The sequence below is a fragment of the Amborella trichopoda genome, chromosome 1 (genome assembly GCF_054954075.1).
Source record: "Amborella trichopoda isolate Santa Cruz 75 chromosome 1, AtrichopodaSantaCruz75HAP2 v2.0, whole genome shotgun sequence".
In the NCBI taxonomy this organism is placed as follows: domain Eukaryota; kingdom Viridiplantae; phylum Streptophyta; class Magnoliopsida; order Amborellales; family Amborellaceae; genus Amborella; species Amborella trichopoda.
The window spans coordinates 59,404,573-59,468,528 of NC_142336.1; the positions used below are offsets into that span (position 1 = coordinate 59,404,573).

General features: G+C 34.5%; 4 protein-coding genes and 2 pseudogenes across 8 annotated transcripts in view; 3 read left to right on the forward strand and 3 right to left on the reverse strand.

Annotated features, from left to right (window-relative positions):
- LOC18440606 (mitogen-activated protein kinase 15) overlaps window positions 1-1,900 on the reverse strand; it is an 8,106-nt gene extending 6,206 nt beyond the window's left edge. The window contains exons 1-2 of the mRNA XM_006850744.4: window positions 1,336-1,900; window positions 1-169 (exon numbers count right to left, since the gene is read on the reverse strand). The exon at window positions 1-169 is cut by the window's left edge and continues 240 nt beyond it. Coding sequence (XP_006850807.1) covers window positions 1-169; window positions 1,336-1,359 — 193 coding nt within the window. The 5' untranslated portion in view covers window positions 1,360-1,900. The remainder of the gene's footprint in view (window positions 170-1,335) is intronic.
- A 12,911-nt stretch (window positions 1,901-14,811) lies between these two features.
- LSM2 (Small nuclear ribonucleoprotein family protein) lies at window positions 14,812-24,254 on the forward strand. The gene is made up of 3 exons (XM_006850743.4): window positions 14,812-14,925; window positions 15,155-15,313; window positions 24,021-24,254. Exons 1-3 carry the CDS (start codon window positions 14,923-14,925, stop codon window positions 24,138-24,140), a joined length of 282 nt encoding a protein of 93 aa, XP_006850806.1. The 5' UTR covers window positions 14,812-14,922; the 3' UTR covers window positions 24,141-24,254.
- A 1,385-nt stretch (window positions 24,255-25,639) lies between these two features.
- Window positions 25,640-30,428, reverse strand: LOC18440604 (alpha/beta-Hydrolases superfamily protein). Of its 2 annotated transcripts, none has more exons than XM_020671473.2 (7): window positions 30,214-30,428; window positions 29,036-29,057; window positions 27,737-27,863; window positions 26,925-27,015; window positions 26,478-26,552; window positions 26,240-26,340; window positions 25,640-25,954 (listed from the first exon to the last, which is right to left on the reverse strand). In XM_020671473.2, the coding sequence occupies exons 1-7, from the start codon at window positions 30,359-30,361 to the stop codon at window positions 25,814-25,816; spliced, it is 705 nt and encodes a 234-aa protein (XP_020527132.1). In that variant the 5' UTR covers window positions 30,362-30,428; the 3' UTR covers window positions 25,640-25,813. The 2 variants fall into 2 exon arrangements, with proteins under 2 accessions (XP_020527132.1, XP_006850805.1); XM_006850742.4 differs by having other exon boundaries at window positions 26,478-26,567.
- Window positions 30,429-35,257: 4,829 nt separating this feature from the next.
- LOC18440603 (endo-1,3;1,4-beta-D-glucanase-like) lies at window positions 35,258-40,996 on the reverse strand (annotated as a pseudogene). The gene is made up of 8 exons (XR_016043398.1): window positions 39,938-40,996; window positions 38,779-38,956; window positions 38,338-38,359; window positions 37,540-37,657; window positions 36,789-36,879; window positions 36,231-36,321; window positions 35,998-36,098; window positions 35,258-35,531 (listed from the first exon to the last, which is right to left on the reverse strand). The product of XR_016043398.1 is annotated as an endo-1,3;1,4-beta-D-glucanase-like (transcript).
- A 7,652-nt stretch (window positions 40,997-48,648) lies between these two features.
- Window positions 48,649-50,388, forward strand: LOC105421158 (pentatricopeptide repeat-containing protein At5g66520 pseudogene; annotated as a pseudogene).
- Window positions 50,389-52,287: 1,899 nt separating this feature from the next.
- On the forward strand, window positions 52,288-59,717 carry RNR2A (ribonucleotide reductase 2A). Of its 3 annotated transcripts, XM_020671408.2 has the most exons (10): window positions 52,288-52,575; window positions 53,651-53,811; window positions 53,971-54,019; window positions 54,130-54,256; window positions 55,767-55,832; window positions 55,918-56,034; window positions 56,116-56,278; window positions 56,543-56,613; window positions 57,989-58,133; window positions 59,317-59,717. In XM_020671408.2, the coding sequence occupies exons 1-9, from the start codon at window positions 52,413-52,415 to the stop codon at window positions 58,101-58,103; spliced, it is 1,032 nt and encodes a 343-aa protein (XP_020527067.1). In that variant the 5' UTR covers window positions 52,288-52,412; the 3' UTR covers window positions 58,104-58,133; window positions 59,317-59,717. The 3 variants fall into 3 exon arrangements, 2 of the variants coding, with proteins under 2 accessions (XP_020527067.1, XP_006850800.2); XR_016043423.1 differs by lacking the exon at window positions 59,317-59,717 and having other exon boundaries at window positions 56,116-56,292; window positions 57,989-58,246; XM_006850737.4 differs by lacking the exon at window positions 59,317-59,717 and having other exon boundaries at window positions 57,989-58,246.
- The last annotated feature ends 4,239 nt before the right edge of the window (window positions 59,718-63,956 follow it).

A 63,956-nucleotide genomic window follows, 5' to 3' on the forward strand; every position in this document is an offset into this window, starting at 1 on the left:
CAGAGACATGCTCAAAAATGTCATTTATCTTCTTAATTGCGACTTTCTCCCCAGTGTGAGTATCTAATGCAGAGCACACTACACCATAGCTTCCTTTACCTATAACTTCCTCAATCTTATAGCGACTGCCTTCTCCATACTCAGTAAAGAAATCCATTTCTACAGGGCCCTGTATTAGGGGAAAAGTATTGATCAATTAGTGTTCTATTAAACCTCAATCGAAGACATGAATTTTACATCTTTAAACAATGTGTGCGGAACACGAAAGCAGTGCAAATTACAAATTTAACAATAACACAACTTAGAGATTTTCTCAGGTATTTCCTTTCTGTATCTTGTTTCATGGAATTTGATACATGTTTCCCTTTTCTTTCCAGTTAGGGATCAGTATAGATTTCTCATCAATTCTAAACATTGAAAACAGTAATAAGAGATGCACCCAATTATTAACAAATGTTTATAGTGGGTCAGATTTTATAACCAACTGTTTCAGTTTCTTTTGTTCTTTTTCTTTTTGAAATTCAGCATCAACTCCTGATTTTCCAACCAATTCCATATGAATGCAGACGAAACTAGGTGGGAAAAATATATAACAGATTGAGAAAGAAAACAAATGAAACCAAGTAAAAGTTTTGAATGGCTTTCCCCAAATTAACTCAGATTAAATTTTGCCAAAACCTTTATTGGGCTTTAAGGAAATTTTCTGGGGTGAATTTCGATCCGCTTATGCTAGGCATATTTACAATTACACTCTGAATACACATCTGATAAAATTGAAATAATATAAAAGGTAAAATAAATTGATTGGGAAATAGAAAAGAGCACACATCCCTCAAATGTTTCTCGGATGTCTCCATGGAATCCTCAAATTACCACATCATTTTTACAGATTGATTGAAAAAAAATCTACCATGCCTAAATATATTTATATCAATTAAATAAGTGGAAAAATTGTAGTTTTCAAAACAAAAAAAAAAAAGCACCCCACTTTTAAATTTAAATAATTTAAATTCAAACAAAACGAACAACCAGAAGTTCGAATTTAAACAGATCAAAACCATGAGTTTCCAAATTAGAAAAAAAAAAAAAAAAAAGTCCATTTACACAACTACCAAGTTTCACTTGTGAGATTCACATTAAAAACGTAAAATTCTCTAATGCAGGCTTCATTGATTAAAAAAAAACAAGAAGAAGTAACTTTCAGTAAATAAACTATCACATAAGCAATAATTATAAAATAAGACTGTTTCAAAGTCCTTGAAAACCATTTAATATATCAAGCCTTGGATGCTCAACGAACATAAATAATTAAATTTGAGGGAAAAAAAATCTTACTTTTCTTCTTTGATCAGGCTGCATCTTTGCGTGTGAATATTCAAATTGTCCCGAATTCTACCCAATTGTGAATTAGGTCTTCTCGACCCCAAATCACAAGCTCTAGAGAGAGAATTGTGTAGAGATAGAGAGAGAAACTGAGGCAGATAATGATCGAGAAATAGAGAGTAATGTGAAAAAATAAACACTTAAACGACTCGATAGAGCGAGATTTCGACTTAAATAAAGGAAAACAGTGAAGCGAGAGATCAGCTTTTAGTGAGAGAAACTGGAAGAAGCATCTGATCGGAAAATTAAGTTAAAATAAACAAAAAAATAGGAATAGTGTAGAGAAATAATGTTGCAGGGATTAGGAATAGTTTAGTGAGAGAAATAATATCGTCGAGAGAGCATACGAACAATGTAGTTAGAAATGTTAGAGAGAGAGAGAGAGAGAGAGAGAGAGAAAGGGGAAAGGAGAGCGAAGTTTAACGAGGAGCGCGTGTAAATGCGGAGTCCTTTCATCTGTGGCCAGCATTATGGGTTGAGAGGGACGATGATTGAAATATTGCCCACAATCATTAATGAAATTTCCAATAATTGCCCCTATTCATAATAAATAGGGAAATATACATTAAAGGGAGGACCCGGTTTCCATGCGGCCAAGCCTGCATATGTAGAAATGCGGGCCTCTTAATAACATCTATTTTTTAGATGGATTTTAAGATTTAATTTTCAAGGACACGTAAACTCTAACATGGAGATCATGAATATGAATAAATAAATAAATTTTAAGTACTAAAAGTAGTAATTCTGGTAAGAAAATATTTGAATCGTTAGTTTTCATTGTTTTTAAATGGAACACCTACTTGAATCCATCGATGTTTTTCACTTTCTGGACTGTATATGTAGAAATGCGATCCGGCTTGCATGAAACAATTTTCCGTAAGGAAAAATTTTTGTAAGTTTAAAATATAATTAGGAAAATTGTTTCGTGTGGACCGGACAGCATTTCTACATATGCAGTCCAAAAAGTGTAAAGCATCTAAAAACAATAGAAACTTACAGTCCAAATGTTTTTTTAGTAAAATTATTATTTCTAGTTTTTAAAATTTATTTACTTTTTCATATTCATAATCTTCATGTTAGAGATTCCATGTCTTTAAAAATTACGTCTTAAAATCCATCTAAAAAATAAATCTATTAAGGGGCCCGCATATCTACATGTGCGGGCTTGGCTGCATAGAAATCGGATCCATAGAATTACAGTGCAGCACAAAAATCCATCATAAAAAAGTTGCTTTGATGTTGGAAAATCTTCTAATTGATCATCAACATGTATAAATATAAAAGTAAACAAAGATTCCGAGTCCTGCACATAGTTTATATTGAAACACATTATCCGGACAATCCATTTTCAAGATTTTCAAAGTGTTTATAGATTTATTTGGTTTGAACTATTTTTAGAAATTAACGTTTTATAATTAAATACGAAAATAGATTATCAAGCTAGCCTAAAAAAAAATTGACACTTTAATTATATTGATGATAAAATTTAAAGGCAAGACTTAATTTAATTGTTTAAGGTTGCAAGGATGGAACCCCTTTCAAAATAAGTTGTTAAAAGATCATTAATTACATCGGAGGGTTTAGCTTTAAATATGAATATCAATCAGGTACCCATGTAAAAATATTAATAATTTTCTAGATTGCCCTTATTGAGTGTTTATCTAGCCTAAATAATTAGTGCTCTTCATTAATTCCTATCTCCAAATTAGTCTTAACATAATGAGATAAGCAACCTATCCTTGTTGAGAACTGGAAATAACGAACACCGTGTTAGAAATAAAAACTTGTACAACATTTTGGGTAAGGAATAAAAAGAGGTAATTTCTGGCATTTAACATAGATACTTGTATTAGATCGTATATCTAAAAGGATTGTATACAATGAGACTATTTATTTTTGGGTGCGATTTCTATAAGGTTGCAACCTTAAACGATCTAATTAAAGCGTGCCTTAAAATTTTATCATAACATATAATTTTGTTGTAAAAAAAATCTTAGTATTATCTTAAAATCTATTTTCATACCTAATTAGAAATTTTTAAATTCCAAAAATAGTTAAACTCAAGTAGATCTATAAATATATGAAAATCTTGAAAATGGGCAATCTAGATAATGTGTTGCAAGATGCACTAGTTTTGGAACTCAAAAAATATTTTTTTTTCATATTCATACATCTCGATGTCGAGATGATCGATTAGAGGGTTTTTTCAACATTAAAATAACATTTTCGATAGATTTTTGAGGTGCATTTGTGATTCTACATTTTAAGATTGCAACATTATATAAACTTTTTCTTTTATTTTTTATACAAGGAGGTTTTAATTATTTACAACCATCTGATATGAAATCTGACATCTAAATGTATCACAAAGTTGGAAAAAAGTTATTTGGAAGTTTGAGCTTGGTTAATGGAATAATATAACCATTTGATTTCGCCTCCAATGATCAAGATTAATTGTGACCACCATGTACCAAAAATAAATGGTGTCATTGTATACTTTTCCACATGTAAAATAACTTAAATATCACTTATTGTTCCTCATTTCAAATACCAAACAAGTTGTTTGTTATTTTCAACTCCAAACAAGCAAAGGCACTTTGACATTATGTTAAGAGCTATTTGGTGGTAAAATTATCAAAGTACACCAAATTGTTTAGGCTTTCTAACCCCAAATAAGAACAACATGGGAACTTTTAAAAAAAATTTGAAGACTGATTGAAATGGAAATTTAAGTGCAAACTTTTAAATGTAATTTGTTATATTTTGACTCCTCTAGTAGGGTCAACCCTTTAATTAACATTTTATCAAATAAATAATTATTTTGCTCTTTTTTATCCTATGAATGTGCTCTTATACCTCTGGATTTGGTTCAATCAAAACAAGAGTGGTAGTTGATCAAATTAGTTGGACTATACTTTTAAAAATAAAAATAGTAGAAAAAATAGCTAAAAAATCAAATATATCAGAAAAAAATGTTTCAACTTTGTTTAATCAGTTAAAATGTCAAAACCAAACAATCCAATTGTTCAAACACTAATTTTGACTGGTTTTCGACTAAACCAAGATTTTGTGGTGGACCAAACACCACCCATTAACGCTTTTAAAAAAGCTATCTCCCTAATCTATTTGAAAAAATGGATAGAAGCCTGTCTTCTCTACTTAATTGCCCCCAAAAAAAACATTTGAAGACGCAATTATTTAGGCATGAGTTCATACTATTTTTATTTTTATATTTTATTCTTATTTGGTGTTGAAAACATTACATCCCAAAATTTGAGGGTCTAAATAAAATAGGGTTTTAAGGGATTGTAAGATATGCTCCCACCGGTGCATGAAATACTTGGCCTTGCCAAATCTTTGATATTCTTTTGTTTCCTTCTTATCAGAAACACCCCCTCTCTCTCTAACCTCGGAATAAACAATGGGCCCATGTCCTTTAAGAATTTTTTGGCCTTAAGGATTTGTTGTGTAATATCTCATGAAATACAAGGGCATTTTGGAGAATTTCACTATACTGTTTTTTATGTTGTCCACCATGTAGTGGTCACTTGGTTGGCATTGAAGATGGAGAGAAAAAGGACTTCCTTGTGGTCAAAGCAATTGGCATGTCCAAATAAAAGATGCCATAAAAAAAAGAGACAGAATGATAAAAAATTTAAAGGCAAATTTTTTCTTTTTTGGTAAGTAAAAGCAAAGTTAGATATCCCATGTTATACTTGTGTGCACCATTTATATCATGGACACGATAAAAATTATTTGGCATGGAAATGATATTATGAGTCAACAAGCCTGCACCTAATGGCTCAGAAAATTTCAACACATTTGGACGAATCAGTGGTTAATATTGCATGTTAATTTTTCCTTCTAAGAATATAAGTGGTCAATATTGCATGTTAATTTTTCCTTTTAAAAAATATAAGGGTTTAAATAGACATTTGATTTTGCCCATATGTTGGAAGGATTTTACAGGATTCAGCCAAGCGTCTCAATTGTGGGATATCATTGAGAAATAGATTATGTATTTTCAAAAGATTTCCTATAATTATCATTTACTTTTGGTATGAGAGGTTACGGCCATAATTGACTGTTAGATGTAAAACTAAGTTGTTGGGAACATATCATTGATTGTATATAGGTCTAAAATAAGATTTCTCGTGAATTTGATGCACTTCGACCAATTAAATTTCACATCCAATAACTTTGAGCAATTGTGACCGTGTATAAAAAAATGAATGCCTTATAGCAACAATCTATAAAATGTCTGGGTCCAAATTAATCCAACTTTTTCAGTTGCATATATAATGCTGTTTTCCTTTCAACCCTGCCATACAGATTGTAATATTCTATGGACCGGCGGGCTCGTTGAATCTTCATCCATGCTGACAGAGAAATCTAGGGGACTTGAGTGGACACTGAACAATATTTTATTATGTACATTGTGAAATTGGGTTGTGTTTGTAGGCTTGTTTAGAAGGAAACAATGAGGGGGCAGGCGTGTGATGATTGGAATTATGGATCATGCCACAAACTAGGTTGAGGAGATCAACACATTGCCACCATGAAGCCAGCTCTCTCTTTGTCGATTGAGGAGAGATCAAGACATTGCCATCATAAAGCCAGCTCTCTCTTGAATTGTTTGCAAACTCGACCGGTTCAACTCGGAACTGGACATTGAACCATTCAGTTTTAAGCAGTTTTGGTGGTCTGGTTGAGTATTTTAAAAAATATATAAAATCCTAAAAAATATGAGATTTGTTTGTAATATTTTTTTTTAATCATTTTGGCAAAAATTGAAAAGTGTTTTGGAATACTTTTTTTTTATATTTTGTTTTTTTTTGGTAATGTTTAAAAATACCTCTAAGCACAAATCAAAATTTTAATTTTTAAATTTTTTTTTTCCCTACTTTTCAACTTCATTTGGATGTATTTTGTTTAATTATGTTTTAAATATATTTTTCATATTTTAAGTACTATGAAGCCAGCTCTTTCTCTCTCGCTAGATTGATCTCTCTCTCCAGATTGAGGAGAGATCAAGACATTGCCATCATGAAGTGTTTGCACACTCGACCGGTTCAACTCGGAACTGGGCTATTTAGTTTTAGGCAGTTTTGGAGGTCCAATCGAGTATTTTAAAAAAATTAAAAATAAATAAACTTCTAAAAAATATGGGGTTTGTTTGTAATATGTTTTTTTAATCATTTTGGCAAAAATTGAAAATGTTTTGGAATACTTATTTTTATATTTTTATTTTTTGGTAATTTTAAAAAATACCTCTAGATACAAATCAAAATTTTAAAATCTAGTTTTTTTTTTCACTACTTTTCATCTATATTTGGATGTATTTTGTTTAATTATGTTTTAAATATATTTTTCATATTTTTTTATTTTTATTTTTTAGTTTTTAAGTACCATGAAGCCAACTCTCTCTCTCTAGATTGAGGAGAGATCAAGACATTGCCATCATGAAGCCAGCTATCTCTCTCAAAGTGTTTGCAAACTCGACCAGTTCAACTTGAAACTGGGCACTGGGCGATTCAGTTTTAAGCTGTTTTGGTGGTCCGGTCGAGTATTTTAAAAAATTTTAAAATATAGAAAATCCCAAAAAATATGGGATTTTGTAATATGTTTTTTTATCATTTTGGAAAAAAATAGAAAGTGTTTTGGAATATTTATTTTTACATTTTTTTTTTTTGATAATTTTCAAAAATACCCCTAGACACAAATCAAAAATTTTAAAATGTATTTTTTTCACTACTTTTCAACTTATTTGGATATATTTTGTTTATTTATATTTTTCATACTTTTTGAAATTTTTTTTTTAGTTTTTAAGTACTTTTTAGAGGAGTTTGGAACATGCCGGTTTGACTAGTTGAAGTAGAACATGTTGATTTACCAGTTACTCAAATGCTCCCCTTGACAGGTTTCAGAGGCTAGGTTGATTTTTCAAACATTATTGTCTCTCTAGATTGAGGATAGATCAAGGCATTGCCATTAAGAATCCATTGTTGGATATGGTGATATTCAAAACTGTGTAGGATATGGTGATATTCAAAACAATGTAGGAAAAATATGACAGTGCAAATTCTAACCGTCCGGTTAAACAGAACCAACCATTGGCCGGTTTCGGTTTTGGTGAACTAATCAAGTATTTTTTAAAAATAAAAAAATTATATAAAGTCTTAAAAAACAAGGGATTTTATTTGGAATGTATGTTTAAATGAATTTTATCAATTTGGCAAAGATTTGAAAATGTTTTGGCATTTTTCTATCTTTTTTGAAAAAAATTTAAAATACCCCTCAACACAAATCGATTATTTAAAATCAAAATTTTCATCAATTTTCAACTTCATTTGGATGTGCTTTATTTAATCATTTTTTTAAATATAGTTTTCATAATTTATTAAATTTCATTTTATATTTTTTAACACTTTTTTTTATTGCCCAGGATTTGCCCAGTTAGGCCGGTTGAACCGACTGGTTTATTGGTTAAGCTCATTGAACCACTTTCAACCCCATGTATGGTTAACTGTTCCGGTTAGATTTTTCCTACACTGGTTCAAAATCACCCATATAAGGAAATTTCATATTAAGTGGGATTGAGATTTATATTGATAAGTTTCCTAAAAAAAAAAAATTTCAAAAAGATTTGGACTCTGAGATATATCTCTTAGTTTGTTAGTTTTTTATTTGGAGTGGACTCCTAATCTTATATATATATATATATATATATATATATATATATATATATATATATATATATATATATATATATATAGTTTTATTGGGCTACACTACCCGTTGGCATAGACTCTTAAAGTGTTCAACATTTTTTGACACTAAAATACCCTTGAATTGTAATACAAATTTTTTCAAGTAAGTGCATTTTTTGTCATTTAGAAGGGTAAAATGAAAATTTTTATAAGAAAATAGTGACATTATATTAGTAGTTAAAAACAATTAATGTATATTGTGGGTGATGTCACACACCATATCGGTGATGTCATTGTCAACTATTGTTAATAAATGTTTTTGTTGCTATTAGAAATTCATTGTTTACTCTTGACTACTTACTTAAAATACCCTTAAACAAAATATTACCATACTATAGGATAAATGTATCTAAATGTCTAAAAATGTTAAGCACTTTAAGGGTCTACACCACAAGTGGTGTAGCCTAACAAAACCATATATATATATATATATATATATATATATATCTGAAGATGCTAGGGTGAGCCCACCAGCTCACAGAAAAAAATGAGCCCAACGGTTTAAATTGAATCTGAGTCGATCTGACGATCACAGATGTCTGGTAGTATTTGAATTTTAATTGTTTTTCTATAAATCCAAATCACTTAAAATTTGGAACGTGTGTACATTAAAAATAGATGAATCTTTGAAAAATATCAAAAAAATATTTTACATGAAATACATTGACCAAACTACCCCCAAAGTTTTTTTGGGGTATTTTGGTCAATTGGTTTTTTGCAAATTATTTTTTTTATATTTTTATTAGGTGCGGCTTGATGAGAATAACACACCGGCTTGATGAGAAGAATACACGTCTAAAATTTAAAATGATTTGGATTTATAGAAAAAATATTAAAATTCAAACACTACCAGACATCCGCGATCATCAAATCGGCCAAGATTCAATCTGAGCTGTTGGACTCACTTTTTCTTGTGAGCTAGTGGACTCAACCAAGATTTTCTATATATATATATATATATATATAGAAAGAGAGAGTGAGAGAGAGAGAGAGAGAGAGAGAGAGAGATAGATATGAGATGAAATATAAAAATATAAGTGTGCCCTAGTTGGGTCAAGGTAGCTTCATTTAAAGATGCATGGGTTCCTTTGCACCAGCAGCTTCCTACAAAGAAAAACACCATGGATATGCCTCATGTAGATTGAGAGACTGATTTTTTATAGAGAAACGGATCCCATTCAGATTTGGGGTAGTTTCCCATTGTTAGTAAGAGAAAGTGTTGGTTGCTCTCAAGGTCTATTACTGCCCAACAGTTTAATTGTGGAATAGATATAGGTCTTTTCCCAGGATAGTGGTTTAGCTATGGAATAGAGATGAGACATTAGTGGGTCGTGCAGATCGGGTCTAAAAGGGTTTGCTTGATTTGTCCAGGGTTATATAGGTAGCTCTCTGTTTCAAAAATCTATGATATAACTTTCATTTGTATAGTAAATTTCAGTCTATAGCTCTCATGGATGTAGCTCTGTTGAGGTAAACCGCGTAAATCTTTGTGTTCTTGTGGCGTGTGTATTTTATGTTATATTCATTGTATTATGATTTGTACTCTCTCATAATTTTTTTTTAGTTGCATAAGTAAAAGATCTTAGTGGAATCCAACATTTGAGATTCCTGTTTCAGCATCTAAGGTTCTCGTTCTCCCCTATTGTGACCCAGAACTTCTCTTGGCTCCCTCTCTAGCTTGAGGATATTCCAACGTCTCCATCGTAAACGAGAACTTCCCTTGTTCTCTCTCTAGCGTGAGGAGTGATCATGACATTATTATTTTGAAATCATTTTTTTCTCTCTATTTCTATCCAGTTGGAAGAGAGATTAGGATCAGTGTAGGAAAAATTGGGCGGCTCAAATTCTAACCCTGCGGTTTACCCAGTTAAATCGCAACTAATCATTGGCCAGTGCCGGTTTTGGTGAATGGGCTGAGTGTCTTAAACAAAAGGTAAAAAAAAAAATATAAAATCCCAAAACATAAAGGATTTTATTTGCAATGTATATTTAAATATTTTTTATCATTTTGGAAAAAATTTGAAAAATGTTTTGGTATTTTTTTATTTTTTTTGAAAAAATTTAAAAATATCCTTAGACATAAATTGATTCTTTAAAATCTATTTTTTCATTAATTTTTTACTTTTTAACTTCATTTAGATGTGCTTTGTTTAATCATTATTTAAATATACTTTTCATATTTTATTGAATTTTATTTTATATTTTTTAACATGTTTTTATCGCCGCAGACTTGCTAAACCGCTTCTTGTCCATGTCTAATTAACTATTCCGATTTGATTTTCCCTACACTTATTAAAACATTGCCATTATGAAGCTGGCTATCTCTATCATTCTCTCTCAACATTTAGGAGAGATCAAGATATTGCCCTTGTGAAGAAAGCCCTCTCTCCAGCTATGAGGAGAGATGAAGACATTGCCACCATCAAGTCATCTCTCTCGATGAGAGATCATGACTTGCGGTTGTGAAACTCTCTCCGTCGCTCGATTTTAGGTTCGAAGAAAGATGAAGACAAAAGTATTAGCTATCAAGAGCGGATCAAATTAGTGTCAAGCTACTAACCGGTGGTGTCTTGGATATTATGGTCTAAGATAAATATGAGATCTAAACACAGATAGGTTAAAATTGAAGTTTAACTGATTTTGGCTAGTCTTGACTAATTCGATTAGCTAATTGTATTTGGAGAATTTTATATATATATTTTTTAATTATTACATCGATTTTTTTTCTCTTTTATCTGAAATTCGGTCCAACCAGATTGACTTGTAGTTGGATTGACATGGTTCGGTTGCTAGTTTGATCCTAATAACACTACTTTGTAGTACTTCCTCCTATACACTTCCACATTTTTTAATGTGAAATAGAAGTATGGAAATTAATTTTATTGCTACACAATGAGGTCTTGATTAATAAGGTCCAATAAACAACGTTGTCCATCGAATTGATGAGGGGTTTGGTTCAGCTAGAACCAGTTAGAATGAATTTAATTAATATAAAAAATAAATTTATAAAATATTAAAAGATATAATATATAATAAAATGTTGCCCAATTTTGTTTGTGGCCTGTCAAACCGGTCAAAACCAACTGTTCAGACTGATTGAACCCAGTTAAACATTGATGTTGATCACTTTTTTACTAAACTTGATTTTTACTTTGGACCAAACTTCATTATTACTCTGCAATCCGAGTAGTTGGATCAGAGGGTTTGGTTTGGTCTTAATAACTATGCTAACAAATTTCCAAATTATCTTGAATTCCTTAATTTTTTAGTTTCCAACAAATTCAGTGACATTTACTTTATGTTTTCCATATTATGTTGTCAAATATATTTAATAACATTAAAATGTAAACTTTAAACAATTTATAATTGCAGGCTATTTGGTGAGTTGGTCGACTCGTGTGTCCACCCTGACATTTAAGGGGTTCAATACTCTTAAGCATATATGAATTAATTTTTGCCTCAAATCATTGAATTTGGGGGCTTCAAATGTAATATAGATATGATAACCCTTGAATGTCTAAAATAAACAATCCAATAAAAAATGTATAAACTAAACTTTTTCTTAAGACTCAAAATCAAGATTTTCTTATTCATTACACCAGCAGTGTTTATGATTAATTATGTGGAGAAAAGGCATCTCACTATGTTTTTTTTATCGGCAGTGAAATTGCTAATGATACATTACTCTTTTGACATGTAAAGAAGAGGTGTGCTTGCATTAAAATAACATAATTATCATGCTAATATTTAAAGGTTTTGATATGGATTGATGGCCAAACTAATAATGCCACTCTCCATCACAAAACAATAAGATCCATATCATGTGCAGTTGTGAACAATAAAATTGTGCAGTTGTGCACAATAAAATACCTTAAAAGTGTATATAAAATGATACATTATGACAACAAAAGAGATTTCACATATTATCAGGGTTTTAAAACTCGCCGAGTGAATCAATAACTGTCTTGAGGGGGCTTGGCCCGGGACCTGACTTGGAAACTAGTGACTCGCCTTGTAGGGTTGGGAATTTTTGGGTCTGATCCGGATTCACCTTAATCGAGGTCCAAAAAGTATTCATGAGATATGGATCCAAATCTAGATTTGATAGTGTCCAGAATGTTCGGATCTAGAGATGGGTCTAAAATGTGTATATGGGATCTGGATCAGATCCATATTCAAAAAGCATCCGGGTTAGGTATTCTAAAGGTTAAAAAAATTATACATATTACATATATAAATGATAAATCTTTCTTTTATATATATATATATATATATATATATATATAGCAAAATACTATGCAACGCCTATAAGCGAAAATGAACAGTGATTACCCCCATCACCGTCTAAAGTTCATCGCGCGGTCACGATTGTCTGATAGTATTTCATTTTTCATTTTTTTTTTCTACAAATCGGATTGACTTGAAATTTGGAGCGTGTATTCATAAAAAATAAAGGAATCTTCAAAAAATATATAAAAAAATATTTTATATGAAAAAAATTGACCAAAATATCCTCAAAAATTTGTAGGGGTATTTTGGTCAATTTTTTCCCACAGATAATACTTTTTATATATTTATTAGATGTACCTTAGTAAAATGTATAAACCCTCCAAATTTTAGGTTATTATGATTTATAAAAAAAAATAAAAAATAAAACACTACCGGACAATCGTGACTGCGCTATGAAACTTTGACGGTGATGAGGGTATGCAAAATCGCTATTCATTTACGCAATCGTTACAAAGACTTTTTTATATATATATATCTATACACGAGTAATGATCCTATGAGACCCTCCCACACCTATGTGTGGAGGACCCCAAATGATCATTATTTTGTACAAATCTCTAGAGAAAAGTTATGACATGAGTTTGTTTAGAGTTAACAAACCCTCAAAAGGTTCAAGTTAGAAAGGCTTGTGATGTATATATTTATCAAAACAATGATTACCTTTTAATTTAAAAAATTATTTAAATAGATAATTTTACAATTAAGCAAGAGTAAATTTGAAATTTTCACAAAAATATAATGGCATTTTAGAAGTTAGTGTTTTGAAACTTTATTTGTAGAGTGTCATTCTTTTTAGTTAAAATTTCAATTTTACCCCTCATGGAGGTGACCCAATTACCTTTTATCTCATAGTTATATTTACAAAATTACCCCACAAAAATAATTTTTTTTTAAAAAATAAATTATAAAATTAATAAATCTACCATTCACAACTCTCTCTATCTTGAACTTTTTTATTTGAAGGGTTGTAAAGTTTAGATTATATATATATATATATATATATATAATGCAATGGTGTGTTGGCACAATCCTAGTCACTAGATTATTTTGCATCCAATGGCTAAAACTAATGCCAGAGTATTTAATTTACACCAAATTTAACATGTCATTCAAAAGTAGCGCCAAAATAACCCCTCTCCAGATCCTGAACTTTCCTCCCCTGTGTGCGGGCGCCAAAACTCTCACCCTCTCTTCAATCCTGAACTTTCGCCCTCCATCAGTTAGCACCAAAATTCTCGCTCTCTCTCTATGAGCGCCATTAAAGCTTGTTTTTGAGGAAAAAGAGAAGAAGCTCTGTGAGAGCTGGTTGGAAAAAGCACCACAAAGCTATTTCTTCTTATCGTTGGGTTTGCTGGAGATAATCAAAAGAGCTCAGTTTCAAAGTATGCAGATGTGGATTTGGGAAATGGGGTACAGAGAGAAAGTATTATTGAGATTAAGATTCGTTTAGCAAAGGTAAGGTAGAGAGATTGTAGGATTTGCTATTTGACTTTGGAGCCCAGCAATCAGGAGTCGGGGGTTCCCATTGAGCTCGGTTGTTCTTGCAAAGAAGATTTAGGGTAAAATAAGGAAAGTATGTATATGCTATTAATATTATCAATGTTTGATCTTTATCTCAATTATTTGGAGTTAACTGCATAAATCCTGTCCCCCATTTCACTCTATCAAAGGCTATATTCTTCGTTAGTCATTTTCACTACGGGGCATACTCCTACGAGTCATTCTCACTACTTTTTATTCATGTCCTTTCTATTAATTTACCTTTTAATATATAACTAAAATAATAATATCACAAGCTAAGACTAAAAATAGACCATCTAATATTTTGTGATCCATCAAGTCTAGATCTAGATGTTTAAGAACCTAGAAGTTATCTTTTTTAAAATGTTCATACACTAATTCTACTTTGGAAATCCACAATGTCAACTTACATGCCATCTTCATTTAAATGCAAGAAACGCTTCTTCTATGTCGAAGTTTGAGAGTGGGGATCGCAATGGACCCAGGATCCAACCTGAGTATGGTATGGGTCTAAAAATTAGAATCGGCACTTCGGGTCTGGGTTCAAATCTTAGGCCCGAACACTATTTTAATCCATGTCGACCCGACCTGAATAGTGAAAGTCGGAACAACGCTTAACCCTATATACTAAATATTATTTAAATAATATATGTATATATTTAATACAATATTTTATTTAAAAGTATATCTTTTATTATTTTTCGATGCAGTCCAAGTGGGTTCGGGTCTAGGTTCTATAACTTGGGTCCTGTCGGGTCTCCGGACGCGACCCGTTGCCCGCCCTAAATTACTATGACTTGAAAAAGGGGGAAGCACGAACGTTCCGTGGGCACTTTTGGCATTTATCGTATTATCGGCATAACCTATTTCTTGCGAAACTATATATAAGTTCATCATCGCAAAAAAATTTCCCTCCATTTTCGAATAGCGAGAGCGGAGAGACCTCTACCCTTCAACAATGGTGAGTTGATTCTTTCCAAATTTCTAGGGTATACGTTTGTACTTAACCTATTTATCTACTCTCTGCTTCTTTTCAGATTTTTTGGGTTGTTCATTTTAGCGTTTTCCCTTTCTTTTCAGTTTCTAGGGTTCATTTTTTCTCCGGATTTTGAGTTTTCTATTTTTTTTTTCCTTTTGGAAGTGGAAGTTTTATATTCAGGGTTGTATTTTGTTCTCTATTGTATTTGCAGCTGTTTTTTTCCTATTTCAAGGAACTCGTTGGGAAGGAGGTTACAGTTGAGCTGAAGAATGATATTGCTATAAAGGGGATTTTGCATTCAGTGGATCAATACCTTAATATTAAGCTAGAAAACTCTAGGGTTGTTGACCAGGACAAGTACCCACACATGGTAATTCACTGTATTATTTGTTTATCTATCTGTTGACACTGAATTGTGCATACTTTTGCTATATTTAACCCCTGAATTGTTGAATTACTTGGGGATGGGGTTATTTAACTTTCATATTTCAATTGATATAAAAATCATTTTTAGTCCGTGGGTTCGGGTATGGCTTTTGGTGTTCTTGATTGTTGAGTTTGATATTACTGAAATAGGGTTAGGGTTTGAAGATGTTTCCTTGTGCTTGAGGAGTTTGGGTGATTTTCTCCAATCCTAATGGTGGGCTTTCTTTATCTCTTAGTTGATCTGGCTCTTGTCTATTTTAGTTACAAGTCATCATTTTTTTTTATTTTTGCTTCTACGTTGAAATAGTTAAACCAAGTCTAAGCTTCGGATAATATGATTTGTAATTTTTTTCCCATTTCTTAGTTTGGCCCTTGGGAATGGAACTTGAAGACAAAGAGACTTGTATTTGTTTAGTTCAGAATTTGGAGTTTTTTCTAGACATTTCCATCTGTCTGAAATTTGCATTTTCTTGTTATTGTATTTTGCTTTTAAAAAATAAATTCTAGTAAACAATTTAGGGAAAATTTTATATAGAGCCGAGGCTCTGAACAATCAAATTAGAGCCCACCTCGAAAATTTTACTAGAAGAGGTTGTTTTGATGCCCAAATATCCTCAAATTGATCATCTCAACTTCAAGATGGATGGACATGAAAAAAATGGATTTCAAGTTTTGGAAATAGTGCATATTGTAATGCATTTTTGGACCGTCAATTTTCAAGCTTTTCATAGATCTGCTTGATCTGCACTGGTTTTGAAGCTTTAACTTTTATAATTAAAGATGAAAATATATTTTAAGGCATTCACAAAGATTTCCAGTATTGAAGTCACATTTCTCGATACTATTTGAAGGTCGGCTTTACTTTGATTGTTTAGAGCCTCGGCTCTATATAAACCGCACCCAACAAGTGATACATATTATTTAGACTGAATTTTTTGGCCAAATTTACTCTTCAAAAAAAAAAGAGACCATTTTTTTGTACCACAGTAAATTCCAATGGGTTCTAAGACTTGTCGAAACCATTTTCCTTGTTTTCATTTTTAAAATTCTCTTCAAAGTTTGCAAATTTTGCTTCATCGCAAGCCTACATAGGGGTATAGTACCTAAGAGCCACCCATTCATCTTTTTAAGGCATGTATGGTCGTAGCTATTTAACTTTCCCAATGAATGATAAATGATGTGGTGTAGTACATGCTTTACACGACACAAATATCATTTAAATGATCCTTCATATTGGATATTTATAGTTTCTCGCATTTTGGCATGGAATACTTTGGTATCCCACCAAAGAAAAGAAGTAATTGGCTTCTGATATTTTTCTGAATCGAAATAGACTTATTTGATTGACTTTGTCACATCTTATATATACTCATCCAAGTCTATAAAACTTAGCACTATCGAGTCTTAACCTGAAGCTTTACTTTAATTTCACTTTATGTAGTTTCCTGAGACGTGATTGTATCTGAGTACCATGATTTGGAATTCACTTGATCAAGTACTAGCTAGTGTACAAGGTTTTACCAGAGCTGGAATGATCTAGTTAAACTTCAACATTTTGTTGGAGAATGTTTCTATAGGAAATTTGCCTGGTCTGATTCATTCGATAGCAAAATGCTAAGTCTAGTCTCAATAAAATTGGCTATTTTTTTTATTTGATAATAAAAGTGCACACATCACAGGGTACAACGCCATGTTTCGATACCACAACCTACTGAAGGTGGCATACCCTTTATCCAAAACGCTACTTCAGCATTGGTAAAACACGTTAGCTATGATTTTGGTCTTCCTGAATCTCATATGAATTCATTTATTGGTCTAGAGTAATGTGGAATATTTTCATGGAGAAGACGAAGTGCAGAAATTATTGTAGTTGAAGTACCTTCCATACTTAGTTGACTGCTTCTTATGCCTTTGAGGATGAACTGTTGTTTTAAAACTTGGCGCCAAAAAATGGGAACTTCAGCAATCTTTAGGGATTGTGTGAGCTGTGGAAGGTTTCACATGGCCCATGCTCCAAAGTATTGTATGGCATAGACTTGTTGTCAAACACCATACTTTAACACAGATGCAAGCCTTAGGATTATGGATAAAAGCGGAACTGGAGATTGATTTGAAAGCATGATACATCACAAGTTTTCCCATTCATGCTTTAGTTTGGATTTCATGATGTGTGATTGGCAGGCTAGATGGTGTTGTCGAGCACTCCTTAAAATCCATATAAAATTGCAAGTTGTTTTGTCGGTGATTGTGTTTAGCTCTCTTTTTTTAGAAAGCCACTTATTTGTATTATTTTAGAGCGTTGAGGATGGATTCCAGTACAAATTGAGCCTCACATATTCGAAGAGACAAGTGAGTTTTCAGTAACAATAGGTCTACATAAAGGGTCAACATTGAGCCTTTACCTCTTTGTCTTAGTTATGGACAACTTAACTAGGCACCTACAGGATGAGGTATTGTGTTGCATGTTGTTCGCAGATGACATAGTTTTAATTGATGAGGCCCGAAACGACGTCAACATAAAGTTAAAACTTTGGAGGGATACTCTAGAATATAAAGGTTTTCAAATTAGCTGGATTAAGACATAGTATATGGAATGCAAGTTTACTAATAATAGGGGTAGAGACAAGGAAGTAGTTAAGATTGACATCCAAAAAGTATAAAAAAGACCGCACTTTCGATATCTTGGGTCGATAATCTAAGAAAATGAAGAGATTGAGGAAAATGACTTCACAAAATTAAAGCTAGTTGGGTGAACTGGTGATATGCAACCAGAATTTTATGTGATCATTGCATACCAATGAAGCTGAAAGGCTAGTTTGATTGGACAATTGCTAAACCAGCTTTGCTCTATGGGGTGGAATGTTGGGCGTACAAAAAATAATATACCCATAGAATGAGTGTAGTAGAGATGAGGATGTTGAGATGGATGAGTGACAAGACAAGAGGAGATAGAATTCGAAAGGAATCCATTCAAGAAAATTTAGGTGTGACACCAATGGGTGATAAGATTAGAAAGAATAGACTCAAGTGGGCTAGCCATGTGAAGCGCTAATCTAGTACAACACTCGTCAAGAGGTGCGAGTTAGTTCAAGTAGAACGCTTGACAAGGGTAAGGTGTCGGCCCAAAAAGACGTGGTTGGAAGTAGCGTGAAAAAATATGGGGCGACCCAGAATAGAGCTGAATGGCGGACCAGGATTCGTGTAGCTAACCCTAATTAATTTGGAAAAGGCTATGATGATGATGATGATATTACCAGTGATTAAATCTACATGGTAAGTTGGTATGGCGCTCTTGGCTTGGTGTCAAGGTGTGTGAAATTCATTGATTAAACGCCTCCACCTCCCTTAAAAAACCCAAAAAAGAAGAAGAAGAAGAAGAAGAATAAAGAAAGGGAAAAGGAAAAGCTACATATGTCAGTGGCATGCGGAATGCCAAAAACTAGACCTCATGTGATCTCCACATATGGCCAAAACCATAGGTCCATGATCGTCGTATTGAAGATATTGTCACCTATCGCATGCGCACTAGCCATTTGATTTTGTGATTCTTATACCCTAGTTCTATGTAGCAACTTGCAACCTTTTTTTTTTTTTCAAGGTTCACATGTTCTCCACATTGACAATATGATTCCATCCATAAAAAAGGCACAAACTCGTTTATCAAAATTGTTGATGCCAAAGTTATCTTAAAAATTATCGGCACCAAATAGTAGGATTCAATTAGGGGAAAATGTTTCCAAAATATGCTTTCACATGTGGCATTCTTATGCACACGGATTTGCAGGATCTTGGCAATGGCTTCTAACTCTAATGGACTCATTCTGATCCTATACAGATATTATGGATTATTTATTCAACAAATGCAACCACAGAAATTTCCATAGATGAAACCATAGAAACAATACTCTTTGATTAAAGTAGCTCTGGCATCAGTACTAACCTTGCAATGAATAGCTTATATTGATCTCCTAATTATTGCTTGTACCTTTGTAGGATTTTAAAAGTTAGAATCTAGGCATCATATGATGCAAAAATCAGCCTTTTGAATACACATGCTGGACTGCACGCCATGCAGTAATTCCCACACAGTGTTCGCAAAATCGAACCAGAACGGTTAACCGGACGTGGGCCCGGAAGCGGTTTAACCGGCTTAAGCGGTAAACCGGTTGATTCAACCATTCTAACTGGGCAAGTCCCTAGCGGTCAAAAAAGTGTTAAAAAATATAAAAAAGAAAAAAAAAAAAAAAACTACTACAATATGAAAAGCATATAACAAATCAATTTGTGCCCAAGGGTATTTTTAAAATTTTGTAAAAAAGATGGGAAAATATAAAAGTGAGTATTAATGACCAAAACAATTTTTAATCTTTACCATGATGTAACGAATATTAAAAAATGCATTACAAACCAAATTCCTTATTTTTGGGAATTTATATAAATTTTTTTGATTTTTTTTTTTTAAAATATCGGTCGATCACCAAAACCGCACAAAACTGGAACCGGCCAGTGGCCGGTTCCGATCTAACCGGGTGGTTAGCGGTTAGATCGCTTGGTTTTTCCAACAGTGTTCCCTCATGGATCTAAGGGAAGATGAAGGGAAATTGGGAAAACATGATGGTCTAGCTGGCTGCATCATTTGAATAGCATTGGCCAATGACATAAGGCCACAACCAGTGCATAGTCTCGCACTTAAATGTGTAGGCTGGAGGAAGATGCCTAGGGTCACATGGAAGGTCTTGAATAGGAGTGTCTGTGAATTGGGAAGCACCAGGTTCGATTCATATGGTCTAGGGGTTATTAGATTTATTAATGGAAATTTGCATTGTCTCAGTATTAGGCTCAGTCAAATAAAACATGTCTAGATATCTGTATGGAAATAAATGGACAGTTTTGCCCTTGATCAGCATTAACAGTGTAGTTTGGTTGCCTTTGTTTTCTGTTCCCCCTCCCTGGTAATGAGATATTTTGTGTTGTATGTACCATTTACTACATACATGTTTCATAGTGTGCCTGGAATTGTCTGTTTGTCATGTTGATGTAGATTATCACGAGTTTGTAAGGACACACTTAAATACCTTGGAATTGGATTCACGATGTAACCTTGCACTTTCAGAAGTGCTAATATTATTACATGAACCTTGGTGGATCTTATATTCACGAATGCAATTGGCAACATTTCATTTTCTTGAATTTGATTTAACAGTAAATATCTATTTTATGGATAAGTTGGAGAATGCTTCTCTTTTTTCAAAGTTCACAATTAGTGGACCTCATTCTTCTCCGGTGTCATCTGTTATTTTCTTTTAAGCTAAGAGGAAGCGAGTGTGACTAACAACTTTCAATTTAACTGAGATTTGGTTTAGATATGGTTTTATGCCTTAGGATTTGTCCCATGTATTCTTTTTAGTATGTTGATTTTTGACATTGCTTTTGAATAATCCATTCAAGTCAATACACAAAACTTCAGAAACATTTGCCTCTCTGCTCTTAGGTTATAGTTGTGTATCCATATTTGCATTTGTTTCCTTAAAGAGTTTCTGGAGTTTCAAATCTGCCTTATCTCAAAATGTTTGGGGAATTCTAAAGTCCACAATACTAGATCTTTAGCGGCGAGCTCATATAACCATATAGATCAGGAAATCTCCCTCGCACTATAGTTCCTTCTTAAGTAGGGTTGTCAATTCACTCTTTCATTAGTGCATGGACACATTTTGCCATTTTAGCATTTTACCCCTGAACAGCATTGCAAATATAGTTAAGAAAGGATTCTCAGATGTATTTTAATATTATTAAAAAAAAAAACAAAAACTTAAGGGTGATTTGAACAACTCTCCCAGGTCTCATGTTTCTGGAATAAAACTTATTCTTCAGTACTTTCCTCCATATGGTTTCCCTCACAATATTGTTAGGCGCAATAAAGCCTTGTTTACCATCAGTTCATATAAACCAATTCTTCTTGTTGTCATCCATGGATCTAGCAGCTTGCTTCTCTGGGACAAGTTGATACCATTTTTCCTGCATCTTCCACTCCAAGGGAAATATCTTTCCCTCGACCTTAATGATCATTTGGAAGAGAAATTATAATGGGTTGAAAGATTTGTGAGTGTATCTTTGATGAGTTTGATTCTCTTCTCAGATGTCAAAATCAACATTATCTCGTTCCACTATTTCGTTCCCTATTTAGCTCTTTCCACTACTGGTAAGTGAGTTTTGTTGTTAAGCCCAAACACAAATGTAGACCAACTACGTCATGGAAGTATGTAAATCCTTGTACAATTTCATGATCTGCCATGTACTCTTTTTCATCACGAGTTTTGAGCACCCCATGTATGGGTTTCTATATACTCAATTCTTGGGTAAATATTTTTTGCTTATACTTAATAATATTTTGTTTTGGAGCACCCGGCTTGGGGGCTGCTGATACCTCTTCTCGTGAGGGATCTGTAAATTATCTGCCTTGATGATTTTGAATTTGTAAGTTGTCTTTTTCGCTGTGTCCCCTTCAAATATCTAAATGAATCCGAGATTTAAAGCATGTTCTACCAAGAAATCTCATGGTGTCATTGAGAAATAGGTTCATACTCTTGACGATATAGAAAGCTCCTCTCCCTTCAGTAGTTGTTTTACAAATTGCTACCCACTGATTCATCCCCAATGATGCAAGGCAAACTAGGTTAAATGAGGTTAATTGTCTTAAAGAGACTTCCAAAATAGTAATTACAGTCTCCATAGCCACAAGGAGTGACCTAGTTGTAGAAATAAAAACTGTGATCCGCTCTTGCTTCTCTTTGGAAAACCTATTTCTTTGAAATGTATACATCAAGAAATTCAATTTACATTTCTGTTTGAGGTTTAACTTACGGCCTATGGTTTTTACCCGTTTTAGCCTTTGATCCAATCATCTGTGCCTGGACTATCTGCTCCATCTAAAATTTGCTTGCCTCTGAGGAGCGCCTCTGGTTTGCTCCTCACAAAGCTCCTCTGGCTTGAAAATATGACTATTTCATAGCTACTCAGAGAAACTATACAGCAGTCATATTTCATACTTGTATTTTTATTTAAAAAACCTATGAAATATTCATAGTTCTAAGAGAAACTTTCACATGATCCTATTCAGCTGTTGTAGCTTGGTTGTAGCTTGGAGACAAATTTTTTGGAACTTAATACAACGCTAAGGGGCCTAAGATCTCGAAAACTGTCCATCCCTCCCTCTCACGATTTGCATTCTTGAAACCCATTCACCACTTTTAGGGCGTGTTTGATAAGTGGAAGTTTTTGGAAGTGGGAGTTAAATGTCCCACTTCCATGTTTGACATTACTGTGTGGAAGCTGTAAATTGGAAGGGCGACCTTCCATGCAGCTTTTTTTAGTGTTAAAATGGGTTCATTTTTGGAAAACTTCTCTTTCATAAAAAATATGGAAGAACAGTCTTCCATAATTTGTGGGAGAGTCCCTTTCATTCTCAAAAGCTCTAATGTGTCGAACACACTTTGGGAGTGGAGTTCCCTGAAATCTTCCAAGGTTTTATAACCTCCAATAATGTTTCGAAATGAAAGTGGCCAAATCATCACTCTGGGACTTACCTTTGGTGATACTGAAAACTGCTTTTTTGACTTAGATGTTTAAGGGTATTTCCAAAGATATTGCACAACCTTCAGGAAGGGTTTAAAGGTAATAGTCTGTATCAAAGTTCAACGTTTGGTCTTGATAATACTGCCTCTCAAAGAAACTAACAATGTCCACATTTCCTCACCCTTGGAGAAGATATTATTTCCCATTATCCTAGATGAGTGGCTCTTCCTTCTCATAGTATTGTATAATGGATTGATTTGATAGTGCAATCTCCTTATGTGAGGACAATCTGGATTTCAGGCTTTAGTTAAATTCATCTTGCTTGAGAACTACCATGTTCTTAAGCAATAAAAAAATGAAAGAAAATAAAAAATAAAAAGAGGACTACCATGTTGCTCATGAAGAACTGCCTTCTGTTTTCTCCTTGGAATTCAAGTTCCTCCTTCTATTTATCTGAACTGCTCAGCTCTTCCGAAGTTCTTTCTCCTTGGAATTCAAGTTCCTCCTTCAATTTATCTGAACTGCTTGTTTCGCAGGAATGAAAATGTAGCCTCATGGGCGATCCTCATCTTTAAGAGAGAGCAAGAATGCTTATAATTTTTTTGCAGGTTATACTTTTGTAGTATGTAAAAAGAAAATAAATGAAACCGGCAAGATTGATGTTTTCTGGGAAATTTTTCAAAATACCCGTGAGCAATGACGTATTTAACATTTTGCCCATTTGTAACTTCCAACTCAAGAACATGTATATTTTGATGGGTATTTTGAAATCAAATCAAAATTTATAGATAAAGTGTTAAGATAAAGTGTTAAGATAAAGTGTTAAATTGGTCATTTCTTATGACTAGTTTGATAAATTTCGAATGTTTTCTTTTTGCATTGTAGGAGAGCTCTGGTATATTTTGATTTACTCCATGCGTTGCTCCTAGTTTTATCTAATATTCCTGTATAGTTTATCTGATACATTTGGTCTATAATTGATTCGACATTCTTTATTACATTCAAATCCGATTTCTTCCTTCTTTAACAATTCAATAAATGGTTTTGATCTTTGTCCTTTTTTTTTGGGTATTTTTCAGCTCTCAGTTCGGAACTGTTTTATCCGAGGTTCAGTGGTTAGATATGTTTTGCTTCCACCAGACGGGGTCGACACTGAACTTTTGCACGATGCCACGAGGCGAGAAGCTCGTGCTGGTTGATGTCTAATGTATGCTTTTGCGTTCTTGTTTTTTAGAAATTTCTAAATGAAACCATAATTTACCGACCATTATCATGAGCTGCTCCCATTCCAATGTTAAAATGCATTAGTGCTCTGTCTCTCTCTCTCTCTCTCTAAAATGTCTGTGGTATACATGGTTTTAGTTAAGACTCATCATGATCAATTTGCATGCAAGTTTTGCTACTTGTATAGTTGTTGGGGTGGGGTGAAGGCATTTGAAATGAGCTTTCTCCAAAAAAGTGTGCAATGTGCTCGTCTTTGAGGGAGAGTGGCAGTTCCATTTCGAATCTAAAGGAATCCAAATAAGAGGTGTATATTGTGGTCCAGCATGAATAAAGTGTATTGGTGAGAAAGAGTGGTCTTCAGGTTGTGCGTGTCACCTTTTCCATTCTCACCTGGTCCCAAATTAATATTCGAGAAAACAAAGAGCAGAATTTATCGGTCTTGTGACCAAATTAATTAGTGAGGGAATTTCGTGTGATGAAGACTTTTCTGAAACATCTTATATAGTAGGGGTGGACCCGACTTGGGACGTAACGACCGGACCAGACTGGGTCTGGGTATGAGTCCAAAAGTTGGACTTGGTGGGTTGGGTCCGGGGAATGCTATTCCAATCTAAGTCCATGCGGATCCGATTTGAATAGTGTTATTCAATTAATATTTAAATAAATATCATTAATTAAAATTAAATATAAATATAGATTTTTAGTTATATTATTTAAACAACACATGTATATATTTAATAGTGTTGCTTCATGAGGTGGAAGACAAAAAAAATACATTCATAGAATGAGTGTAGCAGAGATGATGTTGTGATGGATGAGTGACAAAACAAGAAGTGATATAATTTAAAATAAATATATTCAGAAAAATTTAAGTGTGGAATTCATAAGCGATAAGATGAAAAAGAGTAGATATAAGTGGGATAGCCATGTATGGTGTCGATTAAGTACACCACATGTTAGGAGGTATGAGTTAGTTCTAGTGGAAGGATTAAAAAAGTTAAAAAGTAGGTCCGAAAAGACGTTGGAAGTAGTCTAAAAAGATATAGACTTATGGTCTTATTGAAGGTATGGTATTTAATAGAGCATAAAGGTGGACGGGAATTCGTGTAGTTGACCCATTTAATTGGAAAAATGCTATGATGATGATATATATATATATATATATATATATATATATAACATAATACTTTATATATATTAATAGTATTTCACTCTGCTATCGACATGCTATATCCGTGACGGTTTTACTTTAAAAGCCGCCACAGATCTACTGGTTGTTGCTTGTGTTTTTCTGTACGAAAAAATACCCTCACGGACATAGGTCTTTTAATCCATGCCGTTTGAAAAACTCGGACGGCACCTAGCCTATGGGCGAAATACTGTTCATTTTCGCCCATAGGCGTTTTGTAGTCTCTTTATATATATATATATATATATATATATATATAAAGATGATATTATCATAACATAAATATTTCCCTAACCAAATTAATATAATTTGGATCTTCATGGAAGTTCAGATATCTCTATTCTCTCATCCCCAAACTCTGATGACTCATGGCAACGCTGCTTGGTACTTGGAAAGATAATAGATCTCTATAAGCACAATCTAAAACCATATGGAAATTTGTTTGGGTGTTTAAGCCCTTCAAACTACATATTTGTTGAACCAGTTCAACATGTCAGTATGGGCCTCCTCAGCATTCTTCACTACTGTCTCATCATCAAGACTGTACCTTACCGTCCACCCATGCGCAACTCCAGGGAAAATCTTCACAAAGTTATCAACCTGCCAAAGATGCCACAGGTCTCATTAACCACCTTTATGAGCAGGCCAAATCCCTTAAAACAACCAGAAACAAAGATTGGGAAGTTTGGGGTCTAAAGTTGTATTTGAAGAATCCCTGAATCTTCCAATATTATTTTTTATTAATTTCATTTCTGATCTTCAACCAATCCAGCCTATCCAAATTGCTGATTTGGATTTGGATCGGTACAATAGCTGAGCAATCCGAAAATAGATTCTAGGTTTTAAAACACTTGCAAGAAACAGTTGATGGTGATAGTGCCTCACCTTGTTTCTCGTTGATAAAATCTCTTCAAATTGTTTCACGAGTTCAGGAGGAGAGGCCTTGTCAATCTCTGCTCCGAGTATGGCAATTGGGCATTTAACCTCTGCCTCCAAAGAAAAAGATCATATGAGCAAAAGATGAAAACAATTCAAATTGCTGGCGAAGTCTTTTGTATAAAGAGGGAAAAATATGACATGGAAACAGTCATCCATATGTAGTTGCTGAGTAAAGGGGTCTCACCTGAGATGTCCTCGGGTTTTACCAAGGATGGATGTAGAAGCACTGCAGCTTGGATGGAACCAGACTTTGCCAGCTCTACCACAACCTTGGCTGAGTTCAGAAAAATTGATAAGCAGAAAGATGCAATATGTCAACATACAAAAATAAGCCCTTGACTAAGGTTTTACATGAAGAATCTTTTGTTTAATACAAGTGGCTATGAAAGGTTTTATATGAAGAATCCACTCTTCTCAAAACCATTAACTGAATGATCGTGCTTAAGAACTGTAATATGCAACCTTGAAAACCATGAGTTTGTCAACTATTGAAGGCTGGTATGGAAATATTGAGCAGCAAAGAAATGAGAAGTTTATGAGAAGTCCATGAAATTAAAAATCAATAATTCTTGAGAGAATCTTTTGAGTCACTATTTTGCAATCTCCATAATAAAATAGGAAACGATCTTACCGCCCCAACAAAATCCTCCAGCTCCAATTGCTGATATGCCTTTACTCTTCAGAGCTTCAATGATTGGCTTCGAGACCTCAAATGCTTTTTCCTGCAAGAGTGCAAGAGATAAGCATGCTATGACATAAACCAAGATTACAAATAATCAACTGACAAGGAAAATTCAGCACAAAAAATAACAGATATCTACAGAAGAAGTGCAGGAAGGCATGCATCATATATTTGTCTTCTCCATAGGTTAAGATTTAATGTAAGCCGCTTTGGCACCAAAAAGGGCTTGCCTGCTACACTACAAAAAGGACCAAACCAAGGCCGGTAGAAATGATCCATGAGATCCAAAGAAAAGAAAATCACTTAAGCATACATGAATTTGCAAGACCTAAACAGAGGCTTTCGGACTATTTTTTGTTTTTATTTTTTTTTAAATTGTTAAAATATTTATTGAGAAAAGAGTAAAAAGAAATAAAAATGGAGATGCAGGGATTATTATGAAAGATAGCAAAGCAACACTTCAGAGTGATTGCTGCAACAACATTACTTATCTGAGTTGGTACCCAGACTATCATAATGACGGCGTGTTAGGAACTCTAAAAGCACTCTTCAATGGAAGATTAACATCATCTTAAAATGTAATTTCACATATATTCCTGCTTTCAAAACTAAATGAACTGTCAGAGAAACATTAAAACAACTAGAATCATTAGCTCATTCCAGCAAATATAAATAGAAACACTTCAAATGTCACAGTAAGATCATCTCCAACAAGAGGTAACTCCAAATAATTAATGGTCGGTTAGGTTTTGCAAACTAACCGGCTTGTGAGATTGTAACCAGTTTGGAAAAGCATCAAAAGGTTGATCAGGTGCAAATGGATCACCATAAAAGTAATCAGTTACAACAACATAGTACCCAGCAGATGCAACTTTGTCCGCTAGCCTCCTGCAAAAACATCAATTTAAAGGAATAACAAATGGCCATAGTGGTGCGGCATATACTGAAGTCCAATGGTTTATAGTATCCCACGGCCCATTAGAATCTTGACAGTCCAATGAAATGATGGAAGGCGATGGAGAGAGAATGGGACTCGCAAGAAAAGGACATGAGCCCGATGCTGTGTCCTAATCTCTTTCCATCTCTCCATCAGCAGGCATCATTTCATCAGATGGTCATGACCCAAATGGACTACGGCACACGACATTTCCTGAGATCATACTGTAATTTTGCCCTATTGGATGAGATATACGATTTGAGTTATGAACTGTGAAAATTAATAATGATGAAGGTTATGTAATAAGGAATTCACGATCGTATACAGAGAATGAATGAACTGAAACGATTATAAGCAAATTGCGAATGAAATTAAGCCCATGATTTTTCTAACGAAATTGAGTTCACAATGTTTTTCGGCAGTTATTTTCGCATAGTTGACTAGTGGCATGGAACTTATTTGAGGAAATAACTAGAATTGGAGGTGACAGGGAACGATTTAAAACAATTTAATAATAAAATGAAAAAGAACATGATATATTTTGTACAACTTAAATTGAAATTTTCTGTGAGTCATATTATAGAAGAAACAGCCCTCAAAATATTCAAAAGTAAACTGTTGAGGCAAAATTTAAAGGACAAGGTTTTTATGAGTCAGCAGAGACTCATCATCGGTTTAAATGAGTCCCCTCTCCGGAATCTATTTTAGAGATGGATTTTAGATTCAAAATTTTGAAGAATGAAAATCTCAACCATGATGAGTATGAACCCAGAAAAAAAAAATTAAAAGAAAAAATGAAATTTGTTTGACGTAATTTGTACACAATTGATTTTAACAATTTTTTGTTCCAATTTCTAACATTCATCCCCAAGATGGGTGTTGAAATGCATCAGAGGATGCTATTCTAGAAGTGCGTCCCCTGACGCACACACTAGTTTTTCAAATCTAAATGCAAGAAAGTGGTCTTGTTGGTCCCAACCACCAATTTATAATCAAATGAAGAAATCCAGAATAAAGAAATCCAGAATAAGAATAATGGTAAACATAACATGTTGGTTACTCTAACTTATAGAACAAAGTAAAAAGAAATTTATCTGAGAGCCTGAGTGGAAGTTAAAAGTACCTCAAATTGGGTGCCTCAAATCCTGAAAAACAAGAGATGAAACAAGCAAACACAGTGAGCATAAAAGAAAATGGGATTGAGAAAGAGTTATGCAGGTAGCCAATTGACAGTTACAAAAACCATCCATCAATGAGAAAAGAATACAGCAAGAAGTTATTTCAAAGTCAAATAAACCCTAAATCAAAGTCTCAAACTCTCAACATTTCAACCATTGTCACAAGGTATAAAAGCAATAGGTCTTGAACATGATTAACAAATACAATCAGGTTTCCAAATCTAGGAGTACAAGCAAAAGTTACCATTAAATTAAGAAAAGGTAAAACCAGCTGATATTTTGCAGATTTTGAGAAGTATTTCCCATTTGGAGATCCCAAAGTTGAATATAAGGATAAACATGCATGCCCGATTAATTCTTGAATGGTGGTAAAACTAGAAACTCTGGGTTTAGAAGCAATCCAAGGCTTATTTGTTCTCATCGACAAAAGGAAAACAAAGTTCCATTGCCTTTTCTTCATGTTCTCATTAAAAAATCGAAGTATTATTCCTCAGTAATCAGCAAACAGAAAGTTTGAAACTCCCATCTGATATTCTTCACAAATTTTAAAAAGCAAACTACTCATTAACAAAAAAACAGCTAGAAAATAAATGGGGTGTTTTGAAATAAGACTGCATGCTTGTATTATGAAACCAATCAATTGAAACAGGAATTACCAGAAGCCCAAACTGATAATCAAATTGCTCAAGAATATTTATAGCACCAAACATAGGCTTAGTTGAAAATTTGAAATTAAGTTATCCAAATTTGGCATATAGAATGAAGCACAAGAAGATGTAACAGGGGCCTAAAACCAACATAAAAAAACAGAAATTTAGATGGATTAAATGCCCAACAAAAAAGATCATGCCATTTTCTTTCTCCCCCAAAAGAAAATGGTTTCCAAGTAGACCCAATCTTATGCTCAGGGAAAAAGTAATCTTATCCACATCAAAGTAGACCCAATCTTATCCACATCAAAGTAGACCCAATCTTATGCTCAGGGAAAAATTTCAGGCACATATACATAAAAAACAATAAGAAAACCAAAGCAAAAAGAACAAGAAAAAAGGAATGAATCTTTGTATCTTCCAAACTATGAAGCAACAACAAACTCAGGATTGAAAAAGAGATGGGTAATCACCAAAAATATCAGAAACGAGAACGATGGCACGCTTAGAGTCAGAAGAGCCAGTAACGTAGGCCTTGAGGCCTCCAAGTTCTTCAACATGGCCTTCACCACTGCTCGACCTGAGTGTTGGTGGATTCTCACAGCATTGAGGGCCAGCCATCCTCTCTCTTTCAACTCTCGCTCTCTCTAAACCTTTCTCTCTCTCTCTCTAAACCTTTCTGTCACTCAATTTCTCTCTCCAGAAAGAATCCTATATTTTGAGGGGCTCTGAAGGATTCCCATGTGATTGTCCCACCTGTGAGACAAGATTCTCGAAGAAAGTAAACAGGTTCAAGGATTGGGAAAGTATGGACTTTGGTTTACAAGGTGGTCACATTAAATGGTCTCATTGGATACAATCTCATTTACGCTCTTCTTTGATAAATCTAGCCGTTGGTTCGCTATAACACACATATTTTGCAGATGTATCCTCTTCAACTTAGCTATCAACCTTTTTTTTTTTTTTCTTTTTTTATAGTTTAGCGGAGAGTATATCCCCAACATGTGATAGGAATCAAATTAAAAAAGTATTGTGGCACCTATCACCTGGACCACTTTAGTGACTTGACTCGAATTACCTAAGTCACTCAGACGTGGAAGGGTGCCGAGTCCAGTTGAATAATCCCAAGCAGTGCCTTGGAAACATGCCAATGGCTGGGTCCGAGTAATTAGTAAACCGGCGTAAATGCTCATATCTCGGTTGGTCTAAAAAGTGTTAAGAAATAAAAAAAATACAAAAAATACAAAAAATATATTTAAAATGTGATTAAATAAAGCACACCCAAATGAAATCGAAAAGTAGTGAAAAAATGGATTTTAAAAAATTGATTTAGCTCATTAATATTTTGAAATTTTTTAAAAAAGATGAGAATGTAAAAATAAGTATTTATAGCAATACACTCTCCAATCTTTGCCAAAATGATTAAACCTACATTACAAACAAATCACTTACTTTTTGAGATTTTATATTTTTTAATTTGATTTTTAAATATCTAGTTGGACCACCAAAACCAGATCAGTTAGTGCCCAGTTCCAATTTGACCAGCCGGTTCTGCGTTGGATCAGTCAAGTTTAAACACTGATCCTAAGTCTTGGACATTGGAAAATGATTGTTTCTCAAATGGGTAATGTTGCTTGTTTAACAGGGAATGTAAATGTAACTTCAGGGGTGATCCCCATCTTTCAAGAGATAATACTTATAAATTTTTTGCATGTTATACGTTGTAGTAGGTAAAAGGAAAATAAATGAAAAGGTTTGATTAATGGGGTTTTTTATTTTTTGGATATTTTGATATATATATATATATATATAAAAGGTCTTGAAAAGGCTCCTATGTAGGAATTTTAAATATTGCTCGCACCATATGATATAATCTTTTGGCATTTCTTTTCCTTTTAAAGGATGTTGTTTATATAAGGCATGAGTTTTTAAACAACCAAAGTAGATGCACATCCAACTATGTAAGAAGAGGTAATTTTGGTATTGGAAATCCTTATGATGATCTGAAAATATTTTTTTATTTTTAATAATGAAATTTAAAGCTCCAAAATGAGGCATATTTAGTAGTATCCAAAAAATGTACTACAAGATGCATTATTTTTTGGATGTTAAATGATTTTTTTTCATATCTATATATCTTGAGGTCGAGGTGATTTGAGGTGATTTGGAGGGTTTTCAAGTATCAAAGCAACGTTTTGCGTTGGGTTTTTAAGATATAATTTGCTTTTATTTTTATAATACAAGGTTGATCATCATCATGATAGACTTTTCCCCACTATATGAGGCGGCTACATGAATCCTAACCTGCTTTATATGTTTAGGATTCAGAACAAGTTTTGACAAAATTCTATGTTGGTTGTCTACCTAACACATCCCATCTTCTTTCTTTGGGCATAGAACGGCCTAAGAAAAATTTAAGGTCCTCACCCTTTTAGACCAATAATACTTGGTTGATGCAATATATAAATATATTCTTTTCTATAACACGAGCATGAGGGTTTGAGGCAAAAAATTTGGAGTCCTATTGAGGCGCATGTTTGACTTGTGGGACCGAATGAATTATTTGGTCCGATAGGACCACATAATCATTTTAACTTGTAGATGGTATGGTATTTTTGTTCTCTTTGGTGCATGCTCGTGTGTACATGTTTGGATGATTGTACTTCCGGATCACAATATTATGGAGTTTTTATTGTTACTGTTTTTAAGTAATTAAGCGGGGAAGGCAAGCTCCTTCCGTTTTTTCTGAATAATTTAGAGGTTAGGTTTTGAAGGTGTCAGTGGGTGATAATGAAAATCACAATATAGTGTGATTTGGGTGTGAGTGATTAGGGCTACCACGATTTTAAACCTTTTTCTAATATTTTGAAGTTTCAAAATTGATTATTTTACACTTTTACTGTTGAGACATGAGAAATTTTAACTATGGCCAATGAAACCGAAACAAACACTTTGATAGTGACCATTGAAACAAGAGCATTCGGATACATGCACATATGCATGATTATTTGGCGGTAACACATATGGGGTAATACGATTTAGCAAGTGCACATGTGATTCACGTTATTATTATTATGATTACAATTGTGATGGTAAAATAAAAAATCTAATGATATCTAGAATTTAGGGATTAGATTTTCAATAAAGTTAAGTAATAATTAACTGAAGTATTTAGAGAGTTTCCTTTCTAGATTAACTTTATTATCAATTAAATTATTAATAAAAAGAAAAAATTTATATAAGAGCGAGGCACTAAACAATGAAATAAGGTGCACCTCAAAAATTCTCTAAAAGAAGTTGTTTTGATGCTCAAATATCTTCAAATTGATTATCTCGAACGCAAGATGTATAGACCTAAGAAAAAATAGATTTCAAATATTGAAATAATGCATCTTGTAATACATTTCTGAACCGTTAGTTTTCAAGTTTTTTTAGTGTTCATAGATCTACTCAATCTACAGTATTTTTAAATCTTTAAATTTTAGAGAAAATATCCATATACACCTTATTTTTTAGTTTCAATTGTCAAAATGACCCCAAGGTTTCAAAATATATCTAGTTGCATAGAAATCTCATGTATGATATTTTCAAAAGAAAATATCTCCATAGACTCCTATTTTTAGGTTTTATTTATCATAGACTTTGGTTTCAAAGCTTATCTTGAGGCATAAAGACTATGTTTCGAAACCTATCTTGAGACATAGAGACTCAATCTATCATATCTTCTAACCTTCTAAACCAATTTTACTGGTTTTTATCTTATATATTTAGCCCAAACAAATTTTTTTAATAAAATTTTTTTTCTAAAGCCCCCTCTCTCGTCACTTGGTTCTCTTTTTCTCTCTCCCCCATGAATCTCCCAAACCCTTTTCTCTCTTTCCATACTTCCCCACCCTCTCTCTCTCCTACTTCCCCACCCTCTCTCTCTCCCCCTCCCCAAACCCTCTTATCACTCACTTTTTCCATACTCCCCCCTCTCTCTACCTCCAAATTTTTGATTCAATTACTTTCTTCTCAAACTCCCACCAAATTACTGGATCAAATACAACACAAGCGGGCACGGGGAGAGAGAAAGAGTTGGGGGGAGTACAGGAGAGGGCAAATTTAATTGGTTTGCTGCTGCTCTCTCTTTAGAAATGGAAAACAAGACAGACCTCTCACTCTCTCAGCTTAGTCAACCCTACCCCAATAAAACTTTCAGGCAAAGGTTTTCCTCTATTGTTGGAAAAATTGTCCATTTGAATCGGTAACTGCCAAGTTAGATCGAAATCAGCTTCTAACTAGTTGGTGATATGGGTATTTTAAAAAGTAAAAATAAAATAATTTAAAAAGTAAAAATAAAATAATTTAAAAAGTAAAAATAAAATAATTTATATAAAATCTCAAAAGAATAAGAGATTTTGTTTGTAATATATTTTAAATAGTTTTTATAACAAAAATTGAAAATTATTTTGAGCATTAATATTTCTTTTTAGAAAAATATCCCCTTATCCTATATTTTTAACTTCCATATATCATATGATCCAAAAATTTTGAATCCTCATCCGGAAAGCACTTTGACTATTGAAAATCTCCGTAATTGCTCTAAAATCATATTCCAATATGGACTATAAAATTTAAAACTAAAAAAAATAGTACATATCTTACACAAATCCGTAAACACTTATTTTTAAGGCAAAATAGACCATCTAGATAATAAATTATAATCACACTATTTTAGTGCTTGAAATCTTAATCTTTTTTCACAGCCAAAATGATCAAGGCTAAGATGATCAATTTGAAGTTTTTTCCACACTGAAACTACAATTTTATGTGAGCACCGGGTTCAAGTTTTTGTACTCATACTCAAACCTTGATTAGGTCTACCCCTCGGGTCCTAGGTTGGGTCCGGGCCCATTGCCACCCCTATCAGGGTGAGTTTGATCTCCAGCTGGGCTTCTAACTTGGGGGCAGGACCATGGCGACTATGAGCCCGAGTTAGGACTTCTGAATCACTTGAGAGAAACGAGAAAAGGGGGGAAGGAGAAAGGAAAACTGGAGCCCCCAACAATAAGAACCAAAATTCTTACTTATAGGGGGAACTAAAAATAAAAGAAAATGGCAATTCGTATTTTTCTTCCTAAGTGTAGATTTTACTAACTTTCTATTTCATATAATTTTAATTTTCTTAATTTTATATCAGGGAAGAATTTTCAGTAGGATACTTGAATAGTCATTCCCCAAGAATTACAAGTTTCTAGGAGAATTGCATTATCATTCATACATCATCGTCATCAAAGTTTTTTACAAATGAATTTGAGTCGACTACACAAACCTTAGTTTGTCATTCCGCTCTATTAAGGACGATACCCTAAATGAGGCCCATAAGTCTCATATCTTTTCTTACTACTTCCAAATATATCCTGCATAACGTATTGAAGCATACCACATTAACATGCTATAATACACACACATACATACATATATGCTTGCTCATATGACGACTGAACATAAGACTTTAAGCGGTAAACACACTACTCGCCAGAATTTTCTGATCAATATATAGCTCAAAGTACCTAGTTTTCAAATATTAGATAACTGCATGATACCATATCAAATACGTGTAGTTATGCTTAGTGTCCAGTGATCTCAGGAAGCCCAAGAAAGCCCTTCAAGCAACATATTTCTTGAACCAGTTCAACATGTCGGTATGGGCCTCCTCGGCTCTCTTCACGGCTATCTCATCATCAACACTGTATCTAACAGTCCAACCATGAGCAACTCCCATGGAAATCTTCAAAAAGTAATCAACCTAACAAAAATAACCAGAAATTATTCAGCCTTCATTAACAAGATTCCCCGAAAACGAACTGGTAATGATTATGAAACGTGTTATATTGGTCCGCATAAGAAATGAAGGAAAAGGTAAGAAAAACACCACTAGTCCATGTTCATGTTTTGCTATTACTTGGGTCAAAAACAATTCCCATCTCTTATCCTTTTTCGATTAGGGGAAAAATGAAACTCAAACCCAAGTATTGATGGTTAAAAAACAGAGCAGTTTCCATTAGACCATAACTCAAAATGCCAAGCAAATTAATATCAGTGGGCTATATTATTTTAGGTAAGTAAAGAAAAGTATATCCTCACAGTGATACTAATTTTGTGTGGTAATTTTGAGTTTAGCAAGGAACGGAGTGCAATATCACAATTGTCTACAATCCCACTCTTCATATTGTAATAATGCTCTTGATGGAAAACAATGTCAAGTGTCTTACCTTCTTCTTTGTCAACAAAACCTCTTCAAATTGTCTCACAACTTCTGGTGGTGTTATACTGTCGGTCTCGGCTCCCACTATAGCAATTGGACATTTAACCTCTGGTGAAAAGGAAAAAACATATGAGCTTGATGGAAACAATTAAAATGGTTGGTGAAGCCTTGATAAGAAAGTTCCACAAAGGGTCATTTCACAGTCCTAACATACAAGAAGTTGATGAATAACGGACTGACCTTCGATATCTTCCGGTTTCACGAAGGCGGGATGCAAAAGTACTGCAGCTTGGATGTCATCAGATTTTTGCTAGTTCTACCACTACCTTGGCTAAAAGTTCATACAAATGGTGAACCTTAGGAAGGTATATGAAAAAACATAAAAATACAAATCTAGATCACCGTTTTAGCTTAAACATCTTTTCTATAGCAAGTTCTGTTCAGCACTGAAAACCACCTACAATGCTCTGAAGGTAAATGGGAAAACATAAAAAACAAGTCTGGATCAACATTCTAGCTTAAGCATCATTTTATAGAAAGTTCCAGTCTGTATTAAAAACTACCCATGATGCTCTGATACAAATGTTCCTTATAATCTCTCCTTTCTAAATGACTCGAGTGATTCTCCTCAAGTGTGTCCCCTTCTCCTCAAGCCTTTCTCATAACTTCATACTGTCTGTTTAACAGTCCCAAGTTTGTAGATCTTATTCATGATTGCCCTTCTTTTTACCTTTCTTTTATGCAAGTCGGATCAAGCCATTATTTTATAACTACATACCAAATAGGAGATAGTCTCACCTCCCCAACAAAATCCTGCAGCTCCAATGGATGATATGCCTTTACTTTTCAAAGCCGCAATAATCAGCTTCGAGTCTTCAATTCCTTTTTCCTGCAAGGGTGCAAGAGAGACGTATGTAAAGGGGATAAGCGTAGGGAAGCACATATTATGTGTTTGTCTGCTACAGAGCTTAAAATACGAACCAAGTCAAATTTATGCTTAGAAGGATGGACCAAGGACTAGATGTCGACCAACCATGAAAAGGACCAAGGTGCAGTTATGAAGACAAATAAAAGCAACTAATTGAAATATACACAAATCGGCAGGACACAAAAGAGAAGGGGTAAAATTTCCACGAAAGTTATATGTAAGAGAATCTCCAAAACCTATGGAATTTTCAAGTTTATAAAAAGAAAAGCAACCGTTTATGTTTGATAGAGAGAACAGGACTTTGGTGTATTAAGCCCTATTTTTTTGCAAAGACTACATTCCCGATTCAAACATCTGCAAGGCTCTTAAATGATCTGCGATTTGGAGAAAATCATATTGAGAAGGAATTAGTCATGAAATTTCAAAATAACTCTTCAATCGGCAACTCATTAATATCCACTGAAATGAACATTGCACATATACTTTTACACTTAAAATTAAACAAAAGGTTTCAAGCAACATAGAGAACAAGATTCTTATGTCTCCAATGAAAAGAACAACCATAATCGAATTTTTTTTTTTTGAGAAACGCCACCACAATCGATATTATTCGAAACTCACTGGCATATGAGACTTTATCCACTCTTGGATAGGACTCCCAGATACGTATGGATCCCCATAGAAGTAGTCCAGAACAATTACAAAGTATCCAGCAGTTGCAACTTTGTCAGCGAGCTTTCTACAAACTCAAACCATGATTAAAGCATTAAGATATTTGTTTCATGTATGAATGAGAAATACAATAAAGGTTGGAGAAAACAATATGGTAAATGGATAATGAATAACATTAATTCAACAATCCCTGGAAAACTGAGAATAAACCCAGATTTTAAAACTCAGATGAGTCGACTTGAACTCGGCTGAGTTACTCGGATTTGGCACCTTGCCAAACCGAGTTTTTTAGGTACAAACTCAGTAATATAAAAATAAAATAAATATTTATATTATTTCACTAAATCAATGTATAAAAAGTTAGATGGTTTTTTTTATGATGATTGGCGAGTTTTATGATAGATGTTTTTTACGATGATTGGGGAGTTTTTCTTATCATATGCTATATTTGTCTATTCTCCCATTTTTTGGATTTTTCTAAATTGTTTCCAGCTATAAATCATATTTTTCAAATCCCATCTGTCATATATTTTTTCCACCTCCTTTGGACTTTAAATGTTGTTTATAGTTTGGCTTTTCACTGTTTTTTCAACAATTTTTCTATTTTTTATTTTGCAATAGAATCCTCCACAATTCCACATCAAGGGATTTGTGGAGATTATGGTGACAGAATTTAAAGGTTGGAACTTGTTCAAAATAAATCATTTGCATTCAGTTTTTTGAGATCATGGGTCAAAGCTAAAGTACCTCAAATTTGGAGCTTCATATCCTGGAAAAGACCAAAGCAAATAAGCAAAAATAATGAGGATAAAACATACCAGTAGTGAGAACAACAAAACAGTTAGTCAACTGCATGTTGCGTAAACTAAAAGAGAGAAATAAGTATTTCAGAGAGAGAGAGAGAAACCCATTTTGCTCTCCTCCAACCAAATACTCTTCAAAACAATCACAAAGCCTAATAAATTCGATGACCCCAAAATCCAACAACAAAGAAAGCAATTCAGAGTTTCAGATCCATGTATCACCAAAATGAAGAAAAATAAAAAACAGGTCAAAAAAAAAAAAAAAAGGAAAAAAAATCACAGCCAAAAATGACAAATTCCTAAAAATCTTTTGCACCATGCCATAGAAATAGAAATAAGGGAAGTAACAAACTTGAGTGCCAGTATAAGAGAGAGGGGTAATCACCAAAAACATCAGAAATGAAAAGGATGGCAAGCTTAGAGTCAGGAGAACCAGTGACATAGGCATTGAGGCTTCCGATTTCTTCTATAAGGCCTTCTCCACAGCTTGAGCTGAGTATCGGTGGGTTCTCGCAGCCCTGAGAGCCTGCCATTCTCTCTCTTGATAAGCTCGAGGTTTGCCGCTGCATAAAGTTGCAACCCTAAACAATGAAATTGCGGCCCACCTCTAAACTTTGTCACGGTGTATACATTTTAAGGATGGTTTAAGATTTTTTATTTTTTTATTTTTAATTATAAAATTTGAGATCTTAAAAATAATTTAAACTTTAAAATATAGAAAAAAACTATTTATCTTTGATACAAAATGATCCCATTAATCATTATTGGATGTAAAATTGGGTAGGTACAAATATTCCATTGACCAAACTCAAATTTCAGAAGAAATTTCTTTGAATTTTATCACATATCCAAACTATCAAATTTAATATCAAATAGTTGTAAGGAATTGCGACCACCTTGTATCAAACGTAAATGATCTCCTTATATAATCACCTATTCAAACACCAAAATCCTGAAAACGGACTTATGCAAAATGTATTGTGTTTAAGACCATTTATCTCTAATACAAAGCATAAACCTCATATAAGCTTTTTATTTTTTATCCATGACAGTTTCTATGAGTCCCCATGCGCATATCCAGAAATGTGGCCCCTCTTAATAAAGCGTTTTTCGAAATGGATTTTGGCTCTCTAACATGAATATCACTAATACGTAAAAATAAATAAAATTTTAAAAATAAAAATAAGAAATTTTGAAAGATATATTCGAACGATTGGTTTTACATTTCTTTTGGAGGGACCAAGTCTGTTTTTGAGAAAGTTCTCAAGGAATGTAGGAAGCTCTTAGAGACTGCTGGGGCTTCGCTGGGGGTGGGGTGCTTAAAGCAAGGGTAGAGTGTTCGCCTAAGAAAATGATTCCAGACAAGCTTATCCTGAAGTTCAACACGGTGACTGTTTTCCCTGAATCTGGGTCCAACCCCATCCCTTCTTCCTCCTCTGGTTCTTTGGCTCAGCCGGTGGTGGAGGCCAAAAGCCAAATACCCGGACGGAAAGTTTTCATCCATTTCTAGTAAAAAACCAGAGGGGGAGGAGGGAGGTTCTTACCAAAAAAAAAAGAGGGCATTCCAAATTTCAACAAAACGTGTGGAAGATGAAGGCTCTGGTGTTCATCTGAAGACTCGTCCAGCGGCTTGACACGAATGTTAATTGACCCTAAAGGCAAAAGACCTTCGGTTGACGTGTCGGCCCTTCGTCATCTAGAAGATGGAGGGCGTCCAAGTCTATCCGTTCGTCATTTGGAAGATGGAGAGGAAGAGGGAGTCTCCGTCTCGAGGTGTCTCCGTCATTACCTTTCTGCAATTTGCCGGTTGAGCCTATAAATACTTGTCCTGAAGTAGGGGATAACTCTAAGAACCTATTCTCCACAACTGTGCTTTCCTTTGGCAATCGAAAACCTAAACCTCCTTCCTTCGTCATCATCCATGGGTGCCCAGAGGATCGCTATCACCGAGTTAACTAATGAGGAGCCCATAGACATTATCCACCCTACCCAAGTCACTGAACTGCCGGAGGGAGCACCTAGGAATCTGGCCGTGCTTGGGGCTACCTGACTGTGTCGAAGCCATCGATGGAAGCTATGCATGAAGACCTCCATAAGGCCCTTTTATTGGCTTCTTCTCCGCACCTCCCCCCAGTTGTTTGTGACAGAGTCCTCTGACTCTTCCTAGGAGGAGCTCTCCCCCAGATCCCGAAACTGGCAACCCAGCAAGGAGGACAAGAAGAGGGTGACTAGGGAGAAAGCCGGGGACATGATCAACGCTATGGGTGTTAAGTTTAAGGGCACCACACCATGAAAGTGGTAGAGGAGGCTATAGATGCAGGTGAATTGGAGTGGCCTACACTCCCGAGGCCTCAGAGGATGCGCTCCCGACTGAAGAAGGAGGCGGACCTCTCATTCGACCCCTTCACTGCTGGCTCTTCTGGATCCATCAGGGGGGGTAAGGACATCATGAAGGTCCTTCACAAGCTACAAATTAACAAAATTAGCTTGCCCTCCCCCGATGCCTCTCTGGTTCGAAGATTTTGGGGGTTCCCTTCGGCTGTGAAAGGATCCCTTCTGTCTTTGCTCATTTTCTGTAGACCTTTTTGTAATCTCTAATGTATATGGGCCCTAATCATAAATTAGCGCTTTGTCTAATATTTTATCCTAGTCCCAGTTGCCTTGGTGTCCGGCTGGGGATTATAATCAAGGAAGACACCCCACTAAGTATAGTTTCGTATAGAATAGTACAGTATAGTGGGGTATATAGGATAAACAATAGACATGACTTTATCCTTTCTAAAGGTCTTTTAGACTTGGAATTGGCGGGTACATAATTTACTTAGGTCGGAATCCATGCCATGCCTCTGTTATCCAGAATTGATAATCGTTGGGATTTGGCATTCCCGAAATCTTTTGTGAAAGCTTTACCCCCATGACCCCCTCTTGCTAGACCTTCTTGGGGGTGCTTTTGGGCCTTGGAACTAATGTGGCTACAAAACAAAACCTTAAAGGCAGACGTCTACGTTGTATGGCAGAATACCATTGTCCCAAGGTAGGGTAGGGTAGGGTAGGGTAGGGTGGGGTGGGTAGATGTCTCGAATCGCTCAAAAAATCGGGAATTGTTCGGTTCTAGAGATAATTGGGCGATTCTGTACAGTGACTCGTCGATTCACTGTACGGAATCGTCGAGTCCCGTAAAAAACACGAGCTGTACAGTGTTTTTCAGGGGGATTCTTCAAAATTTGTCATTTTTTTATCATTTTTCTTGTTTTTTTGGCATGTGATCTAATATGCAGGCTTTAAACAGCTTTATTCAGCTTTTTCACAGATTAAATGGTTGAAAAATTTTGTGTTTTTTTATCACGAAAGTTGCATTTTTTGGGTTTCCGCCTTTCCTTGTGTTTCATGCCAAATAGGGCATGAATCTATCAAAATTTGTAGGCATTTTGATCGTAAAGGTGTTCATCAAAACCTTCTGTTACGAATTTGTGATAATCGTTGAAAAAAACATAGTTATTTGGAGATTGAAGGCTCGGGTTCTGGACGAATGCCTCTTAGATGCGTCGAACCACCAAGAACAATCCCAAGAGAAAAGGGCTCTCTGTTGATCGGAAGACCCAGCGACACAAAATTAGAAATGAAGACTTGTGAGCCCAAGAGACGTTCTAGTTCCAAAGATCTCGGTCTAAATGGATTGGATTAAAGACGGGGGACGATAACACCAAGTATTTCTATACTATCGCTAACTCTAGGAGGAGGTCAAGTCAAATAATATGGATGAGATTTCTTTTCCTGGAATTTCAGAAGGGGACCAGCAGGGCAGGGAGAATTTTATAGTCAGCCTCTTCTCTAAAGCTTTCTGATGCACTTCTCCTTGGAACATCTCCCATTTAAGTTGTTAAACTCAGCTCTTGTGAAGTCATTGGAAAGACCTTTCCACATTGACGAATTTAGAGAGGCGTCTGCCCATAAAATAGATAAAGCCCCTGGCCTGATGGGTTCAAGTTGGCTTTTTTCCAAGAATTTTGGGACCTTGTGAAAAATAATTTGAAGATATTCTTTGATGAATTATTCATGATGACGGTTAATAAGGTTTCGAACTCCAATCCCTAAGAAACAGCACTTGGAGTTCTTTCAAGACTTCAGGCCCATTAGCCTTCTCAATTTAATATATAAAATCCTCTCAGAAGTTTTGGCCAATAGGCTGAACGCAATCATCTCAAGTATTGTTCTGGGACCTCAATCGGCCTTCATAAAAGGGTGATGGCATCCTGATTGCGCAGGAGGTGATCCCCTCTACTAGGCTTGAAGTATTGTTCTGGAACCTCAATCGGCTTTCATAAAAAGGTGATGGCATCTTGATTGCGCAGGAGGTGATTCACTCTACTAGGCTTGAAGTATTGTTCTGGAACCTCAATCGGCCTTCATCAAAGGGAGACAAATTATAGATGACATCCTGATAGATTCGTTAAAATTCATTTTTTTTCACTAATTTTCAATTTTATTTGAAGGCATTTTCCTTTTAATTATTTTTTATATGCTTTTTATAATTTAGTATTTTTATATATATATTTAAATTGTTTGAACACTTTTTTAGACCTTCATGCCCTGGGTCTCGATGGGTCCACTGCCACCGCCACCCCTATCTTTAAGATGGGCATATGATGCTTTCGAGGCCACCCCCATCTTTAAGATGGGCATATGATGCTTTTGAGACCGCATATGTAGTTATGCACCCCCTGATGCATAATACACTTTTTCAAGAAGAGAAAGAAGCATCAAAGCAAACATAAAAGGCGGAAGCACCAAAAACTTAACACAAGATCACTCAAATGCCAGCAACTAGCTCACTTTATTTTCCTCTGGATCACCCTAGTCTCTCTCTCTCTCATAAAGAAAACTAAACCATATGTGAAATGGGCAGCAAAAAAATATGAAGAAATCTCAACCCAATTCACATTTTAAAAAAAGAAAAAGAAAAAAGGGTGCATCAATATGAAGAAATCTGAACCCAAGCCCCACAACAAAACAAACATTAGAGAGAGGAGAGAGAAAGAGGGCCTCTAATCTAGCAGTTAGGGAGAGGGGTGCCACACTTTTGTGCTATGTTCTTGGCATTTGGAGAGGCAATGAAGTTGTGGAGGTGGGGATCCTTGGAGTATTGGCACATGCATGGAGCTTGTTGCTTTAGCTTTGAGCAACATGAGGTTGAAGGTGGGATGAAGTTAAAGAGGGCCCCTGCACACACATTTAAACCTTGTGAGTTGCAAGAAGCTGCACAACCACCAATTGAAACATTGGCCATTGATACCATCACCACCACCACCACCAACACTTTCATTGTACAGAGATTTGAAGAGCTCTATCAGTAATGGTAGAGTGAGAGAAGGATGTAATTGGGTGGATGCCCCTTTATATTCTTCAGTGAAAATATTTGTTTCCTCAACATTTGTCAAAATGCCAAGAAGCATCCTTTTGCCCTCTTTGAAGCATCACCATTGTACCAGGTTCACATGTACATAACAAACAAGCTCCATTGTCAGACCTTGATCTTAGAAATTTTAGACTTTTCTTTTATGATTTATCTGAAACTTTCATATGTATTTTTGCACGCAATTTCTATATGTCTAGCTCAACAATTTTTTATTTGAGAAAACATAGACTTTTGATCGATAATTTTGTTTGTCTAATAGATAGAAATGACCTATTTCTATTTATCACTGCATACATGAAGTTTAAAGAGAAGTTCATCTAAATGCAAATAAGAGAGGAATTATTTAGCAACTTGTCTGTTTTATTTTGATTTAATTATAAAAAAAGGCATCGTTAATCATGAGTTAAACAACTAAAATATTTTTTAAAAAAAGCTTATATAACGTTGCAACCGTAAAATATAGAATTAAGGTGCACACCAAAAATCCATTTGAAAAGGCTATTTTAGTGTTGAAAATCTTCTTGACATATATATATCTATATTATTATTATTATTACTATTTTTTTTCAAGTCCTAAAAATATTACATCTTGCAACATATTATCTGGACTGACTATTTTTAAGATTTCACATGTGTATAAATCTACTTGATTTGAATCAGTTTTGGAGTTTAAAATTCTATAATTAGAAATAAAAATATATTTCCGGCTATCTTAATAATTTTTAATACCAAAATTACATGTTATGATGAATTTTAGAAGAGCACCTTAATTTAATTATTTAAAATTACAGCCTTATGCAAACCACATTCATATAAAAAATAAATGATATTTTTGATGTACTTTAATAAATAGGTAAAGTGTTAAACGGATAAAATTTTAGCTATATTTTGATAAATTTGTCTAATATCAAATGTCTTGGAGAACTGCATGGTAAAATTCAATGTACAAGGTTGTGAGTTTTTATATTAAATTTGGTAAAATAAGACAAAAGAAGAAAGGAGGAGGATTACAAAGAAAGAGCAACGTATGCAAAACTAATTAAGAGAAGGTACATAGGCAATTTTGGTCAAATATTTAATAGCATTGGTTCGTGGGCAAACACTACCTTCCAAACTCCAAAGCTTCGCTAGTTTACGTATATCTATGCATTCATTTATGGGAAAAACTTATATAAAGCTGAAGCTCTAAATCACATTTGAGCCTACCTAAAAAATTTCACTAGAGGAGTTGTTTTGATGCCCAGTATCTTCAAATTGATAATCTTGACATCGAGATGCATGAATATGAGAAAAAATTAGTATTTTAAGTTTTGAAAATAGTATATTTTTTGACGCATTCTTGGACCGTCAATTTTTAAATTTTCATAGATTTGTCGCTCTATACGATTTTTTAAGCTTTAAACTTTATAGACAAAGATGGAAATATATTTTAAGGCTATCATAAAGATTTTCAATATTGAAACCACATTTCTTGACACTATTTGAAAGCAGGCTCTAATTTGATTGATTAGAGCCTAGGCTCAATACAAACTGCACCCTTCATTTATTTCATTTATAGAAGGGAAAAATTTATATAATGTTGCAACCTTAAAATGTAGAACTACGGATACACCTCAAAAATCGATCAGTAAAAGTTGTTTCAACATTGAATGACTATGAGAAAAAAAAAGATTTTGAGTCCCAGAAATGGTGCATTTGACAACACATTATATAGATTGTCCATTTTCAAGATTTTCATATGTTTATAGATCTACTTGATTTTAATCATTTTTGGAGTTTAATATTTTATAATTAGATTTGAAAATTAATTTTGAGATAATCATAAGAGTATTTTACATCAAAATTATATATTATGATAAAATTTGAAGGTGTGCCTTAAATGGATTGTTTAAGGTTGCAACACTAGGGAAACCACACCCTTTATAGAAATCTTTTATCTATCTATCTATTTTATATATTAAGCGAGAGAACTACCCTATTTATTATTTTGCCATATATCCCACGATATTAATAACTCTCTCTTCCACACATCTCTTTTATGCCCATACATATCATCTCATGCACTTTCTCCCCCACATTTTTTTCATGCCCATATATGCCATCTCATCCCATTCTTTCCCTTCATTCAATCATCCTTCTTCTCTTCCTATTCTTAATAATTTCAAGTCCCCTACGTTTCTCTCACCCATATTAATCTCTCTCTCATTTCTCCTCTCCCCATATTAAATATCTCTCTTTTAATTTCTTTTAATTTGTTATGTTTCCTACCCCCTCCCACATTTACTCTCTCTTCCTCCCACATGCATAAAAAACCACAAATATTGGTAACTCTTTTTTAATGTAGGTATAAATATAGGTAACTCTTTTTTTAGTGTAATGTTTTTATGTTACTCTCTTCTTCCTATATACACAAAAAGGCATAAATATAAATAATTCTTTCTTTACTTTTTATGTAACTCCTTTTTTAATATGATGTCTCTCTATCTCTCTTTTTCTATTTAATTTACTCTCTTTACCTCCCACTTTTCTATCCCTCTCTATTTAATTTACTCTCTACCACTCACCTTTTTCTCCCCCTGCTCTCCTCCCACCTTTTTTCTCTCCCATTATATAACCGGTAATTAATGTCTCTCTAAGTCATAACTCCTTTATTAGATATCACTTATAACCTCTCTCATTTGTCACTCATATCTCCCTCTTTAAGTCTCTCTTTCTCTAGACTATCCTAGTACTCTCTCGCAGTTTTTTTTGTTAGAAATAATTTTCTAAATAAAAGATAGAAGATATGTCATCTCTCTCTCTCTCTCTCTCTCTCTCTCTCTCTCTCTATATATATATATATATATATATATATATATATATTATATTTTAGAAGTTGTAATGTAGTTTTTAAATACAACAAATAAGTGGTTTGAGTATGCTCACCCCCTATATATCTTTTTAATATAATAATAATAACAATAACAATAATAATAACAATAACAACAACAACTATAATTATTGTTGATGTTGTTGTTATTACCATTATTATTATTATTGTTGTTGTTATTGTTGTTGTTTTAATTGCATATAACTTATTTATTAATATGACTCTTTCTTTGCTTTCTCTTGCTATTTTTCAAATGGTTTGTGTCTCTTTTAGTATCTCTATTGGGAAGTAGAAAATTAGTTATTTTTTATTTTTGATTCTTATGTTACATGATGTATTGATTTATTTTCATCTCAATTTTTTCCTTTATATGTATTTTAAAAATTTTATGACTATTTAAATAAATTGCTTTTGTAACTACAATATTATATTTTTAGCAAAAAAAAATGTGATGAAGTATATATAAAATTTAATTAATTTTTTATGAGATACTTGAGTAATTTTTATTTCTAATTATGAATTTTGATAACATCTCCTCTAACTTTCTCCCACTATTTTTCATTTGCACTATATCAATTTTTATTGCTCTATTTAAAATAGCATTTAAAAATTTCTCATCTCCCTATGATCATATTTTATCACAAATAGTATACCTAAATTATTTATTTGTTGCATGGTTTTTTAAAAAATCATAATTATTTCATAAAGGTATTCAATAGTGAGGATAAATTCAATGATATCTAAGAACCTATTTTATTGAAAATACTTTTCAATGATAAACATGTTTTAATGATTTATATTTAAATATCACTTGCAATGCACAAGCATATTACTAGTTATATATTAAACGAGTGCAAGACTCCCTATTCTTTAGCTACCTATCCCACCATATTAATGACTCTCTTTTCTCTCTCCCCACATCTCTCTCTTCTCTCTCTCCCCATATCTCTCTCATGCCATGCATGTCATCTCTTGCCCATCCTTCTTCTCTCTCATCCCATTCTCTCATTTCCAATCTCTCTCTTAATAAATTAACTTTTCTAAAATTTATCTCCTATTTTCTTTCTCCTAATAAATGAAAATTTCTCCCCTCTCTCCCGGTTTTCTCTCTCTTCTATGTCCTCACCAATATTCTCATACACAATCTCTCTTTCCTAATAACTCATTTAAAACTCTCCCCCGATATTTATCCAGCTCTCTCCCTCTCTTTCCATAGCGCCCTATTTTTTCTCTCCCTCTTTCCATAATGGAGTTCATTCTCTCTCTCCACACTCTCTCCCTCTCTATCCCGTATTTTTATCTCTTTCTCTCTTTTTATAACATCACATTTCTCTCTTCCTCTCTTTCGATAATGGAGTCCATTCTCTCCCTCCACGTTTTCTTTCTCTATCTCATATTTCTATCTCTTCATATCTTTTGATAAATCGGATTTAGATTCAATTCTAGATTTGATGTGTACTATTCAGATTTGAATATGAACCTGATGTATACTATTCAGATCTAAATCTGGATCCAAATATCCATGATCTAATTTGAACCCAGATTTGATGCATACTTTTCGGATCCGGCCCCGATCCGACCTGTTCTCACCCCTAGGTCTACTTCAAGTCCAAGTTAACCTAGACGTGCCCTACTGGTCCAGTTTGGGGTCCGGATCGGACCTGTTTATAAGGCTAAAAATGAAAAATATAACTTTATCCCACCTCTCCTCTCCTATTAGACATATATTTGGCATCAAAAACTAGCACCACAACCAAGTCCATGATGGATATATTTGGCCTCAAATACTAGCACCAAAACCAAGTCCAATACACATACCCAAGCCCACACCCAAAATGTTGTACCTTATGTGCACCCACCCTCCAAACACCTCCTTTAATTCATGGCCAAATTCTCCATCAAATCCCTCGCCCCCAATTAAAGACCTAAGATATGCCTATCAAATCCATACCCAACTCATCAAAAGGAGAATGGCTCAACACAACCCTTCAATCACTCAAATCCTCACTCATTGCATTGAGTTAGACCCTCATGGCTCAATGCACTATGCCCAACTTCTCTTCAACCAAATGCTTAACCCTGACCTCCTTATTTTCAACCTTATGATAAGAGGCTACTCAAAAAGTAGCATTCCTCAAAGAAGCTTAGAACTCTTCCTCCAGATGCTAAACCATGGCCTCATGCCTAACAATTACACCTATCCTTTCCTTTTCAAGGCTTCCACTGCCTCCTCTGCCCAACAGGAGGGGCAGGTAATACATGCACATATGTTGAAGGTTGGCCTATCTGATGATGCATTTGTCAAGAGCAATCTCATTAACATGTATTGCTCATTTGGGTTAGTGGAGAAAGCATCCCAAATTTTTGATAAAATGACTGAAAGAAGTGATATAGTTGTCTGGACGTCGATGGTAAGCGGGTACGCCAAGTGTGGTCAGATAGAACGGGCACGGAGGGTGTTCGATGAGATGCCTCAAAGAGATGTTGTGGCGTGGAGCGCAATGGTGACTGGCTATGTGCAGGGTGGGCATTTCATGGAGGGATTGGAACTCTTTGCATCGATGCAAGTCACAAAGTTTAGGCCTAATGAAGCTTTGCTAGCGAGCGTGCTAACAGCTTGTTCGCACCTCGGTGCACTAAAGCAAGGGGAGTGGATCCATTCACATATATGGAAGAGCAATTTGGGCCTCAATCCGATTGTCGGGACTGCTCTTGTTGACATGTATGCCAAGTGTGGGAAGATAGAGAAAGCAGTCGAAGTTTTTGAGGAGATTTCGGAGAAGACCCTTGTCTCGTGGACTGTCAGGATCAAGGGGCTAGCCATGCATGGGCTAGCCAAAGAGTGCCTCTCCCTTCTCTCTAGGATGGAAAAAGAAGGGATAGAACCTGATGGGATCACATTTGTAGGGGTACTTTGTGCATGTGGTCATGGTGGCTTGATCGTTGAAGGTCGAGATTGCTTTCGTAAGATGACCCAAGTGCACCACATCACACCCGGGCTTGACCATTTCGCTTGCATGGTCGACCTCCTCGGACGAGCAGGCCTCTTCGAGGAGGCCGAGGAGCTCATTGAGGGGATGCCAATGGCACCGGATAGCGCCATTTGGGGTGCACTACTCAATGCCTGTAGGATTCATAGGAACGTAGAGCTGGGTGAGAGAGTAGGGAGAGAACTCATGAAGCTTGGCACACAAGATGGTGGCCATTTTGTGCTCCTTTCTAATATGTATGCCTCATTCAATAGGTGGGCTGATGTTTCCAGGGTTAGAAAATCAATGGTGATTGATGGAGTGCAAAGAGCACCTGGATGCAGTTACATTGAGGTCCATGGTGTGCTACATGAATTTGTAGCTGGTGACAGGGTACACAAAGATATAGAAAAGATCAATGCCACATTGGAGAATGTATTTAGAGAAATAGGGTTTTTGGGTTATGCCCTAGACACTAGGGAAGTGCTACTTGGTGTAGATGAGGAGGAGAAAAGGAAGTCCTTAAGGCAACATAGTGAGAAATTAGCACTTGCATTCGGTTTAATCAGAACAAACCCTAAGGAGCCAATTTACATTGTGAAAACCCTAAGAGTTTGTCATGACTGTCACAATTTTATGATGCTTGTGTCCCTAGCATACGAGAGGACTATAGTGATGAGAGATAGAAATAGATTTCACCATTTTAGAGAAGGACTTTGTTCTTGCAAGGGGTATTGGTGAAGATTAGGGTTAGGGTTGTGTTTTCTTATATTCATGCTCATCTATGGATGTGAAATTGTACACAATATTTTTTAGTTTTTTGTGCCCCCTTAGATTTGCAGGGATTTGTAACTTAATATTAAGCAAAGAGACTTGTTATATACCAAGTTAATCCAAAAGCTACCCAAATGACATTGTTTCTAAAACCATTTTTTACAAATTGATGCATAACCCGGTTTTGCAAATACCGGATCCCAAATGACTCAAAAAGTCTTCGGTTTTTAGTCCAGTCGTGAGTATGAGTACAAGAAATTATATGGTGACACCGAACTCTACATCTTCAATTAAAACATTCTAGCCTAATTCTATATTCTAGACCATAGTTATCAAAATTGGAGCGGTCCCATGATCTGACTCATCGGACCGCAACCTCGGTTGGTCTAATCTAAAGTAAAAATTAAATTTACTGTTGTTTGATTGGTTTTAGCCAGTCCAACTGATTTGATCAGCTAGCAAAGTGGGAAACATATTCTTAATGTATTACATATTGTAAGAGTATTATTCATATTTTCTTAATATTTCTAAGACAATCAAATTGATTAGATAAGTCATCCGTCCCAATTTGATTATCAGTCTCATTTTGATTCGAACAAATCCCTTACCAATTCACTGTTATGATTTAGGTGTCTTTGACCATATATACATGTTTGGGTACATGCATGCATAATGAATTTTGATTTTCCTCACAGCTGCATGTTAATAAATAGAGAAAATTTACATAAATATTTGTTACACTTTACGATATTACGGATGTACCAAATGGTTTTCGTTATTATATGCATATCCGTTTTTTTCTTTTTATAACGTAATTTTTTTAAAAAGATGACTTTACCTTTTGTTGGATGTTGAAATACCGAATTGAAGGGTTTTTCAGATGTTCAATATCCGAAAATAGGTCGAAAGTTTAACATTCACATTCTTATTTTCGGGTGTTGAACATCCGAATTGAAGGGTTATGTATACATTATATTCCTTGTGAGAATGGTTTCGGATGTTGGACGTCCGAAAATATCACATTTTCGAATGTTGAACATCCAAAAATAATTTTGGATGTTGGACATCAGAAAATATCATATTTTTGGATGTTCATCATCTGAAAATGACTGCGTTCATCATCCGAAAATGACTACGAAATTCCATAGACTTTTTGGAAATTCAAAGTCATATTTTTGGATATTAAACATCCGAAAATATGACATTTTCAGATGTCCAACATCCGAAAAACCCTTCAATTCAGATGTTCAACACCCGAAAATGGGAATGTGAACATTGAACTTTCGGCTTATTTTCGGATGTTGAACATCCGAAAAACCCTCCAATTCGGTTATTCAACATCTGAAAAAAAATAAAGTCGTATTTTTAAAAAAATTACATTATAAAAAATAAAAAATAGACATACAAGTAATAACGAAAACTATTTGATACATCCGTAATAACGTAAAATATAGCAGATATATATATATATATTTGTAATTTCCCTAAGAAATATAGGCCACTTATGCAAAACCAATCAGATCCAGGTCAGGAGTTCGGGTTGAAAGTAATATGTGCGATTGTATGAAAAATGCTTATGAGAAATTGTTACACGTTTCATTAGTTTACTGGATCCCAATGGACACATTGTATTTAATTTTTATTATTATTCTATTTAAGGTTTAAAGCTCAATTTTTATTTATTTATAGAATAATCATCTAGTAATTCTCGGTCACTTCCCAAATTCCCGATTGAAATAATGTCTTCTAATAGAAAGAGTAGAAATAAACTAAAACGAAACTATGCTCACCTGGGAGCATACTATACGTGAGCGCACAAATTGCAGATATTTTATTATAGGCACTCCAGAAAACTTCTCGGCTTTCGATGCCAAACATCCTTATCAATCTCCCAAAATTCGTAGTTGTCTTCTCCTGGTTTTAGGGGTTTTAGCGTTCTCTCTCTCTCTAAGAAGCCTATGATTCATCTCTCTCTCAGAAGCCTATGATTCATGTGTAGGACTGCAATGGGTTCTGCGATGAAACCAGAAGAAGAGAGAGAGAGAGAAGAAGAGGAGATATTAACTGAAAAATGTGATAGGTTTTGCATGTTCCCTATCAGACACAAGCAGCTCTGGGAGATGTACAAGAAAGCTCAAGCAAGCTTCTGGACTGGTATTATTTTTTGATCTTTTTTTTTTCTCTTCTTTTTTGGTTCGCAATTTCAAAAGTTTATGAATAAAATTTGCTTTTTAGCTCTGGTATGGTTTTTGGTACGTGGGGTTTTCAAATTGGGTACTTCTCTGTTATATATGTTTTTGAATTGGGTTTCAAGCCCTTCTTTTTTTTGGCAAAATTCTATTTTTTTCTAATAAAAATTGTTTGCTACCTTCTTCTTTTTTGGTTTTTTCTAAATTATCTAATAGATTTATTTCAAAGTTTATCTTTGAGTACCATACATATTTTATTATAATTTTTGCTTTTCCCTTGATTTTCGGGTTTTATTCAATCCTTACTTTTGTTCACGTTTCACTTAGCTTTTCAGGGATTTCCTCTTTTTCCTATGTGTTATTTCTTTTGTATTCTGTGTTTATTTTTTACCCTGTTTCATTTAGTCTGAATTAAGTTATTCATATTCAGTTATTCACAATTGACAAGGTTTCTCGTTAAATTCTTTCTTCGCATATTGGAACCTCTAATCTTTAAAATTTCCAGGCAATTCTCAAGAACCCAAATACTGTATTTTTTATTTTTGGCTGTCATTTCACCTTTTCTGAATCCAATTAGATTGTTAAGGACTGAAAATTTAAGAATTTCTGTTTATCTTGCTACCATTTTTTTTTTTTTTCCTTTCTTTCGCTGTTTTTCTGCTTCTGGATTGCGTTTTTAACATGGTTTTTTTTTTTCGATTTGGTTAATTTCTTCGCTGATTCTTGCTTTTTGTTTTCAAATTGGCAGTTCCATCTTAGCTCTTCAGAATTCCTTTTCCTTTTGTTTTTTGTTTAGTCAAATTTGATTGTTGTACAATCTTTGGGTGCAATATGTTTCTTGGGAGTCTGTTTTATATATTTCTTTTTGTTTTCTGCTTTTTTCTTGTATTGAATTTGCTTCTTTTTTTTACCATTCATTGGAATTCGTCATCATTACGGATTACATTAAAATCAGCCCGAAACTTTATACCAACTGCTTATTTATGTTATTTCTCTTAGCTGACAGTTTACTTCTCTTTGGTGTCAAATTTTAATTGCAGCCGAGGAAGTTGATCTTTCTGCCGATATTAATCAATGGGAAAGCCTTTCAGGCAATGAGAAGCACTTCATAAGTCATGTGCTTGCGTTCTTTGCTTCATCGGATGGAATTGTCTTGGAAAACCTAGCTGCTAGATTCTTGAATGATATTCAGCTGCCTGAGGTCACATATCAATTTCTGCACTTCTTTCTATTATGTTTTATAAAGGCTAAGTATCCAATCCAATTGTATAAAGATTATCCTATAATTTCTTTTCTTTGCATGTAAAGGCTAAGTGTCCAATGCTACAGTTCTAATTATATTGCTCTGGATCAATTGTAGGCTCGGGCATTTTATGGTTTCCAGATAGCAATGGAGAATATCCACTCTGGTAAAGCCCTGAAACTGATTTTGAGGTAACTCGAAAGTTTTTGGATATGTTTTGGTTCTCTAGTTAATTCTTCCTTTCTTTTCTTTTTTTTGCAAAAAATATCTCTGCAGAAATGTATAGCTTACTTTTGGAGACTTACATCAAAGATTCTAGAGAGAAGCAACGGTTATTCAACGCCATAGAGAGTATTTCTTGTGTGGCTCGAAAGGCCAAGTGGGCTATAGATTGGATTCAATGGTATTCCACTTCAGTTGTATTTTGATTGTTTCTACATTTTGTCATTCCTTTATATGTGATAGAGAACAGATGTTGTTTTTCACCTTAGTTGTCATTTACTTTTTGTTCTTTTCATCTTTAATATTCGATTAGAAACCTCAATGTGGGCACGTTCTTTTATGGTGCGCTTTAATCTTGGAAAATGTGGTTTCGGAAATCGCTTCTTCCAGACACTGTAGCACTTCCCTGTTTGATAACAGGAAGTGCTACATGAAAAATGGATACCATGGTATCCACTTTCATTATTTTAAATGTTGAAAAATGGATAACGTGGGTACCATTGGTGACCATGGAAGTAAGACTCAGTTTCCAAAACTGCGTCTTCTAAAATTTGAACATGCCCTTAGAGATTGGGGAATGATGTTGCCCTGTTTTTAAAAGGATAAGGAGTTAGACATGGCTGTAACAGAGAGATTGGAGCGTTCACTAAGGCTCGAGTTCTATGGGTTTAGAGTCGTCCAATGTATCACCATTTTGGATCAACATTGTCAACAGCAGCGCTGCTCTAGCTTGAAGATAACGTAGAATCCTTTTATACTCTCAATTGCATTGCTTGCCTGATCAAGTGGGGACATAGAAATTTAGTATCCCATGTACTTTGCTACAATGGTGTAGTACTTCGTCTGTGTATGGTTGACAGCTCAATCTTCATAGTTTGTCCTTAATTCAAATTGAATATCCAGGGGTGTGTGTGTGTGTGTGTGTGTATGTGAGAGAGAGAGAGAGAGAGAGAGAGAGAGAGAGAGAGAGAGAGAGTGGTCATTTCCACTTTCTGTTATGTATGTGTTTATACATTATTTAAGCATAGGGATAGTTCTGTGATTTGTCATCATATGCTTTACTTTTCCTTATTATCATTTCTATGAGAATAAGGCAACATATGTAGAATGTGCCAATCCTGCTGTTATTTTAGCCCAGTTGATTCCACTATTTGCTTCATAATAAATAGTTCATTGTATCAGACTATTACATGATTGCATATGCTGTTTTTCTGTTAGTAACATATTTGTTTATATTCCTTAAGTGTTGGGATGGTTCTGTCATTGTTTCACCTATTTTCTTTGTGGTCCTTGTTGTTTATTTGCATTACAGTAAGAGGTCTTCTCATTGCTGCCTAAATCACTTGTATATAGGACCAAAGCTCTTCACGACCCACTTAGTGAGAATCATGACATTCCTTTGGATTCTGAGATGTAACTTTAATGCTTCAATATTTTAATAAAAGAAACATCTTACACATTAATATGCTGAGCGGTTTTCTAAAACAAGGAAATGTCAGGTAAGCCATAGATTCATGCAATATGTGTTTTTGTTATAAATTCTTTAGAGCCATGCCCTGTGTCCTGTGAAATGGAACTCAAAGTTTGCTATTCTGCTTGCTTAATTTTATAATGAGCATAAGGTCATTTTCTCTTACAATTTGTTTGATATTAAGAATATTCAGTTTTTTACCATTCCTATTCTTTCTCAGCTCAAATTCATTTGCAGAAAGACTTGTTGCCTTCTCATGCATTGAGGGTATTTTCTTCTCTGGGAGGTAGGTTTGATTTAGTTAGTTAAGTTTTCTCCTATGTTCCTTTTGATGCTCTATGGAAAATTCACTACCATTACTTTTTTCTCAGTTTTTGTGCCATTTTTTGGCTTAAAAAGCGAGGTTTGATGCCTGGATTAACCTTCTCGAATGAACTTATCTCAAGAGATGAGGGTCTACATTGTGATTTTGCTTGTTTGTTGTATAGGTGAGCTATTACTTCCAAAGTAATTTGTCTTCATTAATCGAGCAAAGAAGCATGCTTTGTCTCATATTTTTTGTGTTACAGCTTGCTGAGAAGGCCTCTCAGTGAACAACGGGTGCACCAAATTGTGCATGATTCCGTAGAAATAGAAACTGAATTTGTCTGTGAAGCTCTTCCTTGTGATCTGATTGGCATGAACTCAGTTCTTATGAGCCAATACATAAAATTTGTTGCTGATCGTTTGCTGGTAAAGCTTGTCAGGTTTTTTAGCTTTTTTCAATTATTTATCTCAATAACCTATGCATTATAAAATTTTATTAACAAAATAGTATACATTAATATTGCTTTTTGAAAGCTAACTATTTGTATTATGTTTTTTTGAGAAACGTTTAACTTTACGATTTGTATTATGTTAACTAATTTATTTACAAAATGGTTATACAGTTGGCAAAATCTGTATACCAATGGCTATCAAGCTGTACAAAAATAATACTGTTAATGGATTGTCCAGGTTTCTTTAGGTTACCACAAAAAGTACAACGTTGAAAACCCATTTGAGTGGATGGACTTCATTTCTTTGCAGTGAGTATACTCTGTACCACGGCTTCTTTTTTCTTTATAAACTAGTTTTTGTTTTGATTGTCAGTTGCATATATGGGGATGGGTTAGCATCGGATTAGTTGTATGTTGAATGTTGAATGAGGATGCCCCTTCTTGTCACGCAATTACTAACGCTTCAAGAGTTTCTAATATGGTGGTGTTTTTTCTGCATTGATTCTTCAAATGAGGCCTAAACTTCCTAGTCTTTTCAGTGAAAGTGCAAGCTTCTTGTGTATTTTATCAGAAAGAATTTAGCATTACTTGCAAATGCAACTGTGGGATTTATAGAATAATTGGAGAAGTATAAATCTGACGTATTCATCTCGGCATTGTTGTTTGTTATCATTAGACACTTATGTGATGGACCGGTCGGTCCTAGAATGTTTTCTTTTTTTTAATCCATACTGGTCGGTCCAAACTGCTCATTAGGACCTGCTGCCAAACTCTTCCTTAGGGGTATTTGTGGGACCCAAAACCATATCTAAACAAGTTTGAGCAACTCTTGTTCCAATTTCAAAAATTTAATAATTAATGATTTTGAGCTAAAAAATCACAAGGTTTGATGTACATCAATGGATGATGCAAATTAAAGCTTGGAGAGGATTTTAGTTGGAGCACTTTTTTAGATCCAAATAGTCATTTTATGAAATTGATCTTAGAGTGTATAAATGTATTTGAGAAGATTTTAACTTTTAAGGTCCCCAGAAATACTCCTAAATGGGAGTTAACTCCTTTATTTATGCTCTCTCTCTCTCTCTCTCTCTCTCTCTCTCTCTCCCCTCTCTCTCTCTCTCTCTCTCTCTCTCTCTCTCTCTCTCTCTCTCTTGGATCTGGGGGTGGGGTAGATGAGCTGTTAGAGTTGAACCCAGGATGGTATGATATATGCAAATTAAACTTAGGTGTCTTTCTTTCTGTAGATTTCACTTTTGTCGTCAGCTTTGCACTTATTTTTTGTACCTCTGATCATTTGAGCTTTGGGTTCTTGAACTACTGGTTGACAGGATTGGAAAAATAGCCAAGTTGATTATATTCCTTAGTTGATCAGAAATAGAAATAAGGTTCATTGTGACATAGTATTTCCTCTGAATTGTTTGCAATATCTTGCATTCTCCTGGAAAAGTCTGGTATAAGTTGGTTTAAGAGTGTATTAGTGGCCAGGTTGGTGACAAATCATGGTCCTAAACTGTAACCCACCTCTCCTGAGCTTCCGATTTTGCCCATTCATTATGTTTATCATTCCTTTATATTTTTTCTCTTGATATTTTACCTCTCGCTCTCTCATACACACACACATAAAAAATATTTGGTATTTTCTCTAAATCAGAACTCATTTTGATTTATCTTTTTCTGAGAGCAGGGGAAAGGCAAATTTCTTTGAGAGAAGGGTGGGTGACTATCAAAAAGCTTCAGTCATGTCTAACATCCACAATGGAGTGGACAACCATGTTTTTACAACTGATGAGGACTTTTAACTTTGAAAAAAATCGTCTCCTATTCCATTTGTAAGTATTCATGATGCTCTTAAGGCATCTCGGTTTTGGAATCTGAGAAAATGTTTCCTATTCAATTTGTTTGTATTTATGATGCCTGTAAAGCATCTCAGTTTTGGAAGCTTTATCATGGGTTATTTTATTCTTTTTAGCATGAATTAACAGTAGACTTTGTAGTGAGACAATAAATAAAAGGGAAAATATCAAGAAATGGGTTGAAACCCCGGGGTAAAATGACAACAGATTACATTTTGAGGCTTTTAAGTTTCTTTATCAATCAGGTATATACTCAAAAAAATTATTGAAAAACTCTTAAATGCAGCTATGCGGTATTTGAAATGTAGAGCAATCTGGGGTATCTTTGTGTATAGGCAAAGTATTGGTACTATTTTAAAAAATGCCCTTCAGAACAAAAAGTTTCCACATGATTCTCACTTCTTAATGCTGAAAAACTAGGGCTAAAATAGTATTTTTCTCTGGCAAATAGGTCAAGTAAAAAGACCATCTTGCCCCTCTAAAATCAATATTAGGAATGCTGAGTAAAAATAAATAAAAAGACTGTCTTGTGAGCATACTTCCTTATGAAGCAGGGTATTTGGGCTTGAATACAGAATCACAAAAATATAAAGTTCATATGCTTAAGAAAAATAATTTAGGAGTATTACTAATTTAGAAGTATTACTAACAAGTTTTGAGGACCTCTTCAAGCCATATGCTTAAGAAAAATAATGTCTCGATATTATATTGAAACGGTTCGAATTTTCAGAGGTGAGATCAATGTGTTAGAAAACTCAAAATTCAATTTTTTTTTTTTTTTTCTATTGAATAATCTTAGGTGGTTCTCAAAACTTTGAATTAAAAATTATTATCGAGTTAGTCTTTTGCCTGAGAGAAAGTAAGTATACAACATTGGAAAATCCTCTAATGGATCATCTTGATTTCGAGATATATAGATATGGGAAAAGAGATTTTGAGTTCCAAAATAGTGCATCTTGCTGTATATTATCTGGACTGTTTATTTTTACAATTTTTATATGTATATAGATCTATTTGATTTAAATCATTATTTAAACTTAAAATTTTATGATTACATATAAAAATGGATTATCAAGCCATCCTAATAATTTTTTATACTAAAGTTACATGATGAACTTGAGAGGTATACTTATTTTATTTTGATTATTTAACGTTGCAGCACCCTTACAAATAGTGTGAGACAAAAGTAAATTGAGGTTGGTGCCGCTGTGAGAGAAAGAGACACCAAACATTAAAAGGAGAGAGGACGAGAACCGTGGCCTGCGTTAAAGGGAGAATCATAAAAAGAGCGAGAGAGGAGGCATTCATTAAATTTGTCAAATATCTTCCAAGTGGATCGGTGGGTGGTGGCAGGCGAATGCATGAGTGTTTGTCTTGCCTTTTGCTCACCATTCCCTTGATTGAGGCCCACCCATAAAGCCCTCGATCGTGACCCTTCCTCTCTCTCTAAAAGTCCAAATGCTTCTGGCTCGGCTTGGCTCAATTTCAACTGTATCATATTCACTCGAGAGTTTTGTTTCGTTTAGGGAGAAAAATGAAGCCATTAAGTACATTTTGGAAGACATCATATTTTTTTTAAAAAAATTAATATATATATATATATATATATATATATATATATATAGATATTTTTTTGTTTACACCGAAGAGGTTGAAGCTTCGACTGAATTAGCCATACCTGAATCTGACCAACGTGCCAATACCAAACTTCATTTTGTTTCGGTCTAGGCCCAAAATCCAAAGGCTTCGGCCTCTTTAGGCAAAGCGAGGAAATTTGATAATACTACTCCCAAGTCCAATATACCATGGCCTTCATAGTAAAGCATTTTTTCTAACTAAAAACAAGATATAGATAATTTTTGAGGAACTGTTTACAAGAAACCATTTATCTTTTGTGCATGGAGGTCACCATCATTTTATTCTTGTCCATTAAATTTCATAATGGATGGTTGTAAGAGTGTCATTGAATAGACACAAAGTTCCAAAAAAAATTCTCGAACTTCATAACTTACCCTAAGCCATCCAATTTGACATCTAATGAACGGGAATGATTGTAACCTCCACATATAAAAGATAATGATCTCTTTAAAGACAATCCCAAATTTTAGAGTGAGAAAGAGATCCAAAATGTCTCCAACATGCAAAATATAGTAAGGCCTAAAAAGAGCCAAAATAATCTCTCATTGATTAATTATACAAAAAATAGTAATACGAATCTCCTCCAAATTTACACCAATGAACTTACATCCTAACTAAAGTCTGGCATTTCCTAACTTGGAACCGGTTGAGTCGGCTTCGGATCGGGTTTCTTGGCAATGGAGGCCTCCGACCTAGGGACTCCCTTTTGTAATAGTTCATCTCGTATAGGTATTTTGATACATTGCCTTCTTAAAATTTGAAAGAATATGAAATTCGATATTTTTGTGGAATTTTAACTTCAGCTTCAGATATCTTTAACATCTCTTTGATCTTTTTTTTTGCCCCGCACCCGGTTTTACTTAATAAAAGATAAAAAAAGTTGTAGTACACTATTTCCAATCCTACTATAGAGCAATTGCGCAACATCATAAATTAAAAGAAGAGAAAAAAAAGGCTATACGTCTAGATCGCCAAATGGTGACATCTGAAAAATCTGTAGCCTATTTAACAAGTACATCAGCTCCCATATTGGCCTTGTCAAAAACATGGCAAATAGACCATGAATGATTTGCAAGTCTAAATTTGTAAATAGAGATTTGCAACTGCTACGATAACTTTTATGAGTAAAGAGGATTTACTTTTAATTTGCAGGGGGAAACAATCCATCTATAAAGCTAAGTCAACACCGACTTCCAAACCACATAATTCTGCATAGTTATTGGTGCGCTACCAAGGGGAATAGCAATTGCAGCAATGAAGTAACCATCGTCCTTTTTAATGACGCCTCCACAGCTTTCTCCCTTTGGATTCTCTTTGATCTATAGCTAGACCCAATAATCTTAGAGGTGGGCATGGTTAGCATGCGGCCAACCCGCATATTCTAAAAATACAAGGTTGACAATAAATATATTTTTAAATATAATTTGATCTTAATTTTTAGAGAATATATTATGAAAAAAAATAAAAATAAAAATTTGAAAACTAGAAATAAGAATTATATTAAAAAAATATTTAAACGGTTAGTTACAATTATTTTTAGATAAACCACCTATTTGCATCGATCTTTAAGATGGATGCTTTATGCCTCGGGACCAAAAATGTTGTCCAGCCGACATGAAACAATTGTTCCCTAGAGCTTTGATGTTTTACAATCTTTCGGTCGATTTACAAGTAATAGTTTATCCACCGAGTGGATAATGTAGTAGACTTTTTACAAGGAGCAATATGCTTTGAATCTAGAGATTTTTTTCATGAATTTATTTATTTATAATTCACATGGCGGCCTCACCTAACACAGTGAGCCAGCTGACTTGGAAATCATGGAATCAACTTGCCCTAGGTCGGAGCTCATTCCATACACACAAACTATATGCAGTTAACGTTTTATAATAAAAAAAAAATGGTTATTCTAATTTTTCAAAATAGCCATGCGACATGAATTATTGAATTATTTATTTATATTATTTAAATTTTAAAGTTTTATGTTTCTAGAGTCTTATTTGATCGTTATGTACCATTAAAACTAAAAGAAAAGTTCTATAGTACGGTTGTAAAGCGAACTATATTTTATAAAAAAATATTAAGCGGTTAAGAAACAAAATATCTATAGTGTAGCTTGAACAAAGATGTTGAGATAGATAAATGGTAAGACAAGAAATGATTGAATTCAGAGTGAATACGTCCGAAGGAACTCAAGGTGACTCGAATAGACGATAAAATGCCGCACACTAATAGACGATAAAATGCCTTTTCGATCCCGCACATCGTTGGTTATCGATTGTATGCAAGATCGAAAGGCGGGTAAATGTGGAATACATTTAATTTATGGGCAATGCTCTCCCTAAATATCAGTCGAAACTTCCCCGAAATTTCGGTGACATTTTAATGCTTCGAGCCATAAAGCCGAGAGGGTGTGAACTGTGAACCATTCGTGCCAAGTGGGAACAAGTGTGCCCCACTACCAATTGGATGCAAGTTGGGAAGTTTGGCCAATCAGGATACGCCACGTGGAAGCATCTCGGCCATGACGAAAGCCTGGTGTGCCCTATTAACAGCGGCGCTCTCTAACCCAGATGTGGCAAAAGAAAGAGAGAGCAGGCTTTTTTTTAGTGAGAGAGAGAGAGCACCCTCTCTAGTAAGGTAAGGGAAACCAGCATTTCTTGAGAGAGAAAGATAGAGAAGTTGGTCTTCTTTCATGGGGATCCCTGGCGGGTGGTCGAATGAGCCCCTCCCCCAATTCTTATTTTTCCTCTTTAATGGATTTTCACGTCCTTTCTCTCTCCTCTTTCTCTCTTTCTCCCTTATTATACATGCCGTGGGGCTCTGGCGAAAGAACGGTGGCCGGAAAATGAAATTCCGGAGGAGAGGAGATGGAGATGAGAGAGAGTGTGCCATATGCATGGAAAGGTTTAGAGAGAGAGAGGAGGTGTGGTGGCTGTCGTGCCGGCACTTGTTTCATGTTGCATGTCTACAGGAGTGGGTTGCGCTGCTGCATGGGACGTGCCCTGTGTGTAGATGCAGGGTTGACTAATAAATAGAACACACTCTCTCTCTAGCTCTCTCTCTCTCTCTCTAGATCTCCCTCTCTCTCTAGCTCTCTCTCTCTCTAGATCTCCCCCTCTCTCTCTCTAGCTCTCTCTCTCTCTCTAGATCTCTCTCAAATGATATGTGATTTGGTCTCTCTCTCCCTCCCTCTCACGTGTTTTTGCCTGTTTCTTAATCATGTATGAATCTCTTGATTTGAGTTGTATGGTTCTCTCTCTCTCTCTCTCATTTTTGCCCATCTCTCAACGACATGTTAGCTTCTTGATTGAGTTGTATGGTTTTATCATTATACTGCTTCACCTTTCGAACATAAGAAAATGTTATATGGGATCCCTCTCTCCTCTCTCATAAACACCAACCAGCATATCTTAAGGGCCCGTTTCGGTACCCAACGATCTGTTCTGGGGTCAGGCTTCTCCTGGAATCGGCCTCAAGGGTGTATGCTCTTTGGATAGCACCCAGTAAGAAACATGAAATATACATGTCCACTGTTTGGATTGCCCGGAAGATGTGAATCCATAAAAATTTAGTGTACCAGGTTACGTATTTTTTACACTGCATTTAATTTTGTGATATGCCGATTAGCTTCTCACTTTAATTCTAAACTGCAATATTGTTTTTTAACTATGATGAAATCTTTATTATTTTCTTTTTCCTTTTCAATATATCCTTTATATAGTTTTTTAACATTCCAAAGACTGTATTAACATCACTCTATTGGAAATGTATCTAATTATTCTCATTTTTTTAACTTGGATCTATTTTCTCTTTTTCCATTTTTTTTTATTTTATTTTTGATAAATCAGTGGGGGGAGAAGGCTCCCTACCCCGTTTTCAATAATCCAATATAGAAAAAATTACATCATACTATTTTACTACTGTGCAGTAGGTTTCTCTTTCTCCATTTTCTCTTTCTAACATCTCTTCACCTCACTTTATTGGGAAGCAAATGAACTTGACATCAAAGGGCAAGCAGATCCATGTAACTGCCAAATCTTTAAGTATTTTTGCATATATCAAGAGTGAAAATATCTCTCTTTCCATACAATAAGAATGAAAAGCTCTCCCTCTCACATAATATAATCTTAACTATATACATATATCAAGAAACGCGCA

Excerpts from the sequence above, each read along its gene's own strand:
- LSM2 (XM_006850743.4), top strand. Across the intron at positions 15,314-24,020 it reads AGGACAAGTACCCACACATG|CTCTCAGTTCGGAACTGTTT; the intron begins GTAATTCACTGT and ends GGTATTTTTCAG.
- LOC18440604 (XM_006850742.4), bottom strand. The coding sequence starts at position 30,361 with ATGGCTGGCCCTCAATGCTGTGAGAATCCACCAACACTCAGGTCGAGC. Across the intron at positions 29,058-30,213 it reads TCTCGTTTCTGATATTTTTG|GATTTGAGGCACCCAATTTG; the intron begins GTGATTACCCAT and ends CTTGTTTTTCAG. Across the intron at positions 27,864-29,035 it reads TTTGAGGCACCCAATTTGAG|GAGGCTAGCGGACAAAGTTG; the intron begins GTACTTTTAACT and ends ATGTTTTTGCAG.
- RNR2A (XM_020671408.2), top strand. The coding sequence starts at position 52,413 with ATGTGTAGGACTGCAATGGGTTCTGCGATGAAACCAGAAGAAGAGAGA. Across the intron at positions 54,020-54,129 it reads AATGGAGAATATCCACTCTG|AAATGTATAGCTTACTTTTG; the intron begins GTAAAGCCCTGA and ends ATATCTCTGCAG. Across the intron at positions 56,279-56,542 it reads TTGTTGCTGATCGTTTGCTG|GTTTCTTTAGGTTACCACAA; the intron begins GTAAAGCTTGTC and ends TGGATTGTCCAG.